We start from the raw sequence: 72,089 nt of genomic DNA on the forward strand, positions 1-72,089 counted from the left end.
TGAGTCATTAAACAAAAGAAAAACTGTCCATGCTCAGAAAACCATTAGGATAAGTCACCCAGGTTAGGTGTGTGTCCGATAATAATGATGGCTGTTCCTAAGGCACAAACAGAATAGGCAATAGAAGTTGATACCAGCTCAGCTTAACCTGTATGACAGATCCACTAAAATTTTTTTAAGCAGTTCATAGACATTCCTATATCTACACATATGTCACTCAGAAAATATTAGCAGGAAGTGTCTTTAAGGATGGCAAAGATCTGTTATCCAGAGTATGGAAAAACAGGTGCTTTTATATCCATTAATTTTAGCACAGTTTTTAGAAATGTCATTTTGAAATGTCTTTATTTTAAATTATTGCCAAACCTCAGAAATCTGCCTTCCATCAGTTGGATGAAAGTTTGGCAGTATTTTTCATTTCTCGGGATATATTAAACACTAGGATTTGCACTGCTGAGATCAAATGTTCTTACAAGCTACACGATAAAATACCTCAGATACTCTGGTATGTTACCAACAAGTGACTTTTCTTGGTGGAGCAGCAGGAAGTCAGGCTGCTGTCTCCATGGAAGATGCTGCTGGCAGCTCCTGCTCGACTGCCACCAGCTCCTCAAGTGCTTTCCTCCATCACTCCCTGAGAGCTGCAGCTGTCACCTTTCTTGAAAAGCCGCTTTGAGCAGCTCAAAGGCACAGGAGCTACATTAGCAGTCAACCGTGTTAATGGATCTGTCTGGGGGACAAGGGGAACAGGTTGAGTAGGTTTTGGGTTTGTGCATTTGCAAAGGAAGGTTGCAGGCATGTGAGTCTGGCTGGCTGATCTCCTGTGGTGTTCTGGAATGGAGCTGCGTGCTGATGCAAACTGCAAAGCAAGGCAGAAATCTACTGCAACTTACCACTTGTACAGATTGCCACGTCAGTGCTGCCAGAGCTTGTATTTCAGCTTTTCAACATGCAGAATAAGGTTTTCAAGAGCCTCTACTTACAGGGACAAACACTGAGGAGAGGTCAAGACCAACCAACCTCTTGGACCAGCAACAGAAGCCAACAACTTCAAGAGAGTGGTTTGAAGTGATAACATTGTTCTCACATTTCAGGGTGCCCTGAACATCTGAAAGCTTTTTGGAAACCCAAGTCCTGAGGTTTCCCGCTGTTCCCCCTTCTGTGTACTGTTTGATCAAATCTATCTTACTTATTTTGCTTAAGAGTAAACCATGCACAATACAAAACACTGACACAGTTTATAGGCAAAATAAATATTTTATTGGTTTAATATACACTTTTTAAAAGAAATCAGCCCTTGTGTGTCTTCCTAACACAATTTAAAATTTTATAAACTTTTTCATATGATATTGTGATATTTGAAATTATTTTTGATTTAAGACCTTGACACAGTGTAAAGAGTTTTAGTAGATGGAAATGGCAAAGGAGTAAAGAGAGTTCAAGCACAGCCAAAAGGGATATTATATATCCACTAAATGTCTATTTGACCACATAAAAACTCCAATGACTTCCAATTTGCTCCATTGGAACCATCGGATATTCACCAGGCTGACTGAAAATACACTCAGTGAGGGATGGAGAACGAAAAGAGATTTTTTCCCTTTTCCCCATAATATAAGCAAGGTCATTCATGCATTCCAAGTTGCAAATCCTAATTGCTTTCAGAAGATAGTATTTTTATTGCATTTTGGTTAATATGAAGCAGAAGAGAACTTCCCTTGGTATGACTACAAGTAGCCAACACCAAAAAAAAACCACCCCAGTGCTTAAATAAGGCACTTTCCTATAGAGGGATGAGCAAACAGTAAGGAAGCAAATAAAATTAGTTAAAAGTTGTCTTCTACACAAAGATAAGGCTTTCAGTGTCAGAACTTTAAGTAGTTTTAAGAGTAACCTCATGTCATTCTACCACTCTGCTAATAGTAACCGCCCCAAGAATTAACAGCAATTTTTACAACAGGATTGTTTCCTTCTTTTGAAGTGGCACTAAGTAACAGCAGTGGAAACCATTATTGGTTATTTCAAGCTCTTAAAGTGGATCAGTTATTGCACAACAAATACCTCATAGAGGTCAGTGTTTTGGGAGGGGTTGTTGAGGGTTTTTTTTTTTCTATTTTTTAAAAAAAGAGCTAGGTTGAATGTATACGTGTTACTTATAAATTGGTTACGTCTGGAAATCTTCAAGTTTCATGATGCATCATTAGACAAAGAAATTAGCTACATAAAAATTTACAACAGGGACATACAAATAAATACAAAACCTTTCAGAGTGACACAATTTTGATGATGCTTTAAGGAAAGTAATGTTAAAGTGTCTGAGTCCTTACAGGCGAACTCAAGGAAAGGTCCACATCGGAGAACCAACCGCCGAACACAGTAGCCCATCTCAGCAGCTTTAACACCTCCTGGAGCAAAACCAACTTGACACTTTCACCAGTGGGTGCTGCCCAAAGCAGAATCCCACAGCACTTCTGACTACATCCAACCTTACAGAAAAAAAAGGAAGATGAAGACCTAAATTAGATTTTGGAAGCCTGTTTGTTAAGTATGTATTTTGATATTATTCATATCTAAGGCAAGCAAACTACAGAAATCCTCTTGCATGATGCATTCACATAAGAAGTCATCACAGAGCACACTGAAACGAAAAATCAAGGGCCACTCTATGAAACCTGACAGTAGAATGGGCCAAACTACAAACCAGCTGATTTTCCAAATCTATCCAGGATTATCAGTATTCTCTGTATTTAATGAACTTCAATTTTGATCGCTTATATTTCATGATGAAAGTGAAAACAAAGCAAGGTTTAAGTTAGCAATGATGTTCTATACAATTAAAATAGAAATAAAATCTGGTTCTTGCAGATCCCCAAAGATTACCTGTAGTACCAGTTTCATGGCTGTGTATCTTGTTTTGCAGTTGCAGCTCTGCTTTGGGGTGATACAGCTGCTAATAATCCACTTACTATTTCTCGTCTTATTTCACCAACAATAGATTCCTTGATCTGAAAGGGATCAGCCAAAGTTTTAAGGTCAGTAAGTTACATAACCAATGGATAAAACTAAATGATATTGCAGATAAGTCTGACAATACCAACATATGAAAACATGCACCACCAAAAAGTCAACTTTCAAAACTGTGAATGGAAAAAGATTAGAAGAATGGAAAAATAACTGTAAGTAATTTTGAAGTTCTTGCAAATTGTACAAATGGAAACCAAACTAGTTCTATTTTTCCAGATGGTAAATATATTCATGGTTTACACTTAGGATATCTGGTTTTATGCTAAGAAAAAAATATGTTTCAACTATGCAAAGTTCTGAAAAAACCATTTCAGGATATATACATCAAAAGCACCCCAAATGCACTACTTTTGGACAAGTTTTTATAAAAAAGGAAGGCAGGACTGATCTCCTTCACAAATGGGTTACACAGTAGAACGGGTCCAAGTCCATGAACATGAGCTGTTGTTTTCATAGAATTCAAAAGGAGACGAATCCTAGTTGCATACTTTCAGCAGGAAAGACAGAGAGCTTCAGCAGTTGCTCACATCATCAATGGGTCACTGGCATGTGATCTACACCAGCAAAGGCCATTTTTCACAGGATTGTGACAAAGCATTTACCCATTAAGTTTTATATAAAACACACCTAGGAGTTTCTAGTAGCAGGCATGTGAGTGTGGCTGAGGCTACAACGAAAGAAGAGCAGAGCACTGATGGCTACAGTAAGGGAAACAAAGGAGAAAAAGAGGCAAAACAGTTCTACAAGAGCTTATTATGCTGGAAAGGAGCAGGGCCTGACAACGAAAAACAATATGGGCTTCTTGCAAGTACAAGAAATCTTTGGCACCAACTTATTTTTTTGGATGGTCTTCAGGAGGGACAAGTCACATGTGGTTCCAAGGACAGAGGAGGACAACAACTGTGAGAGGGTGCAGGGGGGTAAGAGCCAGAGGCTGGTCCAGGGTCACACACAGAAGCACTCAGCAGCCCATTTAAGCAACACATTTTTCTTTTTCATATAAGTCTCCCCTTTTCCTGGTGCGTCAAAAGGATTAAGCAACAACGTCAGAAGGGTGGCAGCAGCATTAGCAACAGGTTATTTATCCCTTGTTCTCTTTGGCAGGCAATTCAATCCCTAAGCCATTAGTGGCAAAGTTCCTCGTTTCATTACTACTTTGCATCAAGCAGAAATTCAAAGACTATAATATTATTGGGAAACAAGTTTCCAGTTGGGTTGTTTGCTGATTAACAGACAAAAGAAAAGCCATTGTGTAATAGGCCACAGCTGAAAGTCCAGAGGATGTCTATGCTAATGCACACACTGATGTACAGAACTTTAGAACCACTGCCAGATTAGTAAGGGCTTTGGGATTTAGAAATGTAGGCATAGAACCTGCACACAGCACCCCAACTGTCCAGCAGGCCTAGGAGAGCCCCTAGTGCTCTCGCCACCTTTCTTCAGTATCCCATGGGGTGGGTGTGCAAGCATGCTAAAAAAGAGTAATTCTGTACCCTTCTTTCAACAGATGGACAAAAATAAATGCCACTTTCCAAAAAAAGCTGATAAAAGCTTCCCAAATTAGCAAGTAAATGGTCTAGTATGACAGACAGTCTTGTAACAAAGCAGAGACTGGAAGCAAAGCAGCTTCTGTTCTATTCTCAGCTCTTCCAACAACTTCTGTCTTGACCTTGATTATTTGAGCCCTCTGCTTCTCACCTTCCTGTCTGGACGACAACAAGGCCACCTTCCACTGCCTCTTTTCACAGCCTCTGCTTCCTCCCCCCTCCAGACTCAGCAAGGTCACTCCTGTGTGGCAAGCACAGCACTGACTCCTGCAGTGATTCAGTACCACGCGTGTGAGGGGACCAGTGGCCAATATTTGCCTTTTTCATTATAAATTATTTAGGGCAAAGTGCACCTTCTATTTGCTCTGCAGAGGGCACAGCCTGCTGCCAAGGCTTCCTCTGTTCAAAAGACAGAAAAGCAGTCAATGAATGCTCCATCAATTATTTTTAGCAAGTGAATGAAAAATTGATCATTTGAAAAACGGGAGAAAGCACTCATTTATGGTACATTTACTACATTGATACAACACCAAGACTCAATATTGCACTGAAAACACAGTATCATATTAATAGATTTACAACAGTAAACCAATAATCCTTTTCCCTATAAAAGAATTACTATTGCTGCAATATTATGTCGCTGCTAAATAAAGAACTGATTGAGTGAAGTGTACCACTGCGGTAAATCTGGAGCTTAGTGTTCTTCACCTACTAATGAAAAAGGGGAATGAGGCTTTTCACAGTGCTTACATTTCTGATCTTGAAGTATACCTTTTCTATAATTAAAAGAATTGTTTCTTACTCTATTTTCTTCCTGTGCCACTTCTTCACGGCAGCAGCTGGTGAGTTTTTATGCTCAAGATAGTAAAACGAGGAACCCAACACCTGCACACATGAACAACCTACAGACATTTTGAGGGATGTTGAGCTAACATGGATTTGAATGGAAAATGGAAAGGGGAAGATTCTCTGCCAGACCATCTCTGTCCCATAAAGACTCATTACAGCCTCTTAAAGCAGATGTTGACAGGAAAATCATACATTTCCTTAAAGTTTAATTTCATTAAATGTCATTTATAATGAAGAACTGCTAGCAAAATCAAAACTTCCATTGCCCTTAGGCAGAAAGATCTTTAAACTATCACATCTTTTAAACTGGAGAAGGGCAGAGTGAGAGGGCCTGGTGGCATTCCGTGACTTACACAAGTCAAGCAGTAAGTACTTCATGTGATAATCCTGTGGAGGTCAGGCTGTATTTCATCAAGAGAGCTACTGTTTGGTATTTTAACACTTCATGTTGTTGAATGTTTTCCCATGGGAGTTAGTCCATTAATGCTAGAAGTTAACACCATGGGTTTTTTTCATGGAGCAAATAGTTACAGATCGAAGTTCACACGCATTACAGCCCACCCAGGCATATCACACCCACTGCCTGGCTTTTCTCTCCCCAACACAAGGTCACGCAGCTACAGAGAATGGGAGGAATAAGCAAAGAATGCGTCCTACCAGATTTCTTTCTTTTGACAATGGAACTGGAATTCCTCTGCTAACAACAGGGCCATTTAAGCAAGGCATATTTCAATTTATGTTCTGTTCTAGCTCTTACGAAATAATAAAGATTTTCCTGATACATGTTTAAAAGCATGTTCTGGCTCTGCAAAATCTACCAGGTGCATTGAGCCAATGCATCTCCACTCTGACCTGCAGAACTCCTCATGCTGAGAACCTTGAGTTGATCTGGAACCCACCGCCAGTGAAGTTAAACTGAGGGACAATCTCTCTGTGTGCTCAAATATTCACTGAGTGAGTCAAGCTCAGTTGTTTGCTGACTACTCATCTTTGAATAGTAGCCTCTCAGTTCAGTGTGGATTCTTTCAGCATTACAATGTCCTCAGTGCCACACAACCCAAATAACAACCTCTGTGCAAAGAGTACATATCTTTATTTGCTATCAATTAATGAAACTAAAGATGAACTTTCACAGAGGCTAACCTCAGAAAAAATATTGACGGAAGTAATTCTGTCCTTTGACTCCAGATTTTTTTGTCTCTGCTGCTTTTGCAGTACATTTGAATTACAGTTCTCCTTTCTATCTCGGTTTCTCCTTCAGCAACCGTCCACCATGACACCGCTGCCTTAACACATGGATTTTTACAGACAGCCTGGATACAAATGCCACATCCTGGCTTCACTGCAGAATCAGCACCACAGTGATAATATCTCATGTGCAAGTCTTCTGATGAGTGGCATGCATCTCATCCATTTCAAAGACAAAGCTAAGGTAAAGCTGGTTCCAATTATCCACAGCCTCAACACAGGCAGACCTGGAAGGTACCACAGAATTACAGCCTGACCTGTTGTACGTTTCTAAGCATGACATCTTACCTTGTCTTTAGTGGTCTATGGCAGAGCCATACAAAAACTTCAAGGGACAGGCTAAAGACTAAGGTTCCAATGACCCTCAGCTAAAGGCTAAGTGGTTCCTCTCTGTGGAAGAGGAGGGAATAAAATCCACAAGTTCTCAACTCCCATTTCTGTATTCAGAGCAGAGTTTGCTCCACTTTTTCACAGGCACTTCTTTTCAGAACAAGTAGTTTCTTTGGCTTCCTTTCCCCATTTACATAACTTGCCAGTGAGCTTTGCTGTCATGCCACTAACAAAACACGTAGCTTTAGTCCTGTTTCTTAACCTGGCCCACAGGAAAAAAAACCAAGCACTCCTCACTTTCATTGACTGCCAATAAAACTAGCCCAATAGGATTGGTCCAAGACCACTCTTAAACTCTGAAATAACTTCCCACCTGCCTTCAGCTTGTTTCACTTACATTCCTATAGTCCTTAGTGGTTGGCCTAGAGGGACTGGGAAAGTGTGCTTAACATTTACTACAGTGTTGTTTCAGAAACATTATTTCACCCCTCAAATTAACTCCAGTTTGGCATTTTAGCAAGCAAACATGACAGAAATTCTCACTTGGGATCTGGAATACTGCTGCTTAACCAAGTAGTAGAGATGGCAAGTTCTTTCCCAGCCATACTTGGCTATTAATTTACATGCTAACCACTATCACTGGGAAAACATCTCCTGCTTTGCACATAAATACAGCTGTGGCTTCAACACCTATGGACACGTTCTCAGCCTTCAGACACAGCACAGCAACAGAATGGTGCCTTAGCTGGAGAGGGAAGAGAAAACCTTGGAGGACAGGAGTTACAGCCAGCCTTGTCTTTAGGTTTCAGTAAACTCAGCTCAAACATCCCAGATGTCAGCCCCTCCGTCCTCACCTCCCGTATAACTTGTTGCAGCTCCTCCTGCTCCACTGCTTTGTGGATTTCATCAGCTGAAGGCATGAGAGGGACTTTTTCAAGTTTGTGCTCCACCTCTGGCTTGGAGTCTGCAAGCTCCTCAGAGCTTTCCACCTGCTGTCCAGCTCTTACTGGTGGAGTTGGTGTTAAGGCAACAGAGGCTCTGTACAACTTCTTGCTTTGACTCTTAGCTTTTCTACCTGTGTGACCAGAGCACACTGAAGAGGAATCCGAGTTTCCATGGGAGAATATGGACTCTGTACCCTCTGCTGGGAGAGTTTCCAGTCCAAGCTCTCCCAGTCCTAAACCCAGTTCAGACTTCAGAAATGACTGCTCTCGAATAAGCTCAGAGACCTAAGGATTCAGAAAAGAAACAGTCCCAAATAAGCATACAAAAAAGTCACATACAGACACAACTATGTTTTCTTGCTATTTATTTAATCACTTTAATTCCCTCCATGTAACAAATACAGCTATAAAACAAATATATACTTTGCCTTTATGACCGCAACAAAGAGGATCATAAAAAGGAATGTGCCTTTTTGAAAGCCAACATAAATAAAAATTGTGGCACTTCCCCAAGCCACCAACTTTTGCAATATGGATACATCTTGCCAGAGCCATTGACAGAGACACACGTAAGGGCTTGATGTTTGTTTGTTTGTTCTTTCCTTTCTGCAGTTTTTGAACTACTTGTTTTCAGTAGCAGAAAATGCACAGAAATATAAGAAATAATTTTCCCTAGAAAATTCATGAGGTAGTATCACCATCTGTATCAACTAAATGAAAAAAACCTCACTTTTATATATTCCTCTTAAAAGCTAACAAGACTCTAGTTATTTACACCTATAGTTAAATTTGCTTAAGGAAAATTGCAGCTGTTTTCAACAAAGCCCTTTAAAGGAGTAAAGTATTCCTAAAATTATGTGTCAAATTAATCTCCTGGAATCTTTTTTTAAAGTAAAGCCTTCCTGGTTTTTTTCATCAGTAAAACAGAGTACACAACAATTACTTACTGGTTCAATGACGTTTAATGGAGAAGGACATGACAGATTATCAGCACTCCTGCTTCCATACATACCCTGAAAAATTAAGTCAAGTTAATACACTTAGGACTTTTTTAGAGCTCTCAGAAGCTAGTATATAAATATGCTGTATCTCAGACAACTTTCTGTTAAACCAGAAAGTTGGAAACAGGAAGTGGAGCTGGTTGGAGAAAGTTTATTTCAGCCATTTTTAAAGCTGGCCCTCTTCTATAAAAGGATTTACAAATAAAAAGATATTTATGTGGTTCAAAGAACTCAAGTTTGGCTTGAGATCACAGTAACACCATATTTTCCTGTTCTCGGGTTTCAATTTTTTTCCCATGACAAAATACTGAAGAGGAAGATGTGGCCTGTGCTGCTTCTACAGAAGAGGACTGGCTAAGAAAGAGAAATGAAACCCAGGAAGAACATATGATACTTTTCATCTTTTTTTCTTTTGTTTGGCTGATGACAGAACTGCAGCAGAAAAAAGAGGAACAGTCTTCCACTGAGTGAAAAATAAGAGAAAGTATATTGCCATGCCACCAATAAACACAGACAAATGCCTTTTATCCCCCTTCTCATGCTTTTGGGGAGTATTTGTGGGAGCAGAGCTTCTCCCACTGTTTGTCAGGGAGCCATGTGTTCATCTGAAGGAGCTACAAAAGGCAATGGAGATAAAAACTGATGACAATGGGATTTTCTGATTTTGGGTTTTGGTTTTTTGTTTGTTTTGGTTGGGTTTTTGTTTTTTTTTTTTTGCCATGGATTGGCAGAGCTAGAGAGAAAGTACACTCCATTTCTTGGGAGAGAAACACTGTGAATTTCTCATCTCTCTGTCCCCATTCCCCAAGAAAATTAGTGTGGAAAAACTCCAAAAAGCCCATCATCACCCTCCAAGGATTTTAGACATGAGCACTAGCTACCAAGACTGTGAGATCTCAGGGTAATGAAGAGGAAAAAGAAGAAAGCACTGACAGAAGAGGTCTATCTTTTTCAGCCCAAGAACCCCAGAAGGTATGTATTAGTATGTATTAACACCAAAAAAGTCACACACCTTTTCCCCAAGATGAAATACTGACAGAAAATGAGAAAATATGACCCCTGATAATACACATGGCATCATTAGATTCCCAAGATTCCATCCCACTCTAAGAGTTTTAACAGTTATAAGTTATTATTTGCCCCTGCTCATTGCAGGAGTGTTGGACTAGATGGTCTTTAAAGGTCCCTTCCAACCCAAACTATTCTATGATTCTGTGATGAACATTGAGAAAACACACAGTGTTGTTGCAAAACTAATACTTACTATGTGTGTCTGAGGTCTGTAAGGTGAAGACATGTGCAGACTTCTGAGCTGGTCCTCCAAGGCAAGCAGACGTTCTTCCAACTGCATCTCCAACTCCTGTAGCTCCATGCGGACAGACTTCCTCAGGCTCTGCAGCTGATCAGCTTCGTATCTACAGCAAGGCCATCACGTGAAGAACAAAAGCATTCACTGCACTCAGCTGCAAAGAGGTGACTGAGCAGTGCCACAGGGAAAGGACTTCATACAAGGGAATTCAAAGTGGAACACAGATAATTCCCAGAAAAATTAGCTGAATGACTATATGGAACCGAAGTCTTTTTCCATTTATAGAAGATATATGTGACTCCATAGAAAAAACAAAACAACATAGTGTATCACAGAATATTCTCCAAAAATTTTAGCTTTAAATGCAGAAGAAATCAGTATTTCTACATATATCTAATCAAATGCAATTTCAAACTGATAAAAACAAGCACCATGGAGTAATGCAGTAATCACATGTTACCTCTCCTGTGTGGTTATAGAATCCCCAGCACGCACAGCTACATTTTGGCCAGGAACACAGTCTAAGGCAGCCAATTGATTTCAAACATTTTTACTTTTAAAGTGATAGGCCAAGAGCTGATTCAACTGAACTAAATATATATTCAGTTTTAAAAAATGTTCCAGATCTGCTGCTACTGCAACTCCTGGTGAGCACAAACACACAGAGCCAGAATATGAATGCCATCTGAAGCCTGCTGAGTAGCCACTGAAAAGTTGGAAAAGCATCTGAATGCTACTGTGTTCATTCTTTATTTGCATCTACAAAGATGGGAGTGATCTAAAATGAAAATCTTTACAACTTTTTCCCCTGCAATATCCTCTGTTCAAGTATCCTATGATAAAAGCCCTTAAAAACTGCAGCTGCAGAATCACTTCAGAGAAAGGATGCAGAAAAAAAAATTAATTAGTGAGAAATAGGGATTGGAAGCAACAAAGAATAAAAAACTCTAGAATGAAGATGTATAAAGAAAAGAGTAAATAAGATCTTGGCAAAAACTCAGCTCCAACCCTGTTCAAATTCAAACTACTAGACTTCTTGCTGATTTCAAGGGCAGAAATGCATTTTCTCATATGCCAGAGTATTTTATCTTTTTTTTTTTAAAAAAAACCCCATCATTTTACCTTTCCTCCTCTGTCATGTGCTGATAAACTGTGGTCTGTTGACGTAACATAGTCAATTCCAAATCCATCATTTGGGTTCTGAATAAATTTAGATTTCTCCTCACCACTTGTAGCTCCTGGAAAGTATTCTGGGGAAATAAAAACATAATAATGAATTACATGGGAAACAAAGGAAGTTTGGATCCTGTAACCACATTTGCCCAGATGTGCCCTTTGAGTTAATAGCACCTCAGCAACTTCAGCATATGATGGAAGCTGCATTTTGTGCATTCACAGTGACTCAAGAAAACAGCATTTTCAGCTGTATCATACAAGCAAACACATGAAAGGGTTTCTATGTATTTAGATTAATTCCTTTTTAACGTTATTTGCAGGCAGCTCTCTCTTGAGAGCAAAGACAAGGAACTGCCCAAAGTTAGCACAATCTGTGACACATTTAGGAGGTTCTTTTGTGTTTTATTTTGACTCAGTACCACTGCATAAACAGGGTCACTTACTTCATAGAGAGGTAGAATGGATGATCTCTGAGTAGTGTAACCAGTGGCAGCAGAAAGATCCTGACCCCTCATCACTGGGTACTAAGGGGAAGAAACAAACAATTTGAAATGGGAAAGTCATCCTCTCTAATGCAGACACTCCAAAAGCAGCCACTGTTAAAACACAACCTTTCTGGCATTGAGATTTCTGCAATCCATGGAAATACTGTGTTACAAAAAGACAACCTCACAAAATGGCAGCACCATTTCTTTACTGACACACGCGCGCCAAAGCTCAGCAATGCAAGTGTGCTGCCCGTGAAAAGCCACATTAATCCTGTCTGACAGAGTGAGTAGAAATAAAAACTAAGTGGTCTAAATTGTCAACTTAGTAGTCTTAATTGTCTCCACTAAGGATAAAAAGAACAACTCCAAAACCAGAACTGAGCAAATTAAACTGTGTTCCATTTTGAAATCATGATTATAGTCAAATTTGTCATGGAATTTTCTTTAGTTCTTAGTTTGGGGAATTTTTGTTCATTTTGGTTTTTAATCTCACTACATTGCCTACATCCAAAGACACCAGCTTGCTAATGAACTCTCATGAAAACAAGATTGTTGAAGAATATCTATTTGCATGTTGCAACAACATACGGAGCAAACAGATAAAATCCAGGGGTTTGTTACATGTACAGACACAGCACAGCAAAGAACAGTGGAAACAGCAAGAGTGTTTACCTTCTCAAACGCAAAAACCACAGCTTGTCCAATATAATTTTGAAAGAATTCAAAAAACTATTGATACGCCGTGGAAAATTTGAAGCATATTCATTCATATAGAAAAGTTTTGCTCAAACATGATCATAGCAAGAGGATGTGTTTATTTTTCCTCTGCCAGCTTTCTCTGTTTCCTGTTTTATCAGCAACTTACCTACTCCTTCTTAAATCCTTCTTAAAATCAGAATCATATATTTAATAGCTCAACTTTTTCTTTAGTCATTGAGTATGCTATGTGCCAAACTCGATCTCTACTGTAGGAAAAAGCAGGGAATACATTTTCATACCAACCTCTGCCATGACAATGACCAGGCCCCAAAATGAAACTAGTTCAGACAAAATATGCTGGAAGAAGAACAAGTGGGCTAAATCTTATTATCCCCTCCAATGCCCCCTTTTTTTTTTTTTACTGGACCAGCCTGAGTTCTGGATGTAATACAGAAGTTTCTTTTTCAGCACGTTTAGTTAGCATAGTATGTGCGGTAGAAGTACTGAACACACTGTAAACTTAGACAGATCAAGGCTGCAATTGGTACACATGAGAGAATTCTCCAAAGAAGGTTAAGTTCTGCAAACACTTTCTCCCAGGCACACCATGAGTACCACCTTGAGCAATGGTTGACTTACAACACAGGTGACCACAGCCCTCTGCTGCAGAGCTGGTCACAGTACCAAATCTTGCTCTGAGGAGCCAGGCGAGCTGATATAACCAAAGGAAGCCTGGACTCACCTCTAACTTTGGACAAGTGGCAAAGTTAACAAAATAACAGGGGCCTGAAAAAGCCCACTACAGCCTACCACCTGCACTGTGGTGCAGCCAGGGGCATGTTTGCTCTTGGGTTAAACACACAGAAATTTTATGTCTATAACTGAATAGTACTCATGTATTCATACATGAATGAGCAGAGTCTGTAACTGCTTTGCCCACGCAGCCTCCTGCAGGAGCTTGCAGGATCCTAAGTTGGATCACTACCTAAGAAAACAGCAGAACCAGGATGGCAGAGGAGAGACAGCTGGCAATCAGGAGAGGAGGAGCAGAAGGTGCGGCAGAAATTGGTAAAATTTATGTGCTTGTGTTCTCAAGCATTTCTTCTCTAAGTAATGAGATGGACAAAATTTCACATGCTCTGACAAAATCAATTCGTAATAAAAGACTGATGGTATCAAGAACATGTTGACTAGCTCCAGAGTTGTAAGTGAAAAAGATTGGCATGAAACAGCACAGAAACACACAGAGATCAATCACTGACATCATTATTGAAGTTTTGTGACTTGTAAGGAAAAAAATACATTTTTATCAGCTGGATGAGAAGTATGTCAAAGAGAAGAAAAATCAAAGGACTGACTAGACCATTCTGTGATTCTGTAAATATGAATTTTTGAATCTAAAGTGAATGATTCTTATCTTAAAATAACAGCTGACAAAGAGTACAGTGTTCCTCCCTCCCATCCAAGAATATCCATTAAAGCTAAAAAATAAAAAATATTGAAAAAAAATCAGTCTGGGTCAACTGCAACAAGAAAATATTAAATGCAAAAATAGTGGAGCACTGAAAAGATGATCACAGAATCACAGAATATCTTGACTAGGAAGGGACCCACAAGGGTCATCAAAGTCCATCTCCTGGGCCTGCACAGGACCACGCCAAGAGTCATACCATGTGCCTGAGAGCATTTTCCAAATGCTTCTTGAACTCTGTCAGGCTTGGGGCTGTGACCACTTCCCTGAGGAGCCTGTTCCAGTGGCCAACCACACTCTGGGTGAAAAATGTTTTCCTAACCTAAAAATCCCACCTTTAAACACTTTAAATTTGCCTCTTTAAATGGAAGCTCCTAAACTGTAGCAAATCAGACTTGCACAAAAAGTCTTTTTTTCCTGATCTGTTAAACTACACAAAGGAATATTCAGGTTATCACCTTGGTTTGTTAAGGATAAAATATGGAGCCTCTTTGCCCAGGGGCAAAATTTGGCTTCTTCTTACCTGTGAGAGGTTCTGCAGAGAGTTTCTGATGTCATGTAGGACCCTGCGTAGCTGCATCTCCACAGTGGAGGGTGGGTTCGTGGCAAGAGGACGATGAGGAATGCCATGCCTTGGAAAGAAGGGACAGCTGAAGGGGGGAAGCATGGTACTGAAGGAAGCGCCGGAGATGCTTGGGACACTGTGGGTGCTGAGCGTCCTCATGTGCTCACACAGCGGCCTGTCCTGCCACTCACTGGGGAGGGAATGGAGGGAGCACGTGGACTGGGACATGGCTGCTGGTGTGTGCAGGGGGCAGCTCTGTAGCCTGGTGGGACTGAGCTCCTCAGACAGCCTGCTGGGCCCAGCCTGGGGCACCTCTTTCTTGGAGGACGAAGGCACAATAAACAGTGTGGATTTGCACACAGGATGGCTGGAGGCTGCCTCATCCTCCCTTCTGTCATTCTCAGACGCTGCTTTCTCATCCTCCTCCACTTGTGTGTACTTGTAGGTGAAGGAAGGAGGACTGCAGAGAGTCTCTTTTCCTGGAGTTAACTGAACATTCACAGAGGACACCACTTTCACTGGACTCAGCAATGCAGTTGGGAGAGACTGAGACCGCCTTAGAGGATAGCCCGATTCAGCAAACCAGAGTCTCTGCTTCCTCAGAAGATCTTTCGACTTAAGCAGAGTGCACCTGGCTTTGGAGTCAGGTGAGCTGATGATCCTCATCTCAGCTCTCTGCAAGGCAACGTGAACTCTGTCCACAGATGATGGGGAGGAGCCACCATCTTCCAGAGACTGCATCGACTTGAGGATATGATGCGTGTGGTACTGAGGAAACTCAAAGACACTGCCTTCCTCCAGCAGGTCTGATTCTTTTTGCTCACTGGAAACATCTTCCTCTTTAGAGCTGACCTCTCCTTGGACTGTCTCTGATATATGAGATGACTTGCTTTCTTGTCCTTGATTCTGTTCAGTTTTATAGTCACTAATTTTTCTATCTTCACTCCTTCTTCTATCAGAAGATGCCCCTACCTTTCGTCTCTCTACCTGAGAGATAATATCCTCTCCATCATCATCATAATCCTCCTCCTCATCATCATCTTCCTCCTCCTCCTCCTCAAACTTATCAAAACAGGGCAGTTCCTTGGCTATCGGTGTCTTCTGTTCCTCACTGTGTGATGTCACAGTTGTTTCACTGTCACAGCTGTCAGCACTGCTTCCCATGCCCTGCAAAGACTCCTGAACCTAGGAAAGATGAGACAGCAAAGGAGTGAATGTACTGAAGACTCAACTACTGCCTTCTCTGGAGTCAGGCTAAGAGTACAAGAACACATTCATTGGGTATTGGGGTGGCGAGCAGAAGGAATAATGCACTTAGTGTGCAAGAAAAACAGTGATGGAGAGCAAAGAAACCATGGTATCAGATACATTAGAAGTACAATTAAATATGGCACCAAAAGGAGATCTTTATTTTTCTATAGAGAAAGCTCTTCACATATTCCTCTTATTTGACAAAAAATTCTATATTGTAAGAAGAACAGAAGTGGCAGAAGAGCAAGAGCAAATAGAGTAAAATGCTAGTATTTTAGGTAGTGATGACAAATGGATAGCTGGGTCGTGGTACAAAGCATCTCCCATTTATAAAGGTTCACAGCACTGAAATGAAGGGTAGCATTAGGGAGTGTATACAGAGAAGTGAGGAGAACTGAAGACTGTAGTTAAACTGTGTTCCAGGACAACACTAAGAATGGGAAAGCCAGTCTGCCCATAAACTCAGTCTGTTTTTAGTTAAAGAATTGTTGAAGGCTGAGAATCTCACATTAGGATGTTAATTTCAGCCGAAGACCACATCTAGTGCTATTAGCCCATCCTTCCTTTCTCCTGATACTTTTTCCCCCTTTTCATTCTAAATCAGAGTTTAAACCAGAGCACAGATATGAGGGAGTTAATTTAATAGGTAACAAATGACAGGAAAAGCACCTAAGAGAAAGGAAAAAAGAAGAGATCTATGCATTGCAAAGCATATTCTTGAAGCTGGCCTAACTGCTGCATTTACAAGTGGACAAGACATTTTCCTAAGAGTATGTTGTATAAACTACACTCTTGGAAGTTTACCGTAGTTGATGCATGAACTAAAAGTTTTCCCATCTCTAATTTCTGCAGCTCTCGCTGCCATTAGGATATTAATTATTAGTTCCTTCTAAAGAGATTACTTATGACGTTTGTCAGGCAATAGCTCCTTCTCCAACCATCTAGAAGATTTCAGCCATGAAGGTCATCTTCACAAATACTTAACACTGCACTCACTGGCACAGCCACAAACTATTATGGAAGACTCTGCAGGTTCAGATATTTTTCAAGTTAAAGGTATTAAAAGAACAAAAGATTATAATGCCTAGGTGAAAATCATGTGGGCTACATGTGTGTCTATCTGTGTCCTAATGCTCCATCACATTGTTCAATTATGAGTAAGGCATAAGAACTTGGATGGAGAACTCTGGCTTCTTTAGAAACATGAAGCTCCCCTGCAGAATATCCCATCTCAATGTCAAAATCTCCCTCAGAAATCTTAATTTTGGAAGTCAGAGACGAAAGGCAATATGGTTAAAATTTTGAGTTCTCTCCTGAGTTTCAGAGGAAGGCTATGGGTGCTGGAGTCAATAATTTAACAGTAGATGGCACTAAATTCCCATACTTTTAAGAAACAATATATACTCCTCTGTATCCCCTTCATCTTTTCACAGGTTCTCTTCACTAGCTGCCAAGTTCTCATTTCCCCTAGCTGCATCATTCACCCGTGTTTTCTGAATTGAGTTCAGCACTTGGTCTGAATAAAGCAGTGAAGGTGGCAGAGAAGAGCCTAGCAACTCCGTGGCACAAACCTCGTGCAGTCTTAATCTACCTTTTCAAAACAGCCTAACAGAAAAAACTCCTGCCTTTACAGCCAACACAGATAAACTCCATCAATATTCCAGTGAAGGGGCACTTAGCTGCAACATGCTTTTAATGGGCTCTTAATCAGGTTGCAACCAACACAAAGACCAGGAGTGACCAACTCTCCTTCTAACATGCCTGTCAACTTCAGTGCATTTGCAGTTTAGTAGAGAGCTGAACAAGTATGTCAGATGCTTATGCTCTTTGCAGGGACTCAGGATCATTTTTCCCTTTATTCACTTTCTTGCTCTTGGAAAGCATTAAGCTGATGTTTAAGGGAGACAAAGACTAACCCTGTCTTGGCTTTTATTTTATTTCAACTCAGTTGAAAAACTACTAAATAGGAAAGTCCAGAATACCAGTACCAAAATGAAAAAGCAACATTGATGGATGGAGAGGGTGAAAAATCTCTTCTTAGTAATTGCCCAACAGCTTTTAAAATGCTTGGTGTGCCACAAGGGAGAAACATATGGTAGCACAAGAAACAGTTCAGCAGATACAAACTATAGAAATGAAATTGCTGGAGGTGCCCAGAATCCCATCTATTCCTTTGGGCTGTGGTCTAGGTCCCAGAAATAGCTGGCCTTGAGGACAGGATCCCACTCAAGGCTTTTCTCTGTCCGACTGACAGGGCAATCAAATCATGACTATTACTGTGTGAATGTTTTAGGAGAACCAGGAAAACAGCTCTCCAAAATATCAGATACAATGCTGTGCAAGCATGTGTATTGAGCAGACACCTAAACACCATGCTGGAGCAGAAGCTTTCCTTAAGACATGAGGTCTCTGGTCAGCATCACAGCAATTTCTGGAACCAAGATCAAAGAAACTGGAACAAGAAAGAGCATGGAAACTCAGGATCAACTAAAATTAGTCTATCTTCACAGCAAAGGTAGTGTGAAATTGTTTTTATTTTCTGTCTGTTGTGAATTTAAAAAAAATAAAAGAAAAATATGTAGGGCGTGGGGGAGAGAAGCAAAAGAGAGTGGGAAAGGAAAAATGACCAAAAAAAAAAAAAAAAAAGAAATTATCAGCAGAATAGTTATAATCTTCCAAGACCTTAATCTCTACCCACTACTGAGAGGAATCAACTACCAGACCACGAGAAAAGATACACCAGAAAGAACAAACAGGACGTATTGAACTTAGAGCTTATTCCAGTCCCAAGTATACCCAGATTAACCTACCAGAAAGGCTTTCAAATTTGAACAAAGTCTGTAAAGGACTCAGCAAGTCCAGCTCTGAAAATTATAATTTTATAGGATCTAGACTGACAGTCACAGTAGCAGACAAACATCAACATCCCTCCTATTGTCCCCTACTGTTTCATGCTAATCAGGAGTATTTGAACCACAGGATGAGAGCCTTACCTGAAGCTGATTGAATGGAGAAGAATCTGTAGAGTCCTCAGCAAAGCCACTGCTGTCAGAGTGCTGACTTGCTGTCCGTAAAAGCTGATCTGTTTAAAACAACCAAAACCCAATCATAATTACTTTGCAAATCACAGCCTTTCAAGACCAATCACATTCAACACATGCTTTCCTTTTACATCAAAATAACATTAAGCGGGTAATACAATTGCTTTTCAAGCTCCACTTAGAACAAAACAGAGAAACAACTTGTTTTTTTTCAAGCAAAGTCTCTCTCACACAAAGACCTATTTGTGAAACTTCAAGCAACAGTGGAAGAGAAACCATCTTTTACATTTTTCCTTCCTGTGCTGTGGAAAAAAACCTCTGCAGATATTGCCACCATTGGAGTTTTCCTTTCACAAAACTACCTCACTGGTTAATTCACATGCAGGCTAGGGGAAGAGTTGTTTTGTGTTGAAAAGTACAGATTTGACACCTCTCCTGATCACGGAGATACTGAAGATTACTGGTCTCCTACCAGCCTACACCACCCCATACACCCAAAGGAACAGCATCACGTGGGCAGAGGGCCATGTGGAGGACTCTGCCAGTGGCTGAGAGGGTCCACTGCTGGTTTAGTGGACAAATGCAGAACATCCTTTAAGCATCAATGGGCAATCTGCCAAAGCACATTCCCAGTGCCCATTTACACAAGAAAGATAAGATCCTCCTGCTTGTTCCTTTCTACTTGCATTAGGTAAGCATGAAAATAGCCTAAAGAGGCTCTAAAACCCTAAGTGCTTCCCAGGAGTGATTTCCTCTGGTGCAAGCACTGCATTTGCTAAGCAGCTTTGCAGGGAGATCTCAGCAAGCTCTGCAATACACTATTGCATGTATACTGTTCCTGACTGGACACAGGAAGCACCCACCAAGTGCAAGGTTTACCTTACGGCACCAGAAACATTTTACTCAGCCTGAGGTAGGCAACAACCTTATCTCACCTTTAGGCCTCAGTAGAAGTATAAAAGCTTGGAGATGGGAAGCAACTACAGTGGCCTGTAGCCCCCAGGCCCCTGTCACCTCCTCCTCTCGAGCCTTAGGCAAGAGCTTGCTGCTGTCTTCTCGAAGGCTCAATGCAGAATTTTGCCCCACTTAAATGTCATCATATAATTAATCGCAGTTCACATCTCAATGCGTTGGCATGCATTATGAAAACTGTTTTGAAACAGTTGGATATTCAGAACTAATTTCTTTAGTACTTATTTTGAGAAACATTTTACTAACACAGAAATAAGTAAGAGCCTGCAGAGTCTGTGAACACCAGCAGAGGCAAACTGCCCACTAAGCTTCTGTATCAGTGATGTCACACAGCTTTTAGAGAGTGCCTTTCAAATTGTGCTGCTGTGCTGTTATCATGGTAGCCACAATATCCTGCGATGACAAACAACTTTTCTACCTCAAGACAGACATCCCCACCCAACTCCCAGTAAAGACAATGGAAATTACTTCCCTGAGAACTGGATCTTATTAACTACCCAATTCAATTAATACAGCTGAACAGCTTGTCACCACAGCTGAGGCTGGGGGGGAAGCTGTTACTCTTCAAGGTGAACAGTTACCTAGTTTTGTTGCCAGACATTTTAGACTCCCCTCTTTTCCTATCTGGTGAATTTTAATTTAAGAGAAAAAACCACTACTGGGGAAAGCCTTAACCTCTGTTAGGCAAGAGATCCCCATTAGCTCAGATAAAGCAATTCACCAGAGCACATGCTGGCATCTGTTTTCATGCACATGAAGATCACTACTGCTCAATAGAATATTGACCTGCCCTTCTATTGCCTTCTCAGTCAGTACTTCCTTTTCAGCTATAGAAAGGAAAATGACACCTATATGTTTTCTCAAATCAATTCTTGGTCTTCTCAGAGACACAGTACTGAAATTAAAATCAGTCTTTTAGGTAGTTTTCTATAGCATTGGTTATTTAGGCACATGCTTTGACAGCCTTACAGGACAGATACTGCCAGTCAAGGGATCAGCCCAGAGCAGTCATTCACACTGGCCTCATTTATCCATGGCAAGTGACTGGCACAATATGAACAGATTCAAACTGCCTTGGTTCCACCTCAGGATACATCCCCTTAATACAGTCATCCCTTGCTTTCTGTGCAACAGAGCTGCCAGGATTTTTTTAACATTTTAAAGCAAACCAGAAAAGACATGTTTTCTGAGTAGTCATCTGCTCCCACACCTTAACCTTGTCTTTTGCAAGTTCTTAGGGTTCTCCACAACACCACTATGATGTAAATGCAGTAAAAACTTATAAAGAACTGGAATATCTACTGAATCAGCAGTGAAATGACAAGGTTTGGTTCTGTAAAGACTGGAAACACCAACTAGTACGCTGGGATATACTGCTACGTAATGGTATCCTCCCTCCTTGACAACTACTGACCCAGCTATACAGCCTGCTCTATAGCACCTGGATATCTCTCAGATTCCAGCTAACAAGGGGAAAATATGAAAACATTTTTTAAAAAGCTACAGAGCTATATTTGGCTCTTGATTAAAGATCATCCTTTGCCCTGTGTAACCCCAGCAAGGCAATTGTACCTTCTGCAAAAAAGTACCACTGCACAACACCAACTCTGCCACCCAAAAGTACTGTCAACACCACACAGAGGAAATCTGAACTACTGGGAGGAGGCCAGGGGCAGTATAATAAGGAAAGTGTGGGAGAAGGAACCAGCCACAACAAACAAAACCAGCTGGAACAATCAAACTCCCATCCCAGTTTAACAGAGTACAGATTAAAATGCCTCTTGGATGGTTTTTTAAGCTATATAAAAAAAAAAAAAAATCAAAGTATATTTAGGCACTGGATACATGTCAAAAAATGTGTGTATTCATAAATAAACTAAATAAACTGAAAAAGTTCTAAACAAAGAACACATGATGAAGAAACAAGTCTGTGGTTTGCAAAATGTGAGAGCAGATTCATCAGAGCATCCCTATCAGGGAAATGATTAGTTCATCTACTATAACATAATAATCAGCTACCAGTGGACTGTCAGTCTCACCTCTTCTGCATCACTCAACTGCTCACACAGAAGAGGACAAGGAATATGTGGAAACCATCCATGAAGCTTTAACATTTGTTTCTTGTACCTGCACTATTGGAAAAGCTCTACTGCACTTTGTATTTTATGAGGTAACTAATAAAATAACATTCCCAACTTAACTATCAAGTATTTCATTATGGGGTTAAGTATCAGGTGTCCCTTTTTTGCATACTGATCACAGCCTGCACCCCAGCACTAACAAAACCAGCCCAGTAGGGAGCCCTGCTGCAAAAACTCTCTGAGTCCCTGGGGATTTCCTAGCATCTGGACAGATAAGCACAGACTCCCATAAATACTAAATCTGTTCCAGATGTTTTCTTCTCACTCCCCCATATCCAATCTCCTGTGGAGCTGCACCCGCAGAGAGCTATAAATACAATAATATATTAAGGACAGGAAGTGCTGATGATGTGCTTTCTTCCCTTTCAAGAACTAAATTTTCAAACCCAATAACTGCTTTTGACTATCAACGTAGGATGCCTCAAAAGAAACAGGTCTGTGGCTACTCAAAATTTCACAGAGCCATTGATGTCAACAACCAGACATTCACGAGTTAAAATGTATTGAGAATACTTTGTCCTCTAGGCCTTGTACCTGTATTTGTCTTGCTTTTGGGGCATTTTTTGGAATGGAAGGTGCTGCTGTATGATAGGTCAGTAAGAATTTTGGTTTGGAACTAACAAACCTTTCTACCAGATAACTTTGCAATAAGCTTTTTTTTATAGTGGAAATTTAGCAGCGCTGTATGTTTACAAACTAGCTGAAGCTTTTCATTCTTGTGTTCCTAAAAAAACTGAAATAAGAAACATGCTTTAATTGTGAGTCTAAGCAACAGCAGACTCTATGCTTGTTATGTTCAACCATAACAGTCAACCATAATATTTCAGTAGGAAAGAGAATCTTTTTTATTTGAATACTTCACTTCTTATTAAAGGCCCTCTTAACATACCTTACAAACTGTTGTAAATGTCAGAGAAAGCATCCACAACTCCCTGTGTAGATGTAAAATGACACTGCAAGGTTTATAACAGTCTGTACCAACCCTGCTAATTGACAAAGAAATACCACCACATGAAAAGAAAAAGTACAGAAATATTCCTTCAGGGGAAGCATTCATCTGGAACAAATTTTTTGTTTATGGGTGCTTATGCACAGTAGAGACAAAGCCACTGAAAAATATGGGTTTGTGTAAGGATCATTGACTGAAATCACATTGCAACAGAAGACCTGTGGTTGAATTTCATGCTGATTCCACCCCATGAGATTGCAGTGAGAGCGGTATTTCACATTCAGACACAATGGCCAGAATTTTTAATAAGGGACCATTAACTCTGGATGCCTTTACACTTGGTGAACATCCACTCTCTGAGAAAACAGGCCTCTATGTTGTCTCATGTTGGACAACTTGCAAAAAAAAAATTGGCTACAGTTTTGTTATGTTTTGGATAAATTCTCCATCAAATATTCTCCCTCTTGACAACTTTACTGAGATCCACACAGAACAAAGTCCTAAGTTTTTTACATCTTCCAGGTGAAATAAAATGCTGGGTTAAGACTAACTTTTAGCAAATGTGCAAGCATTTATACCCTTGTTAGATAAGTCATAGAAAACTCTAGGCAATGCCTGCCTGATAATAAAGTGTCACCATTAATCTGTGCCAAGTGCATTCAGAAACAGGTGGGACATAGTGCCTGGGAAACACGACCCATTGCTAGAACTGTTGGTACCTTTCAGCAGGTACACACAGGACCATCTGACTTCTCTTCATTGCATGGTGGAAGAAGAGGGTAAAATAACTACTGGGAGCAGTAGTTTTTATTTTTATTTTTATTTTTCTCCTCCCTGACTGCAGCTGCTGGTTCCTTAAGTTGTTTTCCTCTGAAAAGCTCTTCCTGCAGCTGTCGAGGCCAGGCAAACAGGAGACCTGTCCTGTAAAGGCTGCACCTCTTTTCATGTTATCATGTAAAGCAGGTGGTAATGAACTTCAAAATCAGGTAAAGAAGAAGTACTAGGAACAGCTAGAGGTTCAGTTTCTGGCAATCCTTAGTGGCCTATGTTTGTAGCAGAGGAAGCTTAGTGAGCACTAGGCTGTGTTATGCAAAAACACTGATGAACAAGTAACACAGGCTATCACCAATAACCAGGCATTACTCTCCAACACTTAGTCCAGGGCACTCTCAACCATGTTAATGCAATTCAGCTGACAGTTCACAAGATTGTAAATTCATCTGTGAAAATGCAAATAAGATGATCTCTGTTTCTTAAGACAGGTTTTTCTGCCTCTCTTTAGCATGTAGAGATGCTAGCAGTGAGTCACTAAGAAATTGCGTTGCATCTAAGCAGCTCACTAAGCGCAACAAGCTTTAGTTCTCCTTTAATTAAATGCATCAGCTAGAGAACGGACTTCACTTGCCAATACTGGGCAAAGTAACAATCACAAAATGAAATGGAAAGTCAGCTTTTTACCCCTCCCAAGCCATAAAACAGACAGCTAAGAACTTGAGATGAAAGCACAAACTAAGTGAACCACAACAGCCAGTGCACAGTGTTTTCCATGTGAGGGACTATGATTTCCACGTGGGTGTAGAGACACTAGTTTTCTGTGCAGGCAGTCTGCAGACAGAGCAGTAGTGCATAGAGAAAAGCTGCATGTATCATGCAATTTGGGTTTAAAACAACATAATTTCAGTTTAAATGGGTATCTTAAATTACAGGATCTACTAAGGAAAAAAAAATCCCACACAATCTGAATTAACATTTCAGGCCATCTGAGCTATCATCAATTATACAAAAGTGCAAACAGCCAGCGAGGTTATAGGGCTGTTGTCTTGCCTGTAATTTGGTTGCCACTTTGTAGTAATGTTCTGTGATTTAGCTAAAAAAGAAACCTGTAACTTTTTTATTTCTAGAGAGAAAACAAACTTTAGAAGCTTAAAATATCTGAATCAGCCTTTCAGAGATGGAAGGACACTCAGCAGTCAGCTGTCTCACAGAAGTTGCAGTCTACTCACCTTTCCTTGACTTGGTCACTGCTAGCTGGTGTGTAGCTGAAACGTGAGGTAGATCCCCCTCTGTACTCTGGATCTATCAGGAAGAGGAGATGAATATTTTGTCAGGCCAACTGGAATATGCTCCTGTGCTTAAGAGTGCCTAAGCTATACACACTGCACATGCAGGAGGAGGTTTTGTTGGGTTTTCCTCCAATTCAACAGCCTGTACTGATGGAAGAAGCAAATCGTAATCTCCTTGAACCAACTTAATCAGGCATTCAGTAATGCTCCTGGAGGAGAACAGGAATCCTTGGGCAGCACCTCCCACCCACAGCACAGGACTCCCCTCTGGTTACACACAGCATGCACAAAGACCTGGAAATCACATCCTGTGACAACACAGAGTTCTCAGTTCCTCTTTGCCAGAACACTAAAACTACCGTGTGAAAACACCTCTGACAACCTCTACACTACCATCTTTTTCCAGTCAGAACTCTTGGCCCTTCATGTGAATATAAAGAACAAGTACAATACATTTAGAAAAATGACACAAGGACTGTCATCTGCTGCCCTACCAACTATATCCTACAAGCCACCAGTCCTCCAGCAGAAGGACCCAGACCCTGCCAGAATCTACTCCAGACCTCCCCACGCCACTACTCGTGGAAATACTTCTTATGTCTTCCCATACAGAAGAGGAAGATAACATATTCAGATCCATGCACATTTCAACTGGGAAGCTTTAAACTACATAAAAATGAATCTTTTTACTCAATAACTTTGTGAAACACAGTATTATTAAGAAAGCAGTTCTCAGGCAAATGTTCAAACAATGAAAAGAATATGCCTAAGATCCCAACAGGGAGGCCTTTGTTTCGTTCAAAACCAAGAACACATTCTCTCTTTTGTGTGATCCAGAAAAAATCCTAACGGATCACGTGCAAGTCTACATGCATAACCCCGCAATCCAATTATCCACAACTCTTCCCTCTAATGGGCTGCCAACCCAGTTTCGAAATTATCATGCAATGAATTTATCTCCATTTTTTATCAACTTATCATTAATTTTATCAAATTATCAAAAAACAAAGGTACTGATGTTGATAAGCCAAAATTAGTATTTGGCTAAGGAAGAGGTTCTATCTGCATTGGTATCGTGTATAGCAGCTACAAGGGTGCATTTTCTCAGTTACAAGGGTTTTGAGGAGTACTCGTCCTGAACTTTCCACCATTAATAAGCGAGCAGCATTACTTTTGCATTATAAATCTAGCAGCTTCTGTTCCTTTAGGAAATGAAGGCTGTACCAAAGGGGTAAATCCTTATTTTATCCAAATGCAGGGGAGCATAGAAGGGGCTCACAACTTAAAGATTAGGAAAAATTTATTTATTTTTTTTTAAATGAGAAACAGCAAGTAATTTTACAGACACTTTAATAAAACTGGAAGCTCCAGGAAAGGTGTCTTGATTCTCTCAAACCTCCTAGTTTCTTATGGCTAAATGTGCAGCCTTCCAACAGCTAAGCCTCTTCTCATTTAAATATTGTCCACCTCCTGTCCTTGGCTGGGAGACAGTGTTCCAACCATGTCCACAGCACGGTGCAGCTCCTCAAGCAAACAGAAGCTCCTTCCCCATCCCCTCAGCCAATATTCATGCTGGTAAATGACCTTCAGGACTGTCACTGGCCACCTCAGGAGTGGGTGTTTGGGGGAAATCCTGCCCTGACTCACTCCCACACTAGCTATCTTCACAGCCACAGACTTCCGAAGGGCATGCAAACCTCCAAGGCATTCGTAAGCATGGAAAGAACTTCCTTGATATATCTGTCATCTTTCTTATGCATAAGAATGCACTCCAAGCCAAGCTAGGAAAAGAGGGGGAGGAGTTATTGTCACTGTTTCTAATACAGTTTATTGTTCATTACAACCTGCTTAGAGACACACAAAAATAAAATCACACTGCCAGGAATTGTTCTGAAATGTCTTCAACAAAGTGAATCCCTCCCTCCCAGGGATCTGTAGGCAGTTGATAAGTATATACTATATTGCATCAACAAAAAATTCACCACAATCCCATCCCACATCATATGCTGTCTTGTCCAAACAGCTGTGTTTATGCCTGGCATCACTGCACGAAATGTGTCAACCAAAACTTCGCAAACACATCACATTTGCACAGAATTAAGCAAGTCTTTACAGTCCAACTTACTCTGAAGGAAAAATCCACTCCTCTTTTTAATATACACACATACACACATATATGGATATATATAAAATACATTAATTGTTTCAGTTTTGCCCCAGGGTACCACAAATATATTTCTCTGCTGAAATATGTGGCAAAATGCATTGCTACTCAGTCCCCTCCAATTGTGCCAACATAAACACTTTTGTAGCTACACAACGAGCTGTATCAAGAAAATTATCTGGCTGAAAACTAAGCCAGGAAAAAGAAATAAATCAGAAATACACTGGGTTTCTTTTTCCCTCCTCAACTGAACCAGTCCTTTGTTCTGGTTCAGTAGATGGCCACACAACATGTGGGTGAGGACACACTGGAATAAACAAGTGGCAGGAACCACAAGAGGATTGATTACCTTTTTTTTGCCTAAAGAGTGCCCTCAGCTACAATAGTTGATCTAGAAGAGCTTGTCATGACACTATGACACTAGACACAGTATCTACTAAATCATCACTTCATCATTCGCTGTAAAACGCTGGGGCTTTTCTATTCACTTGCTTTCTTCATTTCACCAATGAAATCACAATAGCCTTCATTTTATACATCTATTTCACATAGAAAAAGAACTTAACTACTGAACTTTTAACAGTCACACCAAAATGTGTCCACAAAAGCATCTACTCATTTAAGAATTTTGAGACAGTTCTTACAATTCAAGCTGCAAGTCTATACAAAAATTGCATTTTTGAATTTGTAGGCTGCATGTTTACTAGCCTAATAAACAAATCACTCACAGGAACCGGGGAATTAAAAATCCTTTGGGACAATTATCAATATAAAAATGGATATCTGCATTTATGAAGATATTAAAAGACAGCACAGAATTTGTAGCTGAGCCATCACCGAAAGTCATGTCACAATGACTTTCAACATGCTAATTTCCAGAGAACAAATAAATCTGCTTACAGTAGAAGGTTATCAAAACCAAAAGTTGTACAAGATGAGCACCTCATGCTGCATGAAAGCCCCTCTTCTGTTTCATGCAGCAAAACTCTTGCTTTATTCACAAATTTATTTTTAATCAACATCAATTAATAAACTGAATTTACTTTTAGGCAACAAAAGTAATGACTTCTAGTTAACAATTTAAATAAAATAAAAATTAAACCCCCAAGGTTTTAGTACATACAAAGCCTAAGCTACATCTACTTACACAGAGAAAACTTCCTAAGAGTTATGCCAGTGATTGCAATTACCTGAATTTGATTTAAAAAAAGAGAATGAGAACTTTCCCTCTGACTCTTTGGAATAACAGCAGCAGCAGCAGCAAGTTCATTTCACTAAGAGGATCAATTAGAGCAGCCTGCAACTGCTGAGAAAGTGCAACACTCGGAGAATTTAAAGTATTCCTGAAGAAAACACTGTCAACTGCACAAGAGGGAACATTCCTCTGCTGGCAGACAGCGAGTTATGTAAACTGTATGCACAAAGAAAGAAAGTCATGTATCTTCACTCACCTCTTCCATCTCAAAGGAGTCCTTCTGCTGCAGCATTAGGTTCGTTATGGACGGGTTTGCGAGGGGAGCGCAGGGGTCTCTACCTGGTGATGCTGTGGACAGTCTCTGTGTCAGGACACTGCTGTCGGATGTACTGGAACTGCTGCTGAGGCCCGGCGAGTCCAAAAGACTGGGTTCTTCACAGGGTCTATCCTGGGCACCTGCCAACCTGCCACCCTGCCCATCTGCTGGAGGCACAGTACCCTCTTGTGCATCATCAGTCACAGCAGGGGGGTGTGCAGGTCTGTCTGTGTTCGCAGCCTTTGTCTGACTGCTGCCTATCTCCTCCTTTACAGTAGCCAAAAAAGAGGGACAGTCTTTCTTTTTAGGATATTTTGGCAATTTAGATTCATTTTTCACATCATTTTCCTCACTCTCTACTTCAGCTGGACTTTTCCCTTTTTCAACAGGCGAAGGACTTAAGGAGCTGCTGCCATCAGCTTGCTGTGTGCCACACAGATTGAGTTTTGACAAGGTCTTCATTAACCGACTGGCTGTATTGCTGCGATTCAGAGGGGGAGGGCTGGATGCCTCTTTGCTGGAAGACACTGAATTCATACTACCAATTTTCTGCAAAGGAGTCCCAGAGACTTGAGAATACAAAGAAGAAAAAGCATTGGCCACAGTAGTAAGCACTTCAATCTGACGAAAACGACCTGCACAGGAACGAAACACAAGGCATATCTGAAGAGGCAGTTTTGATCATAACCTCTGTCCAGCCCCACAAACCTCCTCCTACTTTTACCAAGGGCCCCTAAGGCTGAATGAACACTGCCTTGGCCTGTAACATGAAAGTGATACTGTACTATGGAGAAAAAGAAACACCTTTGCAAGAATCTTTACTAAATGCACAAGAACAGCATGCAAAGTTCTCCCAAAGTATGTAAGTGGCATATGTGTGTGAATGCAAGTTATTTACAAAATGCTAGAAAGAGTTACTCGCATTGCTCTCTCCATCTGCAACTACAAAAGGACAGCTATGCCCTCATTGCAGCAACACTCATTACAGATCCAACAAAGCTCCTGTCCAAGTCAATAGAAATACTGCCCCAGATTTCAACAATGACAAAAATAGGTCGCTGCCACCCAGAAAAAAAATCCCACCCACAGACTGAAGAACACCAGAAACAGAGGGATATTGCTATTTGTTTCAGTGCTCTAAAGCTGCAACAGAGGACAAGATTAGAGTAAGAGATGAGAATGATACAAACCAGAAGGCAGCATACCTTACAGGATGCCTTGTATTTCTCTCCCCCACTACAAACCCCTCCACTCACCCCAAGGAGTACCACCCTGGTGGTCACCTCTTGCCTATTTAAGACAAAGCAAGAGTTTTATTATGAATTCTGAATGGAATTTGGCCTTTAGGCTGTAACTGAGTTTTGCCAGAATATTAGATACACACCTCTTTTGGGGTTGTTTACATAGTTAATAAACTCATAAACATACTTACTTGTTAAAGCAAAACTTGGATTTTCCACTTCCATGCGCTGTATTTGGGCATTCAAGAACACTTTGATATCTATCCCTCTGGCAAATGATGACGAATTAAAAAATCTCGCTGGAATTTTTGAAGCAATATCTGGTTCATCTCTTCCAAACCCAAGGTTATAGAGCACTTCTTCAGGATCTTCCTCATAAAGCTCCAGTAATTCAGAAACGCTAGACAAATGAAAGATGTTTACCATCTACCTGCCTCCTTTAAAACCCTTCTATCCAGCTGCTAACTCAGCCCAGTAGCCAGTTTGGTTTATTGAACTTTTGACTCCTACAGCTCAGCCTATTTTTGGAAATAATTGTGGAGATCTCTGCATCTAAAGTTTTGGTACTCATGACGAGAGCCATTGGCCCAGACACATCACAGATCGAATACTGTGATTTCTAAAATCGGTTCTATTCTGCAGAGCTCAAATTTTAAAATGCCATTAAAATTTCATGCATTTTTAATGTTTAGGTCCATTTGTTAGCATTTACTGAAAACCACAACTAAAAAAAATTAGAAGTTTTTCAAGCAACCAAATGAAAATTCCCTTCTCTTATGTGCAACAATGCACATAAAACAAGCCAAGTCCCTTTAACTGAGAAACAGACCTTCAAAGCATAGCACTGTTTTACCTTGAAACAGTTGCGCTGCTTTTTCCAGAGCCGGTAGAGTTCATACTTCTCCCCTTCTGATGGAACTGCAGCCTCTTGTCCTTTGCCAGTACACCATTGCTGTCAACACAAACAGAGAGGACCCCTGCGATAAACCCCTTATGTTCAGGGACTTGATTCTCTGCCTTGCTGGGGAGCTGACCCTCCAGCACTGCTGAATTTCTCTTTTCCCTTTCAGTGTTATCTGGTTTATATTAGCCATGTCATTTATTGAAATACAGAAACAAAAGCAAACCCTGGGCCACCTCAGTAAAAATGTACATAGACGGTATGAATTTAAAGGCAAATGCGAGCGAGAAAACAAACCCCGATCTGCCCTTGCTGCCCCACCCTCCCTGTTCCCACCCTCCTCCAGTAAGGAAGCCCAGCCTCAAGTGAGCTGTCCTTGCCCTGCCTTTTCCTGCCTTCCCTGGGGTGCTGCCTCCTCCAGCAGGACCACCCCTCCATGCAAGGCCACCCTCTCCACACCTCGGGTACCCGGCTCGCCCCAGCTGCCACCCGCCTGCAGCAGCGCAGGACTGCGACCTGCCCGGACCTGGCTGGGGAAGCTGAAGAGGCTCCATGTGGGGGGAAATGAAGCAAGACAAGCTCCAGCCCACACTGCTGGCCAGTCTCCTTCCCAATCCCAAACTATTTCTTCCCTGCATCTGGAGAAGCTGCCTGAGCATTAGGTGGTATCCTGGGTTCAAACATACTTTTACTGCTGATCTCCCTGGGGAACAAACTATTCCCCCTGAGAACAGCAACCAAGAAACCAAAGGCAGCAGAGGATTCCCCTAAGAGTGTGTATTTACTTATGGAGCCCAGCTCAGGAGCAGAGAGGATGCTGCCCACAGGGACTGTGCAGTATTCACTGAAGTCTCAGTGGCATTTTAGTTTTAGCACATTTTATTTAGAAGCTCTAACGATCTCTCCTCTCTCAAAGTCCTTTTCCCCCACTCCCAAAAGACATCTGCTGTGACAGGCAAAACTAATTTTCCCTTGAAATTTCTGAAACCGTGAGTAATCAGTGAGGCAAAGAAGGTTAATCGTGCTAAGTTACTAAGATTTGTCATTTCTCTGTTTTCCTCCTGGTACTCCAAAATATATGTCAGGTCTGCTGAAAGAATGAAAATCTGAATGTTTTTTCTGCACCTCCTAATGACTGTCTCTGTGTTATCTGGATCTTTTCCTTTCCTTTCTTGTAAACAGACATGAGCAGAAGAGCTTTAGCTCCGTGGTAGCCCCCATGACTTCTACTGCCCATTCTCCCTCCTGCCTTTCAGTATAAAAATATTCCTCTGAAGTAAACAAACACAAAAAAGATGTTTACCATGTTTCTGTTTGGGTATCACTCCGTAGATGATTAGCTGTAGAGAAAGAAGAAGAAGAAGTTACATCCAGACCTCTTCGTAACTACACTTCCCACAATCAGTATGAAGAAGCAGACAGTGAGCATATTTACCAGCAATACTGCATAAATCAGATTTTACTTTTTCCATATAAATGTGATTGTCAAGGGTTTCTAGTATACGGCTGATATAAAGATGATCTAGTTTAATCAAGCTCTGTTTAAAATTAAATCTCACATGGACACATGTTTACATACTGTCATTAATCTTATTACTCAAAATTTAAATTGTGATAAGCTGGTAATTGTTATATAAACCATTTATTGCTTTGCAACTGAAGACATGATTACCAGCTGCAGGGCTGTTCCCGGGTGGGAAGGGGAGGAGGACAAGCAGGAATGCAAGGATTGCTCCAGTAGAGAAAGCAAAGAATATAAGAAAGGCAGCTGGCCCCATGGCCAGGTGCTGAGACTGTATTTGTTCATCTTTTCATCAGCACAGTGGGGCAGAGCCCTGGCTGCCTGAGCTGTGCAATACATGGACAAGAGCTCAGTGAAGCCCTTGGTGCTGATGGGGCCAGCAGACATGCTCAGAGTTGAGAGGGCTTGGGAGGGAGGCTGTCTGCCAGGTACCAAGCACCTGGTCAGGCTGACAGGGAACTCAGCACTTTCTGCAGCTGGATCACATGGGAACATCCCAGGCAGCATTATTCTTTCAGAACTGAACCTCAGAATTAAATTATGGTTTCTCCAAAGAGGCAACTCAGCATGAACAACTTGCTGCAGGAGACAGGCAAGGAGCACGTGTCTGTTACAGCAGCCCTCAGAATCAGCTATGAAAAGAGTGAAGTGATGGCACACACACAGCCAGGAAAACCCTGCATCTCGACCCACTGTGCCAGCACAGTAAAGTCAGCAATCGACAGTAAAACGTGGAAACCTCACAGCTTCTCTTGGTTTCAGAGGCATCACAAAGAAATGTATGCAAAGGAATGTATGCAAAACACAGATCCCACATCTCTTCTTTTTAATACTCTTGCCTATAATATGAAGGTAAGCCTATCTGTAAGGATTATCCAGTGACTAAGTTGAACAGCAAAACCATAGGTTTTACCAGCTCAGCAGTGGGCTGGGGTTACAGGTCCCTGCCCAATGCCCTCTGTACCATTCACACAGGGCTCTGGCTTGTATCTGGACTCAGGCAGTCAGGGCTGCACAAGGGCAGGCCATTCACAGCAGCCTCAAAGGGGCTGTCTGTCTGGCAGGGCACGCAGCACTGCTCCAAGCAGCTCTGTTGTCCCTTGTTCTTGGATGGGAAGCGAAGCCCAGCAGAAACACCCGCATCCTTACCCAGAAAAATCAACCAGCAATTCTAGTACTGGGGCCTTTTCATCTGAACAAGCTATATCATGCTCAAAACCCATAAAAAACAGAAGTCCTTGGAAATTATAAAGAGAAAAGTTGAAAAGAAAAAAGTGACATGATGTTCCGAAATGCACAGATTCTTGTATTCTTGGTCATATGCTCAGAGCCTTGGATTATCATTACAAAGAAACTTTTCCTACGAAATCTTTGTACTGCAGGCAATGTAACAAGCGGAAAAGACTGTCAACAGGAAAATTTAATCCTATTTAATCTATTGCAGTAGGACACTCATTTACTGCTTTTCTATCATTATCAGATCAAGATCATTACCAGATAAACTTTTTTCCCTAGAAGTCTTAAATCTTTAAAAATTAAAGATACTTCCTTCCTCCAGGCCTTCTCCCACTGCTTTGACACTACTGGCAAGACTAATTTGGAAGGAAAGGGCTTTCTACTACACCAGCTCTAGCACTTAGCAAAAACAGTAATTCAAGAACATTAAAAGCTAAACTGGGAGAGTAGTTTTGTCAGATAACCCCAGGACCTGGTTTGTGAGACATTTTTTTGCTATTTTACTACAAGATGCTGCTGTTAGAACAGAATCCACAGTGCATTTGTTAGTTTGTTTACAGCTACCTCTAAGCTATGATCAACAGAAGGCTAGAAGTCTTTTTTACAAAGTCCATGGGGAACAGCCACATCTCCTTCCCCTTAAAAAAGGGAAGAGAAAGAAAAGGCAAGCAGCTAGCAACAGAAGAGGCTGATCCAAAATACTTACTCAGCTTTAGCGCCTTTCACTTTTAAAAGCACTTAGCCCTTAATGGGTTTGCCTCTTGGCTGACAGAATTTCATTCCTCCTTTCAAAAGCTTGCACATGCCACTCCCAAGGGATTCAGTGGAACTGGGACATGCATGGCTGCCAAGAGTAACCCATGGACAAGAAGAGCAAGTAGGAGAAATGATTTTCTCACAGCCTTGGTAAGTGCTCCAGGCTGTCCTCTCGTTGTGGGTATGAAAATGAGAGGGCAGAAGCAAATTCAGGGCTGCCTCTGACCTTTGGGTCAGAGACCCAGAGTGTTTAACTCTAGCAGTAGTCTAAATAACTTCAAAAAGCAAATCTTCCTGCATTTTTTGTATGCTTCATCCTGATTTTCTAGCCAATGGCATTCTTCAAAATAAAAATCAGATGACTGAATATAATTATTTTTTTGCTAGAAAAGGAGTCATAATCTGCCACACCCACCTTCGGCTCCCAAGGATAAGTCATCTTCAAAACTTCCTCCATTTCTCACCAGCATGCCTGAAAACATACAGTTAGCAGATCAACAACTACAGTGCTCTGATGTTTCCTTCCAGCAGCATATCTAAAGATATTAGCAAGACACTTCATTTGATACAAGAAATAACCAGACTTTATTTACAATCCCTGCATTACTCATGCAGTTAAAATGCATTAAGAAGCAAGAAGTTACATTTCAGAACATAGCAAAACTATTTTGAAAGAGAACAACTGCAACACTGCTTTAGTTTTGTGCTCAGAAACACCCCCTCATCAATGTGCGAGCAAATTAACTGCAAGTGGGAACCTGGAGGTACCACTCAGCACATCTGCGCCTTCTGCCGCTGCATTATCTACCCTCCAGACATCTTACCAGGGGAATCCAGAGCCTGAGTCCAGCTGGGGCATTCCCCTCTCACCTCCCTGTACCAGATTAGAAGCTGAAGTGAAGACTCCAGGCACAGCAAGTAATTCTTCTTCACCCTGTCACTACCTGCACATTCCCACTGTACTTTGAACTTTAGTATTCGGACCTGCTCGGATAGTAAAATTTTCAGGTGTGGCAACCACAGTTATTAGAGGCAGAGACTACCTAATGCTCATGAGCTGTGAGACAAAATCACCTCCCTGTTTTGCATATTTGGGGTTTTTTTAGACCTTCCTAAGATCTCCAGAAAGACTTATTCAGGTTCTTTCCTCCCTTCTCCAGTTTCTCGGGCACAAGTGCTCCGCTGTGAGAATAACTCCGCAATGCTGACCCAGCTGTGGTTTGTACTGCTACTAAAGAGACGAGGTCTCACATGAATGTCCTCGAAAACAGTTTCCAGCAAAAGAGATTTCAGTAGGTAAAGCCCTTCCTTACCCTTCAACAGAGGATTGCTTTGCTCATCCAGGGAGGCTCCCAGAGGCGTTCTGAAACCACAGAAGAGATTAACACTACTTAAGAAACTTGCTGCTTCATGTCCTTCTTTACAGCATGTAACAAGCTTGTGATAGCAGCAGTTGTCCCTCCCTCCCTCCTTCCCTCCCTCCACCCCCAGAAAGCACAAACATTTGACGACTGGCAGTAACTTCCTAAACAATCCCCAGCCCTCTAAACAAATACACCTTGCAGAGAAAAACAACAAAACATAATAACTGCAAAGCTCAAACAGCTTCAGGGCGGCAGCCCCTGCTGAGGAAAATCATGGACTTCTCAGCAAAACACTCAGAAAAAACAAGCTTGAGTTTTTGAAAGGATTAATTCAATCTCATTTATGCAGCAAAAACTGTTGCCATTTTTCTAGACCTTTAAAACTTCTTGGAGAGAGGGGTGAAAACTTGTATCTGGTGATCAGGAAGAATCAAGATAAAAATCTTGACAGCTATGTTAGCTGTCACTTGCCAGTTCTGATACTTTATAGACTCTTCACACTAGTTCTCTTTCGGATGATCCCTCCTATTGCTGTTGCCTGAAAGGCAGGGGATTTGCCGAACCTCATGGTGCTCGAAAGGAGCAGCAGAAGCCTCACAAATGACAAGTCCATTCCCACTCTCGGTTCACACTGTATTTGTTAACACTAGCTAGATGTTTCCACATTTTGTCTCTCAGACATGTTTAACCAAAGCCTTGTCACTTCTAAGTAGCACAGCATTAACTTTCAAAGCTCAAAACAAATTCAGAAATACAATACTCATAAAGAAGGGGAAAGCAGATGATTTATGTACCTACATTATGTATGTTTCATTTGGATTTTTAATTAGACAAACACATAAACCTGCCCAAAAACCTGAAAGTAAACAGCGCTCTGATACAGTATTTATTTTGGTGCCATGGCCAAATTAAGCAAGGGAAGTTTGCATCTGCTTTCTAACAGACCTTACACTTTACAACCTTATTTTTCTTTCCTCTCTGACAAGAGCTCATTCTCTCCAGATGCAGCCTGCTGATATGGAGCAAGCTCACTTCAACACGCCTTTTGCAAAGCACAGCAAAGTCCCACCACGGTGGGACTCCAAGGCAAACAGCCAGAGCATCCAGGTGCATAAGCATATTTCAGGTGACAGGACAGACTCTGCGGAGGCTCAGATCTGTATTTCCATGTGTCTGTCCAGTCAGAGTCTGAAAAATCTTAGGCTATATTGTCTAAACCTGTCACGCTACAAGAAGCCGTATGTTCTGAGGTAATAACTATGCTAGTTGTTTACTCCCTGGCTCTGATGGGTGCACTCCCAACCTTCTCCCTCTCCTTCCCTGGTGGCTACTCCCATGCCTCTATGTTTTTGATGTAGAAACTTGCTGGCATTGACTTTGACAGCCAAGGTCAGTGCTGCACACAGTGACTGGCAGAAAGCAGTAAAAGTATCCACCAAAGCTGGCATTTTCCTTTATAAATTAAGTCTGTCACCACTACAGCACATTAGCAGCTACCACAAAAGCATCCTTGTCAACCACCCCTTGCTGCCCTGCCTGCACTGCTGCACACAGTTGCCATACACTCCCTGCCTTTGAAAACTTGCTCTTAAGAACTAGACAAAAAAATGAGTTTAAACACTGGACAAGTACCACACAAAAATCCTTTCAGACAACAGCATGGATAGCTCTGACTCTCTGCACCAGTGAGGCCCACAGTTCTGTCTCAGAGCAGCCCTGTGCACTTGGGAATGTTTGGGCTGGGGGGTCCTTCCACTTGCTGTGCCCTCAGGATGGGTTCTCCCTGCCATACGCAGCCTCAAGGCTTCCTCTCATCCCAGAGCTTTGTTTGTTCAGCTACCAGTTGTGCTCGGGTGGTCTTTCGGAATAGGACAAGGGTTTTGCACTGTGCTGTGGAAGTGTTTAAACCTCAGCTTTTAAAACCTTAACTGGGCAGAAGCCATGTTTATTTTAAACTTGAGGCAAAAAATCTCTTCTTTCTGAGGCATTTCAAGAACTCACTTCCTGCACATCTACAGGAGATGGCTCCTAGATACCTCCCACATCCCCTGTATTACTGGCAGAGTTTAAACATATTCAATCAAAATAATACACGTCATCATAAGAGTTGACAAAAATTTCTTTTTATCTATCAGTGTAATACAAACACTTGTGTTTCAACTTTTATGAGCTTTCTTATTACTTCAGAATGCCTTTTCAAAGTACTAGGGAGAGAGCAAAAGAGGCCTTTCTCGAAGACATGCGATTCCCAAAATGTGAATGATCCAGAGACTGAGTAACATCTGACATTTTTTATGCCCCCATAATTCTTATCACAGTATGATAAATACTCACTTTTTTTCTTTTGGGGTTTGCTATTAGTTGTTTCTTTACAAAAACCCTAAACAGCAAAACCCTTGTCTACCAAGGTACATAACATGGGATATTAGGAACCCTCCTCTCCTCCAAAGCAGATGTGAAACAGAGATGCCAAGTAATAAGAGCCCCAAACCACTAACATAAGTATCAAAGGACAGCTAGTAATTCTTTTTATCCATATTAGAACACTATTGATGCTTTTAGAAACAAACAAAGGAATACATCTTATAAGCAGATCTATTTATGCAGTGGGTTGATATTAAGGTTTTTTGTGCTGCTGCCAACTCAAACCAGAAAATAAGATTTTAAAAGTGCCAATTTTCTTCTAATTCTACAAACACACACAGAAACTCAGACAAAAAGTGAAAGACTGCTTTTAGAAAACATGTAACAAAGAAAGTATTGTATTTCAGTGACTGAAACTTCATATGTAGTAATGGCTACATGGTAACTTGTTATGGAGCTAGCTTGTAAGAATAAGGTTGTGCCATGAACCAGAAACAGAAGTTCGGTTTGTGTATGCCCACACTTTGTAGCAATCAAAGCTCAACAGCAAAACCAGTATTATTAAACAAGTAATAAGTTTTAGGGAGGACAACCTAGAAATTGTAAATTGCACAACTGTTTCTTTTAACACTGTAGTATCTGCAGGGCTATTCTGTCCTCTGTTAATGCTGTCCTCTTTTCCTATGTACATGCTATCAAGAGACAATCAGTTCAAGATTTCTATACATACAATCACTTGTAACACTGCAAAGTGAATTATCACTTTACTACACATGCTAGCAACTGCTTGCACATATATTAGGCACAAAATAAATAACTCCTGTCTGAACAGCATTGTTTAGGAAATCTTTTTTTTTTTTTTTTTTTCAATTTATCTGAAGAGAACACAAGATTCCTCTGAAAAGATTTACAGTAGTAAATAGCTGTACTTTAAAAAACTTCTGCAGAAGGAGCACAACAGGTTTCACAAACATGCATTACCTAAATTTGTGTTTCTGTATTAGCAGAACAGTAAACTTGTGCTTCATTTGTTATTTGTAAAACAAGACTCCTGTATTTTGGGAATCAACCGCCAGAGATGCAAACACGTTCCCCAGAAATGTGCGGTGCCAGTTTTAACAATAGGTAGTTACCAAAGCATGGGTATGCAACTGCAAGCTTTGTGTTATTACTCAAGACTTCTGGCCATCTATTAGATGTTCATGTTGTCAGTTTGCAGTGTTGTGCTATTCCTTAAATTCTGTATGGAAACAGTAAAGACCACAGGGCCAGGGAAGGTTCTAGACAGAAATCCTGCAGATTTAGACAGAGTGGCACTGCAGCATTAGGAAGAATATCTCCCCCAAGGGCCTCTTCCCCCTCCAGTCCTTACATTTTTTGCTCTCCTGGCTCAAAAAATACTTCTAAGAAAGCACGGAATTCATAATACTGATTTTTAAGGACATAGTTTGGCAGACCAACGGGACATCAGATTTGAGGTAAAGTCAGAAAAATCTTCTCCCATTCTGGCATTTTGGAAGGATAGTCTGTCAGGTCTGAACATTACATTTTAGGGATTAGTACGATTTCAAGCCTGTAGCTGCCAACACCCTATCCAAGGCACAGCCTGAAGAAAACTATGGAGGATCCTATAGCTATAAAACAACCCACACTTCACAGAGTAGGCTCAGTCAGCTGCTTACTGGATCAAGAGATCACAGAGGCACAGCCTAATCTCAGTGGTAAATTCTCACCTTAACATAGCAGCTCTTAAAAGCAGAAAGAAACCAGAAATATCAAATAGCAGAGGTCTTGAAATGTCATTGTTAGCTACTGGAAAGCTAATTGTTAGCTTCTCCCCATCAACTCTGCCTCCAAGGGTTGTTAGGACTGAATGGACAAAAAGACAGGACAAAAGCAGCTGCTACTGATGTAGCATTTGTGCTTCTATGTGACTGAGGATGAAGAAAAAGTAATGCCATCAGCCTGTTCCAAACACCAAATATTAGTTTGCAACAGTAATAGAAAGACAGAATATATGTACCCTACCTCAAATTAAGGATAGAGGACATTAAGAAAGTCAGATAAATCAGGTTAGTCTAAACTGTGCCATCACTCCTGCGGCCATGCGGACTCGCGGCGCTGCTCCCGGCGCGGGCGGCCGGAGGCGCAGCCCGCGCAGCGCCGAGGGGCGGCCGTGCCAGCGCCGGTGCCCGCTCCGCTCCCCGCTCCGCGGCCATGCCCGGCCCCGCTGCCGCAGCGACCCGCCGGCGGGAGCACCCACCTGCAGTCCTTCAGCCATATCGCGATCTTCTCGTTGGGAACGCTGTGACAGCCTGAGGGGCAGCGCAGGAGAGAGAAGCCGACAGTCAGTAACAGCGAGGCCGCCCCGCCGGCCCGTGGGGGTCCCGGTGGCCCGCGGGCTGCCGCCCCCCGGCACTGACCTGCTCCTGCGGCCAGCGGCAGCTCTCCGCCGGCAAGATCCTCCTCCTCCTCTTCCTCCTCTTCTTCCTCCTCCTCCTCCTCCTCGCCGCGGGCCAGCGCCGCTGCCGAGAAATCCTCCGCTTCCGACGCCTGCCAGGAGTCGCGGCTCTTGGCCCAGGCCTTCCTCTTCTGGGTCGCCCCTTGCCACTCCTCCGCCGCCGGGGGCTGCTCCATCGGGGCGGCGGCGCCGGCGGGGACTTCACGCCGGGTGAGAGCCGGAGAGAGCCAGCCTGCCGGGCGAGCGGAGATGTGCCGTCCGTCCGGCTGTCCGTCCGCCCGTCCGGGGGCCGCGGGGCCGCCGGGGGGCGCGGGGCCGCCGTCCGCGCAGCCCCCGGGAACGCGGCCGTCCCGCCCCGCCCCGCGCTCACACCCCGGCCCGCCCCCAGACCCGGCCCCCGCCGCCCCCCGGCCGCCCCCGGACGGGCGCTCCGGGCCCCGCAGGTGTCAGCCCCGGCCCGCCGGTGTCCGGGAGCAGCGGGCGGGCAGAGCCCGGCCGGCCCGGCTGCCCGCGGTACTCACATGTCGCGCCGCGGCGAGGCGGCGGCGGAGGCTGCGCCCGCCCGGGCTGCGGGCGGCGGCGGCGGCTCTGACTTCCTCATACCGCTGCGGGATGAGAAAACTCGGCAGCCACGTGACGGCGGCGGGGCCGGCGGCAGAGCGGGGCCTCCGCCGGGGCCGGGCCGCCGTCGCGGGGCAGGGATGCGGGGCAGGGATGCGGGGCAGGGATGCGGGGGTCGGGCCCGCTGGCGCCGGGGCAGCGCGGCCCCTCGGGCCTGGCCAGGCTCGGAAGGGCCGCCCGTGGCCTGGGCCCGTAAAGGATGTTTCCAAACTAAAAAAGATGCAGAGCAGCAAAGGGAGACTTTGCAGGGTTTTATCCTGGGGGAACGGGAGTGGGCAGGGGAGAGAAGGCATCACGAAAAGAACAGGATGGCTGAGCATACAGCCTTCTGCCTCGCTTCCAGCGGTTTGAAGATCAGCCTCTGTTCCGGCACAGGCAGGGGGCTGCGGGGACACCAGAAGCACCAAACCCGGCCTCTTAAAATCCTAGGTGCATTTGAAGCCTTTATCATCTCCTTCAGGATGTACTTAAGCCACCAAAATCAACAGAAAACCCAGCAAAAGACGAGCGAGTCCCCGTATCTGGGGAGGAGATGCCACACAAAAGGCTGCTTTCACTGTCGGGACCGAGTGCCATTTCTCAACCACTGTCTCCTGCTTGAGGTGCCAGCCAAGGTCCCTGCAGCAAGAGCCCCGTGCCAGGGGCCGTGCCCAGCTTGGCTGCATCTGACCTGACAGCAGCCCTGGCCGAGTCCGTCACTGAGGGCATAATGGGCCAGCTGGTGCCCACCCTGGGGAGCAGGGCACTGCCCTCCTGCGTGGGGTCAGACTGCCACATCCCAGGCACTGCTGCGTGAACCCTGCATGCCCAGCGAGCTCAGCCGCAGCTGTGCACCTGGGAGAAATGAGCTTTTGAAAACAATCTTTCACAAAATTTTAATGACAAGATGCTGAATTAGTAAGCACAAGCAGCAAAATTGTCCTGTGTCCTCTGTAGTTGTAAAACTGGTGTTGACAGGCAGGCACTTGACGTACTTCATGTTTAAAGGCAAATTTGCCTTTGGAAGAACCAGGTTAATGGTAACTCCATAAATATTCATTCATTATCTATCTTTAGAGTTAAAACGTTTCAAGGAATTTCTGTGACAGTTTCCCCTATAAAATAAAAAAATTGATAAGACAAAAACATTTATTTTTCCTAAACCCCTCCAGCCCACCCACTACTTTATGTATATACAGCCTTACTAAGATAAGTTTCCCCTCACCACAACTCATTTTCCAAAACACACTCTAATTTTCTGAATGCTTTGTACTGAAATAAAACCAGAAGAACAGCAGCACAAAGAACAGAGTGTATTTGTATTTAATTTGTCCCTGAAAGTACACATCATTTCTGTACATGTGTGGAGATGGTATTTTTAAATTTCTTTTAAAAAGAGCAAACTACATTTGAATCTTTCTTATTGATCCTCAAAATAATCAAATTATTTTCTCATCAGGGCATGTTTCACACGCTACAGATTTTGCATAAGCTAATACGGAGCCTGTCCTGAGCCATGGGTGTCCCAAGGGGTGAGTTCAGGGATCAGCACAGGTCCTGTGCCCTCCACAACGGCGTGCTGGGGCTTGGACTTCAGCTGAGGTTCCTCACGGGTGTATTTATAGTAGTGGAAACTTAAATCTGATTTTTCTGGCTTTGTTGGCAAGTGCCTAGCACAGCATTACTTCGACATAATGGCCAATATTTCCATTTTATCTGTATGTCTATTAAAAAATGGCCCTTTGAGGTTGAGCTGCCTGGATGAGAGCTGTAAGAGAAGCAGGGAGGGCCTAGAGAAGTTTAACCCCGCCATTGTTTGCTGCCTCAGAGGGAGCACAATTTCTTCTTGAAAGTTACAGTTTCACTGGCACAGCTAAGGGTGAACAGTTGCAAGCTAAAAGCAGCTTCTGTCTGGCCGTGCCAATACATCCTTAAGGAGTTCTTAATCCACAAATTACTGACATTATTGTCTATAATTGCTTGTCTGTTGTGACAACACTTACTCAGAGAATGTCAGAAATGTAAACAGCAGCCAATAGCTTTTTGCAGTCCTGCCAGTACAGCAGTGGGCTCTCTCTTGCACCTTCATACTGTACCAGCAAGTTCCCTTTTGACTCTGTATAAGTAAGGACTGCACACTCAAATTCTGTATTAAGCAGAACATTTTTCAAGGAAAATATCTAGCTTGTCATTTCTTTTAATACTTTTAACCAAAAAGTCAGTTTGTTCTGTAATAAAAGTTTCTCTTGCTTCAGAATGTAATTTATTAATTGTACTTCAAAGCAATAATTGACTGGGGAAAAAATCATGTCATCTTGTCACTTAAATTAGACCAACGTTTTTTTCCCCAAATTATTTTGAAACCGTTCAAATAAAACATTGTGTAGGCATTAATTAGATAAGGGATAAATTGTGCTTTACATTATTTTATAAATTCCTGAAGGAAGATTTATAGCCACAGCACCATTAGCACTACCACTAAGTACTACCAAGTAAAAAACCACACAGATGCACACACATTTTAAGAAGAATAATAATTCTCACATTTGTCATCTGGGTGCTAGCCCTGAGCGTATGAATATGTATGTAAATACACAGAGAAATACATTTTAGCCCAACAAATGCCACTAAGTCACTGTCTTTTTTTCTTAAAAGAACAAAAACCTTTGAAGAGGACTTAATTCAATTTTTGCCTGCAGAGAATTCTTTCAGATGCAGCATTGTGTGAAAAAATACAATCCTACATTACTCAGAGATATAAATGAGGTTCTTCCACCGGTTCCCATGGGGACTTGTTCCCATGTCTGAGTGCACCGCAAGGAGCATTTTCCTGCTCAGTTGGGCTTCCCCATGCTTTTGAGCAAACCATCTCCATTAGTTCTGTATATCAGGAGAGCCTCCAGTGTTCAGCAAAGATTACACAATTTATCTATATCCCTCCATAAAGTATGGGGAGATAGGGATAAGCCTCTGGAAACCAAAGAAATGTGTATAGGCTGCATAGCTGGCCTCTTGGTAGCATGGGCAAAGCCTATGCTTTGTCGTCTGCTGCCTTCCCAGGAGCTACAGGCATCCAGTGCTGGAGGAGGATTGGAGGAATTGGGATCAAAACATGCTGGTGAGATCTGAATGGGTCAGATTTGGAATCTGTTTCCTCTGTTTTCCAGCTCAGCAGAGGGCTAAGCCCACCCTCCCAGAATGACCATCTACAGGATGACCAGCCATCAAAACCCCATTGGCAGATCTTGCTATGGAGGAGACACTGTGACAAATGGGTAACACATACAGAAGCTACTAGAAAAAGTAATTAGGAATAGATTTATAGGCCAAAATAGAAAGAAAAAATCTAAAAAAAATTTTAAAACCCCCAACAAACGAAACAAACAAACAACCAAATAAAAACCAACCAAAAAAAACCACACCAAAAACCCAACACGACCCTCCCCCCCCCGAAAAAAAAACCCAAACCACCAAAAAAGCCCCAAAACTAGCAAAACTCTCCGCATGCCTTGTGTCTTCCTTTGACAGGAGTAATGGGAGTTATTTCATAGGTGTGCATTCAGAGAAGTAGTGCAATTTGACAAAAACCTTCTGTTGGTCTTTCACACGGCAGTAGAACTGGTTCTTGACAAGGGGAGAAACTCCATGCTGCTGCCTAATGTGGTTTGATCCTGGGACTTGCAGCTCCAAGTCAGCAATGTTTCATGACCACAATTGGATTTCCATATTATTGGCGGACAGAAGAGAGGAGGATCTAACAAATAGTTCACCTTTGCAAGCATTGTAACAAAAAAATATTCCTACATAGTAACAGAACTATGATAAATACTGTGCAGTTATTTGCTTTGGCAGGGTCTGTGTTTGAGAGCTGGAGAATGCATGAAGAAACACACAACCCACTGTCATGCACATCTTTAAAGTTTCCACAGCTCCGTTTTAGTAAACGCGCTCTGTTAAATTAAGCAATTTCTTTCTAAGCCAAGATTATTTTTGAAAAAAAGTCTACTGAGGCCTCTGTTATGCTGTAAATGAGAAGGACAACCTGACCAGACATGGGTAGTATCTATTCCATGTCAAGAGAAAGGGCCCACCTGTGCCTTTTGCAATATTCTGTTCAGATGGCCCTCTACACGGGTGGGCACTATTGTCTCCTGGCTTTTCCATTACACATCCTGCATCTGCAAAGGAAAGCAAAAGGCTGGAAGACAGTCTTTGCAGAGCTCCTCCAGGGTGTTGGTAGCTGGGAAGGTGCTGCTACCTTTCTTCAAGTTGCCTTGGCAACTTCCCAGCTTCTCCATGTGTATCTCATCTCTCACCTGGTCCTTCCAGGTAGGAGACCGACCAGCACCTCTGTCTTCTACAGTAGTTTTCTCTCTACCAGTGGAAATGCCTCTTTTTTTTTACTCTTTTTTTGTTTGCTTTATAGGCCATTGTCTATTATTTTAAGCCTTTTGAAATCCTTGTCTCTCTCACAGTGCTGACAGCAATCATGCCCGTAATATCTGCCATTTCACACCTTCGGGGATTTTCTTAACATACTTAAAAATGGAAACCCCTCTTGTTTTGTATCATCCTGTCTTGCCAGAACCAAATTGAGTAACCAGAGTACTCTGTTGCTAAGGCAGAACAGACTGTCTCCTTGTATCCTATGAAATATATATAACATAAGATGATAAATAATCAAATTTGTGCCATGAAACAATAATACTATGCATTCCATATTTTTCCTAAATTTTTATTTTTAAAATTACATATTTAAAGGGAAATACTGCAAGTGAAAGATAATTACATCTAGAGTATCATTTGGCTATCTTTCTCTGTGAAGAAAAGAAACCATATACTTGACATGGAACCATTACTGTTGCCAGACAGATGTTCTGTCTCAAATATGTAGAGTACAAAGGATGGAAAGTAACCTGGCAGTTTTACTCTAATCAATTAAAGTGTTAGGACAGTGTCTACAGCTTCTACAGCTTTGCCAGTCGTTTTGTTTAAACATGAGTGATGTGCATGATGTTTCTATAAGGTAAGAAACAAATGCCTTAAAGTTAATGCAAACTATATCTCTTCAGGCTCTTTTCAAACCAAATGTTGTCTGGTTTATTAAGCCACTTGTACTTCTGGGACCTCTTGCAGGAGTAGGAAGGAGGAAAAAAGCCACTTCCGCCAGGGCGTTTTCAAGAGTTACAGCATAGCAAGAGGAAGTTTCTAAAGGAAGAGCCGGATATCTGTACTGAAGTGGATTACGGCTGCACCACCAACTCGGATGGAGCGAACTGAGGCCAAGTACACATAAATGTGTGAAAACAAGCAGCATGGGGAAGAGGGAAAAGCAGCTTTAAAACTTTCAAGATGTAAATGCACTTCATGTCACTGAATTATGTCAGTGGGTAGCTGACATATCTTTACAAAGAGAGCAGGCAAAGGAAATAAATCCATAGATTCAGGAAATTAAGGCTGTCATTCATTTTACAGCCAATTCTGTGCATTTTCTCATTCAATGCTGTCCTTCTTTAGATTTAGCAACTGTGTTCTTCCCTTTCTGAGCATTGCCCATACAAGACTATGGCACTGGGGCTGTGTCCATTTATACATCTGTCTCCTATACTGTAGGATTCTCTACTTTTACAGCTGAAGTACATTAAGACGGCAATTTCATTTACAAATACCGTTACTGCTCATATGTTTTAAATCTTATGTGTTCCAAAAGGCTGATAAAGGAACAACACATGAAAAATAAAGGGGAGAGATATTTATCTGCACGTAAAAATCTTTCTTTATCGTATCTTTCACATCCGAAAGCACTCAGCTGATATTTTGTCCTGTTTCTGCTGTCATTGGGATCCCTGATAGGATAATTAAGCTTTCTAACACGCATTGAGGTAGGGGGTAGGGATTACACTGTCCACATTCACAGCAAAGTGCAGGAATACAAAACAAGGGAACTCAGCATATCCAGATCTGACCAACTTACTGTACATTTCCTTCCAAATCCATTTAGAAAACTCACTGAATTAATTTGGTTTTTTGCAATGAATCAGTGAAATAAAATTTCATCAGCTCCAGAATAAATACAGTCATATTTTCTGTGGATTTAGACTGGATATTTTTGCTTCCATTAAGACTTTCATCATTGGAGCATTTGTAATCTGTCTCTTCTATATATTGCCTATTGTCACATAATGAGCAACTTCATGGTGCAACCTTTGCATCTCAGTTCTCCAACTACCTATTTCATGAAGTATAATGAATACTTAGCATCATTGAGCCTTCTTCCCTCTCTAGATCTGGGCTGAAATTGGCCAGTGAGATCAGAAATTATGACGGGAGGAGGAGAAGAAAATAATCCATTTAATATCTGTTTTCATAGCAACTAAGATTAACAAACAAAGGCAGAAAGTTGACACAAAGGCTGTCCATAAGCAAGCCCAGAGGACATGTCCCTTGCTTGTCATCTGAACCTGAACAGCTCAGGGTGCGTGACTAGTTACTTTTAAAAATGTGCTGTCAGATATTTACCCAATGTGCTAATTCATTCCTGGGCTTGACTAAAATTAATGCATTTCCTTTTGCTGGGCAGTACAAGGAGTTCCAGAGTGATAATAGTATTGACTTTAAGGCGTTGACCAAGTTATCCTACAGCTGCGACAAGCGGTAGAACAAAAAGCATCAGGAGAAAATTCTAAACAGAAACCGGTAAGAGTTCCCAAGCAAAACCACAGCTAAGGTGGGCTAGACAGTCTTGAGAAATTCCCATTATTTGCTATAAATCTCACTCACTCAGTGCTGAGACATCAGTTCAAACGATTGAGCTCAGGAGGGCATTGGTATCCATTTGATCCATGGCAGCAGTAGCATGGGAGGGAGGGAGGGGATCTAGGTGTTACAGCTCCTTTGAGATAACCTTTGGTCAACAATAGACTGTCAATTAAAAACTATTGTAGAAGGCAACAGAAGAAATTTGTTTCTGCATTTAAAAGGCTAGTTTATAATCCCATTAAAATAAAGCTGGAATTAAAGGAAGAAAATAGTGGTTTCCTCTTGCAGTATGCATAACACAACTACTCTGAACTTGGGGGTAGTCAGAGAATTGTGTGAAGGCCAGATTTCCTGTGTGAAGCTGTCTAAAGACAAACAAGCATGTTTGAGTTCCCTAGATCTTCCACACCAATCAATAAATTCTAAAGAAAGATTTATTTACACAATTCAATAACTCCTTGATGAGTCACTGTGCTATTTCAACTCTTTTCCATAGACATTTAATGGTCAGATGGTATCACGTTAAAGAGGATTTTCCAGTCTAACAACTCCGTTTCACTGTATGTATTTTTAAATGTTTTTAAATGCATAGTCCAGTGTTTGAAGTACAGGATATTTCTCTAGCTGACTGGTCAGAAGCTGGTCTGATCCAGTAACAACCAACAGCCATTCCTCACCTGCAATTCTTTGGTGACTTTTATGAATTCATTGGATGTGCTCAACAGAAGTAGCTGCCACTGGGCAGGAGGCCAAGTAGCAAAAGCGTCACCTTTTGCACTAATCAGGTACCTCATCGCTGTCTGCAGTTATGACTGGCCAACCCGTTGTACACAGAAGTCCCATTAACTTTAAACTTAGCTCCTTAAAGGGCATAGCAGGGGCTAGTAGTGGCAAACATGACGCCAAAATTAAATAGCAGCAGAATTTGTCCTGCCTAGAGAAATTATTCTGTTACAAGGAAGTTCAAGCCTTCTGGTGTTACATTATCAGAGGGCTTTATCTGTTCAGCTTCCTTTAGATGCAAAATTAACACTACCTTTGAGAGCATTATTTAATTTAAATTCACATAGTTCCAATCCCTGAATTCTGCCATCGGTTGTCCACATCCATTTGATAGATTAAAATATTAACTGGAACTCCAAGTGCAGTGTCCAAAAATATAAATTCATCTCCTTAAAATTAGCTGTCAGCCAGAGGAAAACTTTCCTTCCTTGCTGTGCACTGGAAAGGGTCAATGACTGCATGTTCCCTAGGAAGCTGGTTAAACCCACAGAGCTCTTGCTGCAGTTTCCCACTTCCCTGGAGTTAGGCAGCACTCCCACACTTTGGTATCTGTGCCTCTCTCCAAGTACACAGTCATTTACTGTGGGAATGGTTCAGTTATCACAGGTAGAAAATTCAGGCTGGTAGATATGGAAGGGCGAGAAAAAAAACCCTGTCCCGCTAATGATAAGGACTCCACCTTTTGTGTAAACAAGTTAGGAGTTAGTTTGAATAGGGGAGATGCTACAGAACACATTAGCTAAAGGATAAGAACATGATATAGTTTTCCCAAGGCTCCTATCTGTGCTGCTGTAGCAGGACACACTGGACTGTGATGGTGTATTTGGTGTCTGCCTCTCTTTTCAACAAAATTCTAATTTCATTATAGGAAGGGATGGATCAGTGCATCTTGAGTTGGGGCTTTCTGACAGGAGCAAGAATTTGGTTTTAAAACACTGCTCATTTATCAGTTAGGCTTCACTAGCACTGGAAAACATGAATTACATTAAAAACTCATTATTAATGTTCAAGATTATTTTGACCCCTCCATAAATGGAGGCAGCTGTTTTGTACTTCAAAACATGCCATTTGTGGTCCTCCCTTCCTCTGTGCCATACTCTGTAGGGACGAGAGGGGGTGTTAATCTCTAATCATTAACCTCTAACATGTATTGAGTGTCACTGCTGTTGCGCTGACGCCTATTGATCCTGTCATGCCACATGCAGACCTTTCGGAGCTTGTGACTCATGCAAAGCTGGAAGAGGGCTGTGTATCTTCTTGTCTTCCTACAGAAAATGTGCTCTGAACGCCTCAAAACACCCTGGGACACAGCAAAGTGTCCAGCAAGTGTGCAACAAGTATATGTCTGGGTGTCCCCTGAAGGGAGCATAGGAGACATTACAGTTGATCTTCCTCCCAGAAGCGGGAGGAGGTGACTCTGAAGCTTGCCATGGGACTCTGCAGCTTCAAGGAAAGGTTGAAGTTTGCAAGGGATAGGAACTGCTCCCAAAGTGGTCAGATGAAGGTAAGAAAGGCTGATGGGGGATGAGAGAGAGCCCTTTCCTCTACCTTCCATCCTCTGAAGGCAGTTCCTCAACACCTTCCAGGTTGTTTGACAATGCCATGGTGCTAAGTAACATTGCGATAACTTTTTCTTTGTGGCAACAGTTTTTTGAGAAACATTTGAATGGTATCACCAAAATACAGCTAAAGTGATTGAAGCTGCAGGAAAATGCCAGAGTGGCCTGACATTTGAAGACATATCTTTTTAGGAAATAATATGCAAAGATCTGGACATTTTTCCCCTTGGTTGTTACAATATGCAACTAACAACAACTAACAAGCATGTTAGCAGTGCACTGCCACAGCTGAACCCACACGTTAAAGCTGAGATCTCCAAACTATCTTGGGATCTCAAGGATACAGAATTTCACAACGTGGATTTGATCACAGTGGAAAGGCTTACCGTGTAGGAAAACCCATCATTTTAATTACCATTACTGAATATATTGAAATCTACACTTTACACAAAACAATGGCATCTCTAATGATAATGCTCCAGCACCTCAGTTTCACTGCTAGCTTTATCACCCATTCCTTCTCATGCATTTTTTTTTAGTGGCTGTGTGCCCTTGTGCACACAGGAGAAGATCACATTCACACAGAAAGACTTATCTGTGAAATGCTGAGGTCATTAATTGCATGAAGCCAGCAGAGCACCACAGGAAACGTCTCCTTGCTGTAAGATGGTCTTGCTTTTGTGCAGACAAATAGAAAAAAGACTGTCCCAGCATTTTCTGATATGGAGTTCTTTGTTTTAAAGATTACATGTGAAGGAATAAGTATCCTGGCACTGGTAAGCACACCATAGCCTAGGAGCTTTTTATTTGCTAGTTATTGTTTGTTTTATAAATGCTAAAGCGAAATGACGCAAGTGCCCTTTTTGTTGTCATAGTGTTTGTTTTAGCTTTCATTGGATACAATCCAATGGTACCTTTACGTAGGCTCCTGTATAATTAAGATAGTGTGCACATTCTCTGAAAGGAAATCATTAAGAGCCTCTCATGGAGAATGCACTGATTTCCATCTCTGTGCTCACACTCCACCAATTAACTTCTTGATAGTCCAGGCATACTTCAAACATTAATCCCGTGTTAAGCGTCCAAAGCAGCTTTCAGCTGAAAACGTTCAAGCTACTTTGCAGGCTATAATTCTCTTGCTACAAGCATGAATTTCTTATTATTCTAGTTATAAGATGTTCCCTTCTTTGGGGAAAAAAAACCCAAAACCCAACATTTTTTTTCCTCAGAAACACTTTAGAATTTTGGGGGTTTTGAGTTTTTTGTTTATTTGTTTTTTAAGTAAAACAAACCCAAAAAGCAGCTCTATAAATCCACAGAGTAATTGATAGGTGCCTTGGTTATGAATGTTAAATCAAGAAATCAAAAGAAACAGGTATGATTTTTAGGGAAGAAACCTGGGGGTTTAACAACTGAACAAAGGATAAAGTACAATTTCACTGTATATTTGCTCAACTGCAGTTGCAAACACAAGGCATAAACTTTCCCATTGCCTATAAATAACAACCTTCCATTGCTACAAACTCTCTGTGGCCTCTGTGTGTGTTCTCAGTAGGTGAGCTGTTCCCTGGTATCAGGCTGTCACTGCTGAGAACCTGCCAGGCTGTGGGCAGTGTAGAACGTGCTCACCTCTGAGCTCTCCTTGGGTGCTTCTGCTTTCAAACAGCCCTGTCCCCGCTACGCCTCACCATGGAAGATATTCCTCCTCTAGATCTAAGGGGAAGGTCAAGAAAACACTATCAAACTACACCGTGGTTGTGATACTAGAGAGGGAAAAGCTCTGTTACTGCTGTGCTTGCCTGCCTTTATTGTGAGCTCAAGCTGAGAATTGATTTTTCTCATCTTTAAAACCTACCCAAAAATTTAGTAGATTTCAGGGGAGATTTGACATCTAAAACTGGTTTCTTAAATAAAAACAAATAAAAACAAAACACACAGTTACTACAGGCATATTTGTAGATGATCAGTGTGCAACAGTAAAAAATGGTTATTGAAAGGCATTTGGTAAATTCTGAAATCTGCAACTGAAGACGAAACAGTAAGTGCGTTAAACCAGGAACTGCTTGACTCAACACGCTTCAGCTGAAATTGTATCAAAGTAGTTACCAAACCTGATTAAACAAGGCTTCATTCCCACATGCAACTCCACCTTGCTGCCGTGGCAGTCATAGACTGATAATACCCTTTTGCTGGGTTCCACACAGCGCATTAGCAGTTAATAAAAGCAGAGCAAAGGAGTTCACTTTTTTTTCCCCATCGCACTGCTGGTGTTTAGGGAATCAATGCCCGCTGGCAAAGGGCGATGGTTCGAAAAACGCACTTTGCATCAGCTCCTCTTTCCTGTCTGGTTCCGAAGGCAGCAGAGTCAGTCTAGCACTGAGGATCTGTGCCAGCTGCAGTGACAGAGTTCAATCCACCCTTCTCATCCACTTCTGCCAGATGAAAGCTGATTTGCTTCAAAAAAAGTCCCAGGGTGCTCAGCACTAAAGATTGATAAAGCACTCCCACTTCAGAAGTCTGTCAGAAGAGGAAATTGCTCTAAATAAAGATTACTATTTTTTGCAACATCCAAACTGCAGCCACTTACAAGTCTTTTGTGCATTAAAGTGTATCCTAATATACCAGTTCTTGAAAACCAATGCTGTGATAGCACTTACATTGTGAATACATCTATCAGCTGAGCTTACTGCTTGCTGGAAAATCAGACACTGAGCTTTCAACAGTGGGGCCATCCAGCTAAGCTCCTCTTCATCTCTAAATAGAGTGTATACGGTCTCAAAGACTGTCATTAAAACAATTGAAATAAAGTAGTGAAAAACTCCATCCGAACAAACTTCATCTCTGCCATCAAGGACATCCAAAAAATTTAATTGCAATTGTATTTCAAACTCTCCCCCACTTTTGGAAAACAGAAAACATTTCTTCCACCCCCATCCTTTGCAAAATTTCCAGGCTTCTTCTATTTAAATGAAGAAAGAAGAATGTGCAACATTTTTTCAGACCAGTCACATTATTCCAGCCTCAGGAATTTGTCTTCATATAAAGTCACCACAGCTGCAGTGCAGTACCCAAGTATTTTTTACCCTTTGCTAACACATAGGAAATGGGTAGAGAAGGGAGGTGAAAGTTAGCAATTCTCTCTTCTAAACATCACAAAAATAAGATACTGTCAAATAATCCTTGCAAAAGTATATCAAACACTGCTAGATTCTTCTACTCTTCCTTGACTGCAGCAGTTTGCTGTATAAATGGGATTTTAAGTAATTTAGCCTTTCCAAACAGTTTGCCCTGGAGAGAGCATTCTGTACTATTCCAAGCACTGCAGGGACTGTCCCCAGCAGTTTCCAAGGGATATTATGGATGCTGACACTTCAGAAGGGCTTTGGGGAGGAGTTCTTGTCCTTGGGAGTAGGCAAACTGCACTCTTGGAACAAGCAGGGACAAAAAGACACCTCAGAGCTCTGGACACCTTCCTCACAGGGCTTGCTTCTTCTGAATTTTAAGCTATTTGATAAGCACTAACAAACCTGTCAGTTATACAGATTCACAATCTATTTTCCCACAATGAATTAATCCAAAAGGAAGGAAGAAGGAAGAAATAAAGCAAAGTCCCTTTAAGATTGGTGCAACATTCGCCCACTCAGACAATGGATATGGGCAGAAATCTGGAAAATCTCCCCAGGCTGGTCAGAAGACCAGATTTGCTGACACCTGGGACCAGAGCTGCTGCCAGTGCCCCCATTTAGATTTGCACATAGTGTCTTGGGCAGGAGTGTGGGCACTGGCAGCAGCTCTGGTCCCAGGTGTCAGCAAATCTGGTCTTCTGACCACAAACACTGAAGGCTTTGAAAGGAGAAAGCAACTGGTTTTAAATACCTGAAAAGTTGTGCCAGAAGAAAAGAGGATGATGCTCAAAATTCACCAATTTTTTTCCTTTTATCACAAGCCAAAACATTGCCATCAACCTGTATTATTTGAGAAATACAGTTCTCTTTGTTCTCTTTGATTAGCTATTTCCATTAATAAAAAAATTTCATTGGCAAATCTTCAGCAATGAATTGCTTAAACTGTGAAGTCGGATGCACACTCTTTAGCAAATGTGTTTAACTTAGCTTCTTATTATCTCATGTTAGTAAAAAAAAGTGAAAATACAGAAAAAAACTTATTCATCCAAAAGTATTGCTCATGTAAGCATTATGGGGTAGTTCTACTCACACAGTTTACAGTATTAAGTAGAAATTAACTAATTATCATTTTCCTGGTAAGTTTGGAGAATTAATTTACATAATCCACTGATGCAGCCATTTTCTTCCCAGGTGGAAGATGCTTTGTGACTCATGGACTGGCAGCACAGCTGCTTTTTGTCTTGTTGTGTGACCTGCCTTGGACATAAAGTAGTTGTTGGAGCAACAGGCACAGCTGCGCGGTGTCTGAATGCTCCCACCGTGAACTCCAGAGATGTCTGACAGTTATGCAGTAGAAAAAACACAGAACACAAAAATCTTTGGCACAGGGCAAGTCCATCAGCCCACAGGCTAGAGAGCAGGTTGGACACCACTCCTGACAGTGTGTGAAAGCATCTGCAAATGGATATTCCTGAATCTCCAACTTCTTCTGCAACAGCTCTTTGGAAATTTTTAAAGTAAACTCTTTTTAGTTTGGCATTTTAGGCCAAAGGCAAGCAGTTGATATTGTGGGGTCTTTGTGAAGATTAGCTGGTGGTCACATCCAAGAGTCATTAAATTGCAGTTCTGCCATGAGCAAACCTCTACACCTCTACCTGCACCTATGAAAAATAGCTGCCCTGCCAAGTGGGAGTTGCACTTACTTTCTTTCACATTTTAGGCTACACAGTCCAAACATTTTCTTTTGGTTTGGTGATAGGACACCAGAGACCTCCATACAGGAAGAACATTGGAATATTCTTCATTTTATGCATGGCCTTCTTTTCCTAGCAGGACTTTTTATGGGGAAAAAAACCCCAACAAACAAGCCTGAAGTGGATTAATTTTGTAAGTTCAGATTTCTGAGTGTTTACAGCTAGTTCCTGTGTTTGTACTGGTGATGGTTCCATTATGGGCTCAATATAGGGCATGCACCATCCAGTGATCAGGAGATCACAGCATCCTGACAGGCAGGCAGACAAACACCTCATGTTTTATAACTGAGGAGGTGAAATGTCCCAAGAGCATAAAACTGGGTTTCTGAGCTAAATCTCCCTTGATGGCTACTCTTATACCTTCAACCTCTGAAAGTCCCTCCAACGCAGACAAATCCAAAAATACCTCATGCTGTGCGTAGCACCTGCTGGGCACAAGGACAGCATCTCTGTGGCTGCCCAAACCAAGATAAAAACATCATCAAAATGTGCAGCTAGGAGAAAGGGAGCAGAGGACATTTTCCACTACTGTTCTGGAAACAGGGTCTTAAGACTGCCAGTGCTATTAGTGCTCCATCAATCACTGATATCACTGTGGGCTCATTTTACTAAAAAGTATCTTCGAGAACAAACGAACCCTCCTTCCTTTTGCTTGTTTACCCAGATGAAATATTACACAATAAAATATTAAGTGTACTGGGGTAGTAAGAACAGAACCATATACTCAGGAAAAGATGATACGGTATTAAAAGGAAAACTCCAGCCTTTTCTTGCATCCTGAAGGAAAGAATGATAGAATTGGGTTTTAATTATTAACTTGGATTAGCTATCACAATACCTGAGAAACTGCCATATGGAACATATTCCAGTATAGTTTATATTTTTAATGGCCTTGAGCCTTCCAAGAAACAAAATCTGTGTTACATAAACTGATATCAAAGGGGCCTTGCTTTTCCTTCCCCTAGAGCTACAAAGACATCAGCTATGCAAGAGCCATTAATGTGCAGTTAATGTGTCCAGTAAAATTTTTAGTGAAACATACTGTGGTTACTTGAAATAAGTGTTTGGAAGGAATAAGATTATAGTAGTGGGAGACTTGAAAAAGAAATTCTAGCTATGTTACCCTTCCACTTTTATTTGTTCTTGACAAAGTTCCTGCTGTGATTATGGCTGTGCCTTAGACCAGAGTGTGAAGGATGCAAGGCATGAAGAACTGTGCTATTCAGTCCTTTAATTATTCAACTCAGCCATCCCTAAAAAAAAACACTAGTAATATCCATGAAAAGATGACATAGACACCTCCTTTATATTTTGCACAGATAGAAGAAGTAAGAACTAGAACCAATGGAAGTGACATGAACAACAGTGGCATTACCTTACAGTCTCTATGAGGCAGTATCAAATTTCCATCACTATTGTTCAGATTATTTTGTTCTGGAGACACAATTTTTGGTGCTTGTAAACGTATTTTTCCTTCCGCTAAGTTGTTAAAAATAATAGTACATATTTATATGAAGGCACCAGGATTAAAATAGCTCAAGCTGATTTCCTGTTTCTCCAAAAAGAAGTGTGTACGGGCAAACCAAGACAGGGTTTCCAGAAGTGCTTGTGAAAAGTTAAAGGTCAGTGTCCTCTGATTTTGAGAGAGAGACAGGTTTGAGAAGAGAGAAAGGAGAGCACAAGTGAAATGATTCTTCAGGTTGTGGCCTGGCTGCAGGAGATCTGCTTTCAAACCTTCTTCCATATTACTTCAGTAAAACAAGCAAGGACCTACCACAGGCACGGAGAGGCCAGGTATGCAGTCACACATGCAGTGTTGGTTAGTGGAAGTGCACAGCGGATGAAGCGGATCCAAACTCCAGCTGCTGAGCTCTGGGCTAGTGAATGTGCAGAGCCATAGGGAACAGCGTGGCTCTGTGCCTTTCAGTCACTTACAGCACTAACAAATGCAAGAGCTCACTGTTTCTTCAACCTCTTTTTGCTTACAAAAGGACAACATTCCTCACGATTTTTCTCTGCAAAGCAAGTAAAGGCATTTCAGAAAAAAACCCAGCTGAAATGGACGTTGCAGAATATGCAAATATCATGATAGGATTGACTCTAAGAAAGGCTCGTTGTGTACCAAATGCATCCTGTGTGAGGCCAATGTTAGCCTTTGAATGACGGCATACAGTGAATTCATTGACAGGCTCAGCAGCCCACACTTCTTTCTGAATAATCACAATCTGAGAAAAAGCTCAGATGGTACATAGCAGTAATCCTCAAAGGTTCACACACTTGCACATGTGCACAGGAACACACAATGGCAAAAAAATCTCCAACAGAATAGCCTGGCTTTTCTTTTTTCCAGAGAGCTCTTACCTCTTCATAACCCAGACACTTCTCAGGGCTCTCCACCCTCTCCTCTTAAGAAAGCGTCTGAATCAGTTCAACCTAGAGTGGAAGCGGGGGGGAATAAGGGAGAAAATCCCATGTAATTTTGGCATTTGAATAAATATGAACATAGTTTCTGCTGTTTCGTTTCTATCAGATTTGGCTTCTCTGTTGGTTGGGTGGTTTTAACAGCTGTTTATTTGCACACAGTTGTGCAAGTTTTTTTACAGCCTGTTAAGTTAGACTTGAGACGACAGCATGCGGTTCCCTTCAGACATAACTAACTTAAAATAACAAAGCCCAAAAATTCCTTCTTAAGAAGCTCAAGGCCTTTTGTTTAAAGTTTGAAAAGAATTAGGATCCTGTAATTCCAGGCGTTGTTATGAAACAGCTGAAAAGTTTCCTTCATATTACCTGGCTGGATGCACTCTGTAGCTGTATCCCATTGCAGAACCGCCAAAAAAGTCATCTTGCTCTGTGTGTGCTGGTTGCAGAGAAAATTCTGGCTACAAATGTATTACAGCTGCGTGTAGCACACCTTAGAGGGAGGGGTGAGTGTACGAAAACTAGTAACTGAAACATGATGGCTTTAAGAAAAAGACAAACCAACCACCAAACAATTGAATAACAGGATATCTTTCCTACTTTCATGGCCCCCTGCTCTCACAGTTTAAGGAAGTGTCAAAACTGCAAGAAAATGCAATTTTACTTATCTTAAGCACAGCAAAGAGAGAAATGCCACAGAGGTGACAGCAATAAAACAAACATTTTCTCAGAAGACCAAAATGTAGCCCCTGAAGGGCTTTGCTGTAGCTAAAGGTTGAGAACAGGATGCACAGGAGTCAGCAATGAACTGTTATAGCCAAGTGCCAACCAGAAAAAGAAAACAACTGAGACGAGAGATACATGCAGGAGTGACAAGAGTTTTTGCTATAACAAAGGCAACTTCATCCTGTGTAGGTGATAGAACAATAGTCTTCGAGATGCTTTGATTTAGTAAATAGTTCTTTGATAGGCAAGCTGCGTTTTGGGTGCTCAAGTGTGGCCAGGCACTAAGAGGGACACGGATGCATTAAGTACTGCTCCTTTTCCTGGGAGAATAAATCAGCTTGAAGATAGCAAGTGGCAGAGTAAGAACAAGCACTTCTGAGAAGTCTGACAAGCAAAAGATCAAAAGGCCTCTGCTTCAACTTACTGTTTCCCTTTAATGGCTGTAGGCTGAATGTATGATTCCCAATCATGCTATTTTTACCCCCATGTATGGGCATTACATCTCTTCTCTTCAATCCAGGCCTTTGGAGTTTTTCCCAGCACTGTGAAGGAACAGAGTATATTACACTTTTTGCATTTAGCTACTGTAGGTTCAAGTCAAATATGTCTAATTCTTAATAATGGATACCTTGAACCTGCAAGCAAGCTGCTTAAAAATTACTTTGGTTACATGGAAAACCAGTAAATACTAATACTAATACTAATACTAATACTAATAAAAGGGCAAATTGGGGTCCATACCATATTTGTGTTCTAACAGATTGTTGGAGGAACACAAAACATGAGAATTTGATCCTGTAGCTTGCACAGAATATTAAAAACATTTGCTTTTTGAAGAGTGAACTTGTAGTTTGATAACGCAAGGAAGGGAATTTCAGCTGAGTTGTCCAGTAGCTTCTAATTGAAAGAAGAGATACAGCTTATAGGAAACTCCAATTACAATGAAGTACTGATAAAAAGGAGCTATTATATTATTTTCAGGCACAAATTCATCTCTCAGGAATGCCAAGTTGCAATGTTTATCTCTATAAAATGCCAAGAATGCTCTTCCATTTTATAGCAAGTAACTACATTATCTTGCAAATCACATCTCCTAGGGCTTACTGTATTACAGCCTTAGCCCATCCCACAGTTTGTTTGAGCATTATGATGACAGCCCCAGTTATATTGTGCTGAGGCTTGTAGGACGGCTGCTCCATTTGATGGTACGGGTGGTGTTCAGCTGCAGGAATGGAATTTGCAAACTTAGGCTGAGTCCTCACATCCTCTGTGCAGTGAAAGGCTTCAATGCCTGGGGTTGCCATGTACAACATCCACATGGAAGAACACCTGAAAAAGCTTTTCTGGATTTTAGCATCATCCCAATGCCCAATTATACACCAAATCTGCTTTGAAATGAAATGTCTGTGTCATTCTTCAGGGAAGAACAAGCTTACCCCTGATACCACAACAGCAACACAGGGCTCAAGACAGGGACTCTTGAGTCTGCTTTCCCAGCATCCACACAAAATGTAGCAGCAGCTTCTGTCTGAGCAACCAGAAACAAAACTTTTATGTGCCCTCATGGGAAAGCTCTCTTATGATGAGACCACAGTGCCAGGCTCTCCTGGCCCCATGCCTATCTTACTGGAGCACCATGTCTTCATGGTCTTCACAGAGAAGGATGAAGGGCTCTCTTTAGCAGAAGAGCTGCAGAATTTAATGGTTTCTTGTCTAGCAAAAATGTGAACTGCAGTTCCTTTTGCCTACAAATGGTCCTGAGTTCATTTCTCACATCCCAGCGAGGGCCTCCAGGTTGTTCAATAACAATGCTCCCTTCTGCAACCTACTGTAATTTTCAATGACAGTGGGGATGCAAGTTCTGTGCTTTTTGCTGACCTCCTTTTAATCACTGAATTTTACTCATGCTCACATGACATTTCACAAATCAGCCCCACAGGCAGGCTCTGCCTGAGGGATCCCAGGTGGCAGAAACGCTTATCTACAAAAGGCAGTGGCTCTGACCAGGCTGAGTGCAACTCCCAGAGCCTACACAACTTGTCTGGCAAAAACATGGATACCCATGGATGTCTGGGTGTGTAAGCACTGCAGCTCTTGGAGGCTGATCTTAGATGCAGGCAAGTAAGTTTGGCCTTAATTTGCACTTTAGCTCTCTAGACCCCCTTTTTTAAAATCTGGCCTGACATTCTCTAACATAAACTCTTTTGAACTAATTCTCCATATTATCCAGGATGAAGTTTGCTGAAAGGCAAATAATCTTCTAATGAAGATGTTGTCCTAAGGGTAATTGCTACAGAGGACTGTACATATTCAGTTAGGAAGCCTAGACCCTCTAAAAGGCATTAAGACACAGACAGGTGAAGGTTGGCATGTTTTCCACTAGGCCAAACAAAAGACATTGCTAAAGAAGATTGTAAACTTCGCGAACTAAATGCTTCCAATGGAAATGTCTGTTGCTGTCAGCACTGAAAATGCAGGTAGCAGCAGAGCCCAGAGACATGCCACTAGCCAGCAGGCATGGTGAGCCTTTCCTGCTCTCCAGGCACACAGCCCCAGTGGCCATAGCTCCCTCTGGTGCAGTGACATGGCTGGAGGGCTTGTGCCACTGCACTGAGTGTGGGAGCAGGGCAGCCTGGTGACAGCCACCAGCCCAGGGCATCAGGCATCTCCGCCAGGATGAGGCAGGGCTGAGTACAAGGAGAGGGGAAAAGGTTGCTTGCTCAGCACACACAAGCAGACCTCTCATTCCTTAGCCCCAAGACTGCTGGGTGAGCAGAAGGTCCACATTAAGCTGAGAATTGAGCACCTGGAGAAACTGTGTTCCCCTGTTCAGCGCCTGAGGTGTGGTAGAGACACAGAGCACAAGTACCTTAAGCAGCAAGCTGGTAGACTGCAAGTAGGAAGATGAGAAGATTGAGATGGAAACAAGCAGCTGGAAATACAAGAAGGCATGAATGACTGACAAAAGTGATGACTGCAATTTAATAAACAAATACCTCCATTACAAAGTGGAAAATACCATAAGAAGCACACCACATCAGAAAAGGTTATCACGCATCCATCATCCATTCAATTAAACATTCATAGCTCAAAGCTAATCATAATTCTTGGCTTGTTAGTCTTATGAGTTAAAGATTCCGGATTTCCTGGCCCATTTTATGTCAGAGAAAGGGCAAAAGACATCAGAATCACTGGCATCAGGAAGCAAACTCACAAAGTGTAACCACAGGACTCAGGCAACACAAACAGAATTTTTCACAGTACCTGGCAGCCAGCTTGGAATGGATTTATTATGAGTCTATTAAACCTTTCTAACAGCAATCTTCACTTAAATAGGTATCTTCCCTTTTTTTTTCATTGTGAAAATCTAATTCCCTTTCCTGAAGGTGTAAAGTCATTGGCAGAACAAAAGTATTCTCTTTAAATGTTCAACATGTTTGAACGTCAGCTGTTGTCTACTGATATTCTCCATCCATTAGTGGAGCTGAGCTCATTCCACTCCTGTCAGGGGTAACTTAGTTACCAGAACAGCGACTTCCCAAACCCTTCAGGAAAACAGGAGGCTGTCAGCACAACACTGCATTCTCAAAGAAAGCTGTCTGTTTCTTGGCAACTGGAAAAACAGTCTCTCTCAATTAGTGCAGTCTAGTCCACATCTGCTGTTAAAGCATTGGAAGAAATATTTGAGCCCTTTCAAATTGTTGATAATGAAATTACACAGACAAGAGATTAGATTGTTCTTTTGGAAACTGGTTTAATTAATAGCCTGGACATTTTATTTTTACCCTTTCTAAAGTTCGTGATTCGAGTTTCATTTCCTTTCCCTTCTATAGCCACTCTTGCTGTGAAGTTATGAAAAGAAAGGAGAAGAAAAACATGGGGATTTTTTAATTCAAGGCAGAATATTAGAACTTCTGTTGAACCATACCTGCTCGCTTATGATTCATAAAAGTCACATGCAACAGGAGGGTTTGGAAGGTCATTGACAGTCTTGTGTCCAAGGCTCATTCTGACCAGGGCATTGTGTTTCATCTTCAGTGGCTATATTTGTACACATATATATTTATTCTTTTTCACATGTTCTTTGTACTTCCTCCCCCTCACACTTGTGAAACACTACCACTTGTTGTCAGACCCTGCCTTACTGTTCACAGGCAGCTCTCTCCATTTTAAGGTTGAAATCCTAAAGGTGATGGGAGCTTTTCCTTCTAGGCACAATTCAGAAGTTGGTGAATATCCCTCATGAGCTTGTACATACATTTCTCTGACTAAAGGGAACTGTCAGACCTTTCTAGCAATGAGAGGGATGCACTCTCCGCAGTCCGCTTAATGACTTTTATATTCTGAAACTCTTTTGCCTGCTATAATTTTCATACGCTAATTCAATTTTTAAACTTACAGCACAAAGCAGTCACTGCTAAAGACAAAGTAAATATAATTCACAATAAGGTCATTACTTACCTAGAAAACAATATTAATTAAATATCATTTAAAAAAATCATACCTTGGGCACAGAAGCTCCAAATTTCTACTAGGAAACAAACCTTCACCAAGAGTCTCGTGAAGGGGCTCCTCACAGAGCAATACAAACATTATTACTGATCCCATCTGTCCATGAACCTCTGGATATTTTTAGTATGTCATCAAGCAAAAAAAGAATTCCTATCTTAAAAATAACTATTGCTTCCTACACTGCCTCTTTTGAGTGAAAGCTAGGGAAAACTTTGATTACAAAGGTGTAATCAAAATGTCTCAGCTTTTTCTGAGACTGTTTAATGAAGCCACTTTCATTTCCTATTGATCAACCTTTCATACCTTTATTTTGTTGAATGACAAACAATAGCCATGGGGAAATTAAACACTGAAATCTGCAGACATTCTGGAACAATATTTGTTTAACAGCTGCCGAACTCTGGAAGTAACAGCAAAGAGTATTATGTAAGAAAATCCTGTAACCCAAACAGATAATATTCTGGTTAACATCACATTGAGGCTCTACTTGCTTGTAACACCAGTTGTTGCAAGAAAACAATGTTCTGCTGAGGATCCACAGTGCAGAACTATTTGTTCAATCCAGAAATGTAACAACCTAGAAATGTTCAATCAATCAAATTCAGATAAATATATAATTGCTATTTCTTTAAAAGGAAACAAATATATAATACAACAGATTACTTGGTCTTGCTTCATCTTTGAAAAAAATATTACTGGAATGATAGATTGTACACTAGATTGTTCCAGCTTTCAGAGCTAAAATTGAATCCATAAAAATAAATCTGGAACCATCAAAAGCTATAAATGCAGACCTGGACAAGAGTAGACAGAAATAAATGAACTAATTGGACCTATATTTTTTTAGCAGAATGTACCAGCTTTCATACCATGATTGTTTTATGATAGCAAATGGAAAACAAACTGCTATTGTTTAATCTTGGTAAATAAAAGATATTTTTATGAGCACTGACCCAGAAGAAGGTTGACAGTTTTCCAAATAGGTATGTTTTTCCAGTGCTACCATTTTTAAACTAAAATCTGGAGCTGGCCAGTAGACTAACATAGTTTTAAGTGATATCATAAATTGTATGTTTGTTTGGCTGTTACCAGAGATACTTTGAAAGTAACAGTGAAGAATTACCATTTCAAGAGAGGCCATACAACCTTTATCAAATTAGTAATGCTACTTATTCATTCCAGATAGATGAGATTTCAAATAATTGTCCAAACTACAAATAATTCATTATTTGTGCAACACTTCAAATCTGATTATCAAGTTTCACAAATTGCTTCAGAAGGCTTTTAGACAGTCTTGTAAGAAATCAATTAGGTAGCAGAACACTTGGAACAATATAACGTTCATCTGCAACACTTAAAAGTTCCTATAAAAAAAGTTGGGGTAGGTCCCTTATCTGGTTTTATGGAGCTTCACTGAAGTACAACCAACTGTAAAGTTTGAATTCAAGAGATTTGACCATAAATATGCATCCAATGACGACAAATGCTGGAGAACTCCTTGTCTTCTGCTTAAAAAGAGCACAAAATAGTACCAGTTAGGAAAACAGAGTTTATTCCATTAAACCAAGAGTCACTTCTCCATCAGCTTTGTCAGAGTTATTGCATATGACAATATCAGCAACTTAGCTCACTTCTTAGTTGATTTTATTGGGATTAAACATGTCAGTTTTATGCTGTTCTGGGATGGATGTTGTAAAAGGAAAATCTAATACCTTTCCCTGACACATTTTTCTTTCCAGCAGAAACTTAGCTGAGGAGAACGTTTTATTTAAAAATTCTATGACTGTCAGTATTTGTCTCACTCCAGCTCCTTGAAACTTTTTGGCCATAGCAAAAAAGACAATATTTCCCTTTCTTGCTGTCCTGAGGGGACTTCTTCCATCAGGACAGGGTCTACATCCCCCACATCACATCTGCATGTGGTCACAGATACATGATGTGCTAGCCATACCCGGGGCCAGAGAAACACAAGGTCCTGAGCCAGGCTTTGCCAGCATCAGATCACTGGCACAAGTGAACAATGCAGGGACTCGTTCAGCTCAGGGGAGAGCCAGATGGGACAGGCAGGGAGAAAGGAGGCCATTCAGCAGTGTCTCCTGCCTTTATAGCTGAGCACTCTTTCAGAAACACCAGTGCTCTGCTCTAGAGAAGATTTTTTGTGCTTTTTTTCCATTTAGCAACAGGTAAGTTGCCTTTAACTACAGAGCTCAGTGCACAGGATAAGGACAGGAAATATAGAGCTGACCATTCACAGAGGGTAAAGCCAGAGATCAAGGTAAGATACATGCAGTGCCAGCTGACAACACTGAGGCTGAGCAAGTAAGTAAAAAACCCCTCTAAACAGAGGGATAAAGAATGTCTGTTTTACTGACTTTAAAGGGCCCTTGGGTTGTCTCTGCTTGTAGCACAGGAAATAAGGTCAGGAGTGGGACTGCTAGTTTCCCATTTGCTTGTAAGCTTCAAGAATATGACAACAAGTCTGATGCTCAAAACACCAAAGCAGCAAGAAACATGAGCCAACACTAGAGGGAAGACAGACAAAAGGACTAATCAAAAGCATCCCCCCCACGCCTTGGTTTTTTAAAAATCTGTTAATACAGGTGCTTTTTTAATACATTCTCTTCCTCTGACCAATCAGGTATTTCTATCCTTACAGTTCTGTTAATGTCCCAGTAAGAAAATTTCGCCAGACAATGTTTAACTGTGCTTTTTAACTTTTAGCTTCTGCCATGCTCCCCTTTCAAAGGCTGTTCTTCCCATAGTACCAGCAGGGTCACCTGGAAGGATCTCTGTCCATCCAGAAGCTCAGCAACACAGGACGCAATTTTCTGCAGCCTCTTATGGAGTGTCCAAACAAATCTCACAGGAAGTCAAATGCCCAGGCTCTATCTATGGCTCTGCCACTTTTGAAATGGATAGCACAGATTTGATGGTATTTCCAGACCTTTGCTTCCCTGAGAGCCACAAAGCTCTGCTCACTCACCATAGCTGAGGACCAGCTACCACAAATGGGTCCCTGCACGTGGGATCCAGTACCGTGCCCAACAGGCAGCAGCTCCCTTTGGAGGAGCTCCTGCTCTCCCCTTACCTCGGGGTTTTCCTCCTTTGTGATTTGCTGTTTAGACACAGCTGCAAAGGGCATTAGTGGGAGAGATCCAGACAAACTTCGCTTTGTTTTTGTGACACTGGAGTTTCCAGTTAAGTTTATTTCAGGTAATAACATGGCCTCTGGTGAAGGCAACATCCCAGTCACTGCCATGACAGTGCTACAGATGCAGTGAAAACCTAACACGCACACTCAGTGTGTTATGAAAGGTAGTTTGAATTTCTGATGCATTCTGGCACAACCCCTGTGTGCTAGCTAATGCTTTTACACTGACACCTCCAGACAGGGGATAATTTTACACTGCCTTTGTTATTTATGGGGCTGGCCCACCATGATCCATGGGACAAGTGATGCAAACTGGCTTGCAATTGCATTTCATGTGGGTGCTGGTTTCTGATGCACGTTATCCTACTGTCCACACTTGGAAGCAGAGCAGAAAAACTCCCTGCCCACACAGAAGTCTGGCTAGCTTACTTCAGAGCATATCTTGGGTGTAAACCAACATTTATGCATTGCAAATAATTAATTAATTCAAGGGACTTGAGTCCTTGCATTAGAGAGGGAACATACCAAAGTAGTTTAACAAATTTAACCCATTTTCTTTAGATTCTTCTGCTTTATGTTTTGGCTTAGACAGCAGTTTCACAGGTAGTCCAATAGGAACAATTCAGTCCAAGACCTGATTACAATAAAGGTTTTAACCCTGGCTAATTTTTTGACGAATGCAGATTTCCTTTCTGAACAGTGAAAAATCTTGCTAAGCTCAGAGCATGACAAAAGCAGCAATAGCTCTGTACAAAGAAAGCTATAGGTACAGTTTGTATGGCTGTTTGTAACGTTCTCCAACTTGGGCAAACTGACTTAGTGTATTTTGCATGCTCTTATCCTATACCGCAATTAAATTTCTCACAGCAGCCTAACATGCTCCCAGTTCCACTGAAATATTTTTAATGAACCACATTCAGCTCCAGCTGACACTAGAGATCCCATCTACTTACACAGGATGAATTGCCCCCCCCTTTTTTGTAGCTTACCACGCTGCACCTGGAAGAGTCCATACAAGGTTGCCTATGTTGCCTGTGCAAACTGAACCCCTCCCCAGCCCATGCTGTGCTGCATTCCCATCCCTGCTAAGTATTTCTAGAGCATGTCAATCTAACTTCAGGTCCTGAAGTGTTTGCTTGTCACATGTTCCTCTGTTTCTTCTATTTCTTAAGAGATAAAAATGAAGCACTTAAAAGTTCTTAAATAAATATAAACTCCCATGTTATTACAGGCCATTCTCCATTACAGGCAAAGCCTAGTGTTCCCTAGAATCCTAGAATGGTTTGGGTTGGAAGGGACCTTAAAGGTCATCTAGTCCAGCTCTCCTGCAATGAGCAGGGGCAACTTAAACTAGAACAGGTTGCTCAGGGCCCCACCCAACCTGATCTGGATGTTTCCAGGGCTGGGGGGCATCTCCCACCTCTCTGGTAAGCCTGTTCCATTGTTTCACCACCCTCATTGTAAAAGTGCCTCCCTCATATCTAGTCTAATTCTACCCTCCTTCAGTTTGAAACCATTACCTGTATTCCTAACTCAATCACAGTTAGAGAGAACTAATTTGTTCATCTCGCTCTGTATGCCAAAGAGCTCAAGGTCACATCACACATAGCAGTGCAAGCTTGCTGTGCCAGCACAGCAGTGGCCCTGCTGTTCCAGGCTCCTCTCCCAGAAACAGCACATGCAGCAGCTCCTTTTACAAGAGCTCTCAGCTAACACAGCATTTCTGTACAATATGACTTTTTCCTCTTGCATGCCCAAATATTTCAGTAGCAACACCAAATGAGTGCAGAACAATAGTGCTTTAATGCTTCAAACTTAAGGAGAGAGATTGGCTCCCCTTTTAAGGAGAATAGATCCATGTGTTCTTACAGTACTGCTGAAGACCTGTGCTGATGAGGGGGTTCACCAGGAGGGGAGAGCACCCCTTCAAGCAGCCCTTCCCTACCCGCCTGCGCTGGCAGCGAAGGGCAGAGCTCAGGGTTTCAGCGTTACTTGGTTACTTTCACTGAAAGGAGCTGGGCTTTGCCCAATAGCCATTGAGTACATTCCTCAGATTCTTTTCTTCTGTGCTTTGTAAGTCGGGGTTGGAAGTTATTGCTGAAAGCACAGGAAGTTAAAAATCACCTTTTTCAGCCTCCTGTCACCTCAGGGTACTTTCGTGACAAACTGACCCAGGCTTGAAGGATGAAGCACCTTTTATAGTGCCAATAACAAAACAATTTACAAAATAATGAGTTGCTGACCTTACCATACTCTCAGCTGGTGCTGTTAGGTTGGTAAGTAGCCGTGCCCATGAGCAGAAGCACAAGTTGTGCCCATGGTAATAAGAGCCCAGCTGTCACAGGGGCCAAGGGCTCCTTTGTATCCCGTTGAAAGTGGCATTTTAAAAACCAGCATGGTACATCTTATCCACTGAAATTAAACAAAGGCTTTCCATGATTAAGAACTGCATTTTCAGTGCTCACTTCCCTACTTAAAACAACATTAATTAAAGCTCCCAGGGGAATTTAAAATTGAAATCTGGGCAACCAGGACACAACCTTTTCCTGCATGGATTCAGTGTGAAAATCCAAATGATTAAGGCATTTCACAGTAATTGTGATCCAAAAGGAAGGCATTTTAAAATATTTACCCTATATTAAATATTTAACCATAACCAAAATGAGGAATGGTTAAAGTGTTTACTAGAATTTATTCTCTTCCAGAATCTTCTATTTAGGGACAGAACCACAGTCTAAGGGGCAACACAGTGATCACTGCTTATGATTCAATCCCTGCTCCACGTATAATGGGTTGAGTTCAAGCAGCACCTCAGCAACATCCGAAGCCACAGGAAAAAGCCACCTGCCACTGCTTGCTGAAAGGCAGCTCCCGTCTGTACAGCTTCAGACTTCCCACTTATGTGACAAAAGGAAAGAAGCCCCTGGCAGAGGTGGGTGACTGAGTGCTAACTGAGAAAAGGCAACTCTCCGAGCCAGGCACCAACCTCCGTGTCAGAGGAGGGACCACAGGGCAGGACTGAGCTCCACAAGAAGTCAGTGCTAAGTCAGGCCAGGAAGCAGAAGGCAGGATTCCTCTTGCCTCTCCTTGGGTCAGACATCATCCTCCCAGAGCTTTCCAAGCTGAGGTAACTATTTCAATTTATGGTTTGCAACATATATTTTTTTTTCTCAATTTTTTGCTTCCAACTGCATATTTTTTTAGGACTTCTTCCCTTGCTTATTTAAGTACTGGCTTTAATTACCCCAGAAAATATTTGCTTTTGATTTTCTTGCAGATACTTAGGAAACTGAATCTATAAAGGAACAAAAACCCAGAAAACTTTATTTTTGCATTCAGTTAAGGGCTTTCAGTTCAAAATTGGAGATAAGGGAGGAAGGTTTTATCCAAGCTAGTTTTTAACCAGAAAGCTACTATAAATTATGAGAGGATTGCTAAAGGTCAGCATGCTATAACCAAATTCCAGCCTGTTAAATTACTGCTATACTGCGCTTCCAAGAAAATCTGTATTCAACATCTGGTTTCTTTACAGGAGATCATCAGGAACAGGCAGGCGGAGTCATAGTCTCATTCTGCACTTACCTCAGGTTTTGAAAGGACCAATCTGTCCCTCTCTAGACGCAGGACAAGACTAAAACCTGGCCTTGTTGGACTTGGTCACTACGCTGATAGTTTAGAGTTGCTTTGGAGTCAGACATTACCCAAAAATCAGTATTAATGAGGAAAACAGGAAGGGGAGCTGGAGACCAGCCAGCTCTGCTTCTCATCATTTACACTTGCTGCTGCTCAGACTAATTTTTTATCAAGTCAGAGGAGATTAGTCTTTATGACATAGCTGACAAAAGACTTCCTGAAAAAAAAATCTGTGGCTGATAGTCAAATTAGGAATCAGCGTGGATCCCAACATCCTGCTACTTCTGAAGAGGTCAGTACTCTAAAAAAACCCAAACCTGACACATGCACATCTCAAGGAGCTCTGCAATTACTTAAAATTATGGAAAGCAACTGTTACTGCCTAGCATGTGCTAAAACAATTGTTTCCCAGCACTCTCAATTTGTTTGTCTGAGACCAGCATGTGAAGTATGGAGACATCTGGATATTTCAAGGTCAGTATGGTTATGGATACAAATTCAACAGCAAAACCATGTTCTGCTCTGCAAAAGGACAGGCCTCTCTGGGCACAGCCTGAAGCAACCAGACCAGAAGTATTGCACATTTCTCCCACTTCTGCTGTTGCTTCCACCCCCTTCCCATCCCTTCCTTATCTCATTTTTGGTTCCTCTTCCTAACTCCAACACAAGCGCAAAGCAAAGACTAAGAGTGAAACAGATGCTTCTGGATGTGAGGAAAATTTTGAAAATGCCCAGCCTCTGTCAAGGTTGTCATTATGTAAATATTTGATGCCATATGCAGAGAAGAGTCTTCACAAGTAGAAATACCAAGACACAGAGAAAAAAACCCCCACAAATAAAACCAAAGGGCATGAGTGTGTCTGGAACAACAAAGTGCCTAACATTTTGGGGCAGTGCCTTGCCTGTGGCTTACTCTACCTCCATCCGCTTTTTCATCCCAGACCCAAAGTTGTAGCACCCATCACAGGAGCCTGATCACAGGGCTGTAGGGACTTTGACTCAAGTATATTCACTGTTTTAAAGGGTGATAAAGTTACAGAGTGTGACAAAGAAAAACTGAAGAGGAGCATTCAGGAAGATTATCATGACCATCCAGGGTGCCTCACTGCTTTTTTATATAAGTTTTCAAAGGATCACATTTCTTGTTTCCCTTATTCTTTCTACATGAACATCATGTTGCTATGGTGCACACAATTTTAAAATGGAAGTTAAAGCTGCTGTTAGTATAAGAAGAAGTTAGCTTACCATGGGATCTTTTTCATTGCTTGCTTTATCTTTGAATTATTTATGACCTTTAAAAAAATTTGTATTCCTCAGCTGATCCATTTGCAGCGTGTTTACTTACCCCCTAAATGGCTATAGAGCTCATTATACCTAAGAATGTTTTTGTAGTAAGTTTTGAAATGTGCAGAACTACTGAAATTTTGGACCCACATCACAGATCCTGAAGTGTTTTCAGGAAAAAATGCTAAGAAATAATTGAGGTAACAGAATAGAGGGTGAACAGGAGGAATGTTAAAAAATTGGTAGGGCTTCATTTGTTAGATGAGGGAGAAGATAGAAAGTAAAACTCAGGAAAGAGCAGGGAGGAAGAAAGATTCATTATATAGTGCTTTAAAGACCAGTGATACAAAGGGTTACCCACAGCTGCACATGCCCACCAGGATGGGACTTGGTTTATTTTTCAGTGACAAGGATTATCCAAAATTAGCAGACCAAAGAATCTACTGCTGCTCAGCTGAAGCACAGCTAGAGCTGCCCTATTTCATTAAGTAGCTGCTGAATTAGAGATTGTTCTACCCAAAGTTGACCATGGTTTCCACACTCTACACTGGATGTAAAGCAGCCTTCCAAGGGGCCTCACACCTCCTTTTAAATTTGCACTGTTTTGTATGATTCTTTGCTTTGTTTCTCCCTACAATGGAAAAGAGGGTTAAACAATCCCCTCCTTCATAAAACTAGCATTTCTAATGAGATCAATCAAAAAAAAAAAAAACAAAAAAAACCCAACATCAAAAAACCCAAACAATAAAAAACCAAACCATATCACTGCTTCTTCCAGGCAAAAAGACAAGTGAGATGTGACCTGGACTTAAATACAAGTGCCACTGTGGTTTCCCCCCATAGCTTGTCTTTATCTAAATGATGAGGTTGTTTGCAGTAACACATCTCAAACAAAGCATTAAGGCAAAAGAAGTACACTAGGTTTAGATTTTAAAAGGTGTGTCCAAGGCAGAGGGGCTCAGCAGCACGCAGAAACAAGGACTTTCGGAGGCAAACAAGCATGAGGGCCTTGGGGACAGAACTGTCACCCCTCACATCCCCTGGCAGGTCCCCTATTCAAATCCTGGGTCAGCAGTAAGAGTGATTGACATTGCACTGGCCATATAAACTCTTTCTGAAAGGAGTATTGATGCTTTTAGGTGGTTTGTGGTATCAATAGCAAAGCTTTGAGGAGCAGAAAGCTTGACCAGCCCTTCA

At 41.7% G+C, this 72,089-nt stretch overlaps 1 protein-coding gene and 1 long non-coding RNA gene across 3 annotated transcripts; both read right to left on the reverse strand.

The window, feature by feature from the left end:
- Positions 1-1,237: 1,237 nt before the first annotated feature.
- Positions 1,238-41,156, reverse strand: ITPRID2 (ITPR interacting domain containing 2). Of its 2 annotated transcripts, XM_032114150.1 has the most exons (19): positions 41,110-41,156; positions 40,551-40,820; positions 40,391-40,442; positions 35,713-35,762; positions 34,815-34,871; positions 32,189-32,225; positions 30,838-30,936; positions 30,176-30,384; positions 28,684-29,378; positions 25,009-25,081; positions 18,896-18,984; positions 14,610-15,836; positions 11,872-11,952; positions 11,375-11,502; positions 10,208-10,358; positions 8,890-8,955; positions 7,853-8,227; positions 2,881-3,005; positions 1,238-2,486 (listed from the first exon to the last, which is right to left on the reverse strand). In XM_032114150.1, exons 2-18 carry the CDS (start codon positions 40,762-40,764, stop codon positions 2,895-2,897), a joined length of 3,714 nt encoding a protein of 1,237 aa, XP_031970041.1. In that variant the 5' UTR covers positions 40,765-40,820; positions 41,110-41,156; the 3' UTR covers positions 1,238-2,486; positions 2,881-2,894. The 2 variants fall into 2 exon arrangements, with proteins under 2 accessions (XP_031970041.1, XP_031970042.1); XM_032114151.1 differs by lacking the exon at positions 41,110-41,156 and having other exon boundaries at positions 40,551-40,886.
- Positions 41,157-56,371: 15,215 nt separating this feature from the next.
- On the reverse strand, positions 56,372-58,849 carry LOC116446845. Its single transcript, XR_004241404.1, has 3 exons — positions 58,737-58,849; positions 57,530-57,601; positions 56,372-57,183 (listed from the first exon to the last, which is right to left on the reverse strand). It is a non-coding gene; the product is annotated as an uncharacterized LOC116446845 (long non-coding RNA).
- Positions 58,850-72,089: the final 13,240 nt, after the last annotated feature.

The sequence above is a fragment of the Corvus moneduloides genome, chromosome 7, assembly GCF_009650955.1.
Source record: "Corvus moneduloides isolate bCorMon1 chromosome 7, bCorMon1.pri, whole genome shotgun sequence".
Lineage (NCBI taxonomy): Eukaryota > Metazoa > Chordata > Aves > Passeriformes > Corvidae > Corvus > Corvus moneduloides.

What these genes read in the sequence shown, in the direction of transcription:
- ITPRID2 (XM_032114150.1), bottom strand. Translation starts at nt 40,764, where the DNA reads ATGGAGCAGCCCCCGGCGGCGGAGGAGTGGCAAGGGGCGACCCAGAAG. An exon ending in AAGCAATCCTCTGTTGAAGG is followed by an intron (nt 34,872 to 35,712) that starts GTAAGGAAGGGC and finishes GTATGTTTTCAG; the next exon opens with GCATGCTGGTGAGAAATGGA. An exon ending in ACTCCTTTGAGATGGAAGAG is followed by an intron (nt 25,082 to 28,683) that starts GTGAGTGAAGAT and finishes TCTTCCTGATAG; the next exon opens with ATCCAGAGTACAGAGGGGGA.